We start from the raw sequence: 51,290 nt of genomic DNA, 5'->3' as shown, positions 1-51,290 counted from the left end.
TGAGAGGCAGAAGAGTTGCTTCCAAACCTCATTTACTTATCTCTATGGACCTTGGAAAAACCAATCAATCTCCAGAATACTGGAGTCCTTGGAAGGGATTAGGAACCCAGACACCCTGAGTCCAATCATAGCATTGAGCATCCCCTCAAGCAAATGATAACATTTACATTAGGAGATTTGATACTTGAGTATGTTTTAGCTGTGCCATTAATCTGGGAAATGCTAGCAGGAACCCAATGAACACGCTCCTTCCCAAGTCCTCCTCCAGCCTCAAGTGTTATTTTTAGCAGTAGAGACGACGGAAGGCTGTTGTTACCACAGGTTACGGCAGGTCAGGTTACCGTGATAAAGGATCAGACTGGGGTAAGTACCAACCAGCTCATGATTCAAGCAAAGAAAAGAAAACATTGCCTGAACAGTACATTTATGGGACATAGAGCACTATCCAGATCTAGGAGGTTGGAAATGAAAGCGGGATGAGGAGCACTTAGATATAGTCAAGTCTTTAATGTACAAATGACTCAGGAATGGGTCCGTGCCAGCCCGAGAGCAGCTGACTGCAGCCACAAACCCAGTTTCCATTTCACTCAGATGGCTTGCAAGACATTTCAACAGCAGAGTTATAATGAGAACTTTTCTAGGCAGGGAAGGGGCAGGGAAGGGGCCAATGCTCAAGCTAACTTCAGCACCGCCACCAAAGCCTGTAATGAAAACATTTGACAAAGAGTGGACATTCCCAGAACCGAGGCCGCCTCTGGCCAGATCATCCCAATGCAAGAATTGCCACATTCTGGGGTGCCTGGGTGGCTCAGTCGGTTAAGGAGCAGACTCTTGATTTTGGCTCAAGTCATGATCTCAGGCTTGTGAGATCATGTTCAGAATGGTGGAGAATGGAGTGGAGAGCAGTTGCTCTGGGGCAAAGCCTGGCTCTGCCAGCTATTTCAGGGTGATGGGCTTTCACATTCATGCCAACCAAGTAAAGCGTGGTAGGAAGACAGGTATGTCAATTGCATCAGTAATCCCCTAACTAAGAATTCTATTAATTAGAAGACCCAGGTAAGTTCAGGCAGTAAAACATAAAAAGAAAATCTTGTGCCCACTTGAGACATCCCAACCATGTTAAGGGGCTTCCTCTTTGCTATTCACAGGTAAACCCATCAAGAAAGTAAAAAAAAAAAGTAGGGAAACTTTGTCAAAATTTGTGGGGGCTCCTAGTAAAGTCAGGCAGAGGGACACTCTGTTCTGTTGTGCTTACAGCACATGCCATGAAGACTTGTTTTATGGGATTGTTTATGGTTTTCTGAGTCTGGATACTTACTTGTTTTAAACATGAAGATGTTTACTTTGTAACTACTTAGCACCACAACTTTCAGGAGTGCATGTCAATTGAAGGAAGACAGTACTTTCTTAGTTTAGAACTCTATCGGGAATTGTTTACCACTTGAGAACAATCATGTCACCGACGCTCATATTATTCACACTATTTGTTGCAGATACTTACAGGAGTCTGCATTTCATGGTGATTCTATGTCCAGGTACAAACCCCGAAATATGAAAGTTTTTCATGTTCTGTTTTTGTGTATTTGATCTGTCAAAAACTGGTGAGTGTGACAAGGTCTCCCTTCTTTCATAGTTCATCCTAAATGACTTCCTGTTATTTTATTTACTGATTTTGCCCTAAATTGTACTCTTTTGACAACCGTATTTAAGGCCCCTAATTTTATTATTTACTTAAAATGTACTTTTATACGGTAGCCATTTTCCCCCCACATATCAGTGTTTCTTTTAGTTTTATCTTGTCTAATACCTGGATTTTTAAACAAAATCTGAGTCTATCTTTTAATAAAATAGTCTAATCTGGTTACTTAAAAATGTTTCCTTCCAAATAATTTTAGACTTATAGAGAAGTACGAAGATAGTACAGAGAGTTCCTATACTCTTCACCTAGCTTCTTCTGATATAAAAGAACATCTTACATAGCCAACGCACAATGATCAAAATAGAAATTTGTATTTAGACAATATTAAGAAGATGATGTTAAACAATTTAAGAAACTAACATTGCTACAATATTATTAATTAACCCACAGAATTTATTTGGATTTTACCAGTTTTTCTATTAATGTCCCCTTTCTGTCCCAGGATCCAATGCAAGATCCCACATTACATTGAGCCATCGTATCTCCTTAGTCTCTTGCAATCTGTGACAGTTTCTCAGTCTCCTTGGAGTAGAGTGAATAGGGTCTTCCAGAAAGATATATCCAAGCCCTATGCCTGTGAATGTGATCTTTGTTTGGAAATAGAGTCTTTACAGATCTAATTAAGGATTTCAGGATAAGATCATTTTGCATTGAGGATGGACCCTAAATCCAATGACTGCCATCCTAATAGGAGAAAGGAGAGGAAGATTTGAGACATAGAAATATAAGGAGGAAGGCCACGTGAAGACAGAGGCTGGGATTGGAGAGAAGCTGCCCCAAGCCAAGCGATACCAGGAGCCACCAGATGCCGGAAGAAGTGAGGAAGGATTCTTCCTACAGCCTTTGGAAGGAGGAGACCCTGCTGACACTTGAGTTTCAGACTTCTAGCCTCCCAAGTTATGAAAGAAGGAACACGTGCTATTTTAAGCCACCAAGATTGTGGTCATTTGTTGTGGCAGCCCGGAAAAACCAAAACAGAGACCTTGACAACTTCGAAGAGTGCTACTGGGTATTTTGTAAAATGTCCATTAGTTTGGGTTTGTCTCATGATTATACTGCGCTTATGGATTTGGGGGAAGAATACCAGACTGGTGAAGGACATATCATACCAGAGGGTACGTGATACCAACATGAGTGGTGATGTTGGCCATGGTCGCTTAGTTAAGGCAGTGTCTGTCAAGTTCCTCCACTGTAAAGTGACTGTTTTTCTTTTTCCGTGCTCTACTTACTAGAAGCAAGCCACCGAGTCCACCCAGACTCAAGGGTAGACTTTGCATTCTACTTTGAATCCTGGAGCTGACACACACTCATTTTAAATATTCCTGGAACATTTTCAAAAATTGTTCATAGCCTAGGCTTTAAAAAAAAAACCCCTATTAATTCCAGTTAGTAGGAGTTTCACAGGCTACAGTCACTTACCACAATGAAATAAAACTATAAATCAATAATAGAAGAACAAATAACATATAAAAAACCGTGCATTCAAGATACTGTCCTACAATATTTTTTGTCAATGAGGAAGTGAAAAGTGTAATTATTGGCTATTTAAATAAATAACTATAATGTCAAGGGTATATGTCCAAAATTAAGGAATGAAGTCAAATTACACACAGGAAGAAATTAATGATGGTAAATGTTTGTATTATTAAACAAAGAGAAGAATGGCAAAAATAAATTCACTAGCCAACTCAATGAATCAGAAAAAGAATAACAAAATAAGTAAAGGAGAATAAGAATTCACAAATAATATTTTAAAAAGTATGATTTGATAAATTATAAAACAGAAAAGAAGGAAAACTAATAAGGAAACCCTCAAGCTAATTCTCTGGTCTGGAGCGGAGCCCAATGTTCAGATGACACATAGTTGGTTGTGAAAGCCATCGGGATGAACTATAATGCAGCTTCAGCAAGAATCCGCACCAGGAGCCAAAACTTGGCAAAGCTAGAAGCTCAGTCTTAGCCTCAGGTCTGACAATTACAAGTTTCAGAAAGATCCGCTTTGAGCACTGACTCCGTTGTGGGTGGTGGGTGAGAGCAAACAAAGACACCTCTTTTAAGTATCCAGCTTTTAACATCCAGCTTTTAACACAGCAGGGCAAAAAGCCTATGGAGAGAAAAAAATTGGAATTTTGCTAATCTTGGAAGATGGGTTTGAGCATGGTACTTGGAGATATGACCAGGGAGCCATTCTTTGCACCTTAACTATAAAGCAGGAAAATCTAATTATGTAAGAACAATTCATTAGAAGCTGCAACCCATTGCTGATGAAGTTAAATGTTTTATCCTGTATTGTGAAACAGACCTTTTAATGATGCTAATATCATAGAAACATTTTCTTATTTGACCAAGGTTTTATTCTCCTACATCACTTAAGAGAGTTCATTCCAGATACAAACTTTTTAGGGCTTATCTTATTAATTTCTTTCTTTTTCTAAGTTAAAGCAATCTAACAAATATTACAGAAACGAGACAAAATTAATCTTCCAGTGTATCTTTGACAAACGGATTGCTAGCATGCTATTTAATGGTGAAAAAAATGGAACTGTAAGTTGAGTGCATCTGCTATCCCCTTTGTATTTTACATTGCTCTTACTGTTCTAGCCAAAAAAATTAGGGGGGGGAAAGAAAAACAGAATATAGATAATGTAATAAAGAAAGCAACATGACCAGATGTGTACATATTATCATTTCCACAAGACTGGCTCCACTTCAGATATGAGCTGAGTTCCAGAGTCTCCAAGGTCATTCTCACTTCTGACCAGCTGGCTACAAATTCCACAGCTCTCCCTACAGATTCAATAATTCACTAGAACAACTCAGAACTCAACAAAGCATTATTACTGTTACAGGTTTATTGTAGCAATGGGATATAAATCAGAACCGGCCAAAAGGAGAGGCATAGGGCAAGGTCTGGGAGGGTCCCAGACATGAAGCTTTTTTTGTCCTTTCTCCATAGAGTCAAGATTGTCACCCTCCTGGCACTGATGTGAAGTACTGCCAACCAGAGGCATTTACTTAAGCTTTGGGGTCCGTGGTTTTAATTGGGGATTCATTATATAGACATGATTAATTAAATCATTGGTCGTGTGACTCAATCTCCAGCCCCCTCCCCTTCTCTGACGTCAGGCTGTTATCATGTGACTCACAGGCCCAGCCCTCTAATCACACAGTTGGTCTTTCTGGCATAACCAACTCCTATCCTGAGTCATCTCATTAACCTAAATTATCAGGTGTGGTCCGAGAGGACCACTGTAAATAACAAAGATGCTCCAATCACTTAGAAACCACCTTCCAGGAACCTGGGACAGAGACCAGCCTAAGTCTTTATTATACACCTGCCTCTCTAATATAAACTAGCAACCCCTCCCCCATCTTAATTTTCTATTGATGGTTCTTCTCCCTCCATGTTATTCTCTTCCCTCCTTGACAGTTTTTCATCTTTATTCATGTTGTGTATTTATTTATTTACTGTTTTTCTCCACCATTGGAATGTAAACTTCATAAAGATAGGCTCTTTGATTGCTTTTTCCCTAGTGCCTACTTTATGTCTAGTGCCTAGAAAAGTCCGTCATGTAGGAGGTGCTCAATAAGTTAAAGAGATAGATAGATAGATAGATAGATAGATAGATAGATAGATAGATGATAGATAGATAGATAGATAGATAGATAGATAGATAGATAGATAGATGGCATAGAGTTGAAGTGAGATGTGCTATTGATAATGTTTTCAGTTAAGGGAACTGGGCTGTGATTTTTGTTATCTGATTTGAATCTTCCGGATCAAAGCAGTGCCAGGAAAGAGGATGGTTAAAGCCTAATTTGAACATCTGGGTAGGAATGATTAAATGAGCTTTGTGTTGCAGATATCCCGGCTAGTCTGGTGTACTTTCACTTTGATCTGGTTGTACTTCCTGGCATTCTTAATTGGTTATTTTGGAAATTTGGGAAGTGCAAAAATCAGCTAATAGATGTGTGTATCTATTGATATGAAAGTTCCTTGGAAAATTTGACTTCAGGTGAACATTTATTAGTTAATGTTCTGGAAGGCTCCATTGCTGGAGGTTTGGTTTAAACTATTTAGTTTTGTCAGAAGTGCCGGTGGGAAGAGGACCAGAAAGATATTCAAATAATGGGCAAGTGCTTGTAACAGGAAATTATCTGCTCCTCTCTGGTGCCTCTTGGGGTTATGAAGTCACGAAAACTTCTGATGACCCTGCCAGCCAGCTCTGCACGCTCCCTGCATCTCTTGCTGACCCCCATGGGCCGAGGTATCCAGGGCAAGCCACGGTTTAGTCTGAGTTGCTCAGGTTATCTTCAAGGCTGAACGAAACTGCACACGGGAAACAGCACGGCAGGCTTCCAAGCCATGATTTAGAGTCTTGTAGGGAACAGGCTTGGCACCCGCACGGCTCAGGAACAGCGGCTTCTCTCTGCAGACCTCTCAGCATCCTGGTGCTGAATGAGCTCATTTTCGCTTACTCTTCTGGGGACACGGGTCAAAGGCTGCGTGTTTGGAACCACAAGGCGCAGAGCTGAGCAAGAGATGAGAGGCCTCGGCTTTCTGTTGGAATGAAAGGGCAGTGTCTTGCCATCCACACAAGTCGATCCTCTTATCGTCTTCATAACGTTATCTTACTTCTTGTGCTTTCAACTTTTAAAAATTGTAATTAAGTCTTGAGTTAGTGCATAAGACTATTTAAAAATGTAGGCAGAGTATAAAGAATAAGGACACATTTTTGCCGCTACCTTGGAAGCCTTCCATCCGCCCCTCCATGAACCCTTCTCTCCCTCTGGGGGGTGCACAGTTATACCGAACTTGGTGTTATCATTCCCTTGCTTTAGTCATAGTTTAACCACATATGAAGGTGTTTCTAGAATAAAATGTGTGTGGTGCTTAGTTTTGTATGCTTTTCAACTTAATGTAAATACGATACGTTTCCTTCTGCAATTCCCTGTGTCGGCCCAACATTGTTTTTCAGACAGGCATCCATGGTGTTGTGCATGGCTGTGATTAATTTGGTTTTCCCTTTGTGATGTTTAGCATTCTACCAAGTAAACATATCACAATTTATTTATCTATTCTTCTGTTGGCAGACATTTGGATTGTTTCGTTTTTTGCTGTTCCAAACACTACTGCTGTGAAGATTCTTGTGACATGTTTCTGGGTGCTCATATGCAAGAATTTCTCTAGGATATATACCTAAGAGTGGTAGTGTCGGGTCATAGGAAATTCACATCTGCAGGTTATTAGACAATACTGAGCTGTTTTCCAAAGCAGTCGTACCAATTCAGGCTTACCCTGGCCATGTGCTGTTACTCCACATCCTCTCCAGCACCCAATATTGGACTTTTTCAGTTGCCAAAAGGTTGGGTATAAAATGATCTATCACTGTGGTTTTAATATGCATTTTCCTTGTTATGAATGAAGTTAATGTCTTCTCATATCTAGACTCAACATTAAGGTTTCCTCTTCTTCTAGAAACATATTTGTGTCCATTTTTCTATTACTTATTCATCTTTTTCTTGTTGGTATGTAGGAGTTCTTTATATAATTTGTGTACTACTCTTTTATCCAATTTATGTTGCAAATATCTCTACTAGTTTGTGGCTCACCTTTCACTCTGTTTTTGGTGTCTGTGGATAAAAAGACATTCTTATTTTTAATGCAGAGAAATTTATCAGTATTTTACTTCATGGCTAGAGCTTTTTCTGCAAATCCTTCCCTCCATCCATAGTCCTGAAGGTATTGTTCTGTCTTATCTTCTAAGGCTGCTTATTTTACCTTTCTTATTTAGGCTTTTCACATACATGAAATTGATTTATAAATATATGGTGTAAGGTAGGGGGTCTGGTGATATTTTCCCATTTCTTTGTATTCCATATGACTACCTAATTATTTTAACATCACTGTGGAAGAAACCTATCTTTTCCTCACAGGTCTGGAATGCAGTCTACATCCTGTTTCAGCCCTCTAGAGATGTGTGAATCTGTGGGCTTTCTATCTTGTTTTACTGATAGATTTGTACATCCCAGTATTCACATCACATCGTCTTCATTACCATGTCTTTATGATAATTATGATAGGTCAAGTTCACCCATTTTGTTGTTCTACAGAAGTAACGTGGCTGGGCTTGGCCCTTCCAAGAAGGGTCTGAGATTTTACCCTACTTGAAAGCTGAAAAGTTAACCTGCCATAGGTTCATGGATGATGACTGGAGACATGAGCCCCCTGAGTAAGACACAAAGGACTTTATTAGTCACAGCACAGCAAGTAGTATGAGCAAGAACATGTTTGTGTCAGCGTCCTTTGTCCATGAACTTCACAGGGCAATGCACGTGGACCCAGAAGGAAGATTGCACACACAGTGGGGTGTATCATATAGTGGGGGTAAGCTTCGGGGGCTCAAATCTTTTATAATACAGTGAACATGCCTACTTTTTGTTCTAAAAAGAGACACTATATCTTCCAAGCCTTTTTTTTAATTTAAATTCAATTAGCCAACATATAGTACATCATTAGTTTCAGATGCAGAGTTCAGTAGTTCATCAGTTGCGTATAACACCCAGTGCTCATCACATCATGTGCCCTCCTGAATGCCCATCACCCAGTTACCCCATCCCACCACCTACCTCTCCTCCAGGGCTGTTTGTTATACAGACATCCTTGCAAAAACAGTTGAGAACAAAGAGCAGTCAGTGTCTCTACTCATTAGATGATGAGAAACATCAAGGACACTTGATCTTGCGTGCATATGCTAAATTTCGCTTGTCACGGACCACACATACACCTGCACACACTTGACCTGCTGGGAATTTGTTTCGAATTGCATCAAATCTATAGATGGAGGGAGAGCTGACCTCCTTATAATAACAAGCCCTCTCTGCACTTCCTTAGTCTACCTTAACGTCTCTCAATAAAGTTTCCAGAGAAGTCTGGTGTATCTTTTGTTTAATAGATTACTTGGTAAGATCATATCCTATCTTGGCTCAAATTCCCTATTTTACCTGGGATAATACCTGAATTTCTCACAATGGCCTACAAGGCTGCTCATAATCGGGCTTCCCATTACCTCTTTGCCCTCATCTCCTTCTACTTTCTGTTTTGTTCATTCTCCTTCAGCCACACCGACTTCCATGCTGTGCTCTTAATATGCCAGGCACACGTCTGCCTTAGGCGGTAGCACTGTTTCCTATGCCTGTTATGCTTTTCACCCAGCAAGATTAGCATGGCTAACTACTTAATCTCCTTCAGTCTTTCGATATCACCTTCAATGATGCCTATCCTACATACCTGTTAAAAATGCCAAACTGACTCCTGCCTCCTGGAGCTCTTGATACCCCATACCCTGCTCTGCATTTTCCCCTTGGTATTTATCATTTTCTACCCAACTATATAACACTACGTAATACTATCCTACCAAATATCCTACTGCTTATTTATGTATTTGTTCACTTGTGTGTTAATTATATTTATCATTTATATCTGCCTCCTCTAATTAAAATATTAGCTACATGAAACAAGGATCTTTGCATTTGTATTTACTGATGGATTTCAAGTGTGTGCAATAGTGCTATGCTTGTAGAAGTTACTTAAGAAATATTATTAAATAAATTGATCTTTCCAAGTTATGTCGTATATTTTGCTGTTGTTATAAATGCTATTTCAATATTACGTTTCTATATGTTTGCTGCTGAGATACAGAAATGCAGCTTATATTTGATGGCCATTTTTCTGTATGCAGGAACTTTCCTTTTCTTTTCTTTTCTTTTCTTTTCTTTTCTTTTCCTTTCCTTTCCTTTCCTTTCCTTTCCTTTCCTTTCCTTTCCTTTCCTTTCCTTTCCTTTCTTTTCTTTTCTTTTCTTTTCTTTTCTTGAGAGAGAAGAGAGCAAGCGGGGGGCGGGGGGGGGGAGTAGAGGGAGAGGAAGAGAGAGAATCTTAAGCTGGGCATGGAGCCGGAAGCAGTACTCCATCCCATGACCCTGGGATCATGACCTGAGCTGAAATCAGGAGTTGGAAACTTAACCGACTGAGTCACCCAGGCACCCCTGTAGGAACCTTTCTAAATGCTCGGACTCCCATAAATTATCTACAGATTTTTTTGTATTTTTACACAGAAAACTATGTCATCTGGGCATAATGATAGACTTTTCTTCCTTCCTCCCTTTCAAATCTTTATATTTATTTATTTATTTTATACTTTACTTTCAGTACAATGTTTCTAGAAGTTTTGAAGACAGGCATTTGTCTTATTTCTTGTCTTAGGAAGAATGTTTCCATTGTTTTACATGATACAGTAGTTTTTTTTTTTTAGATAATCTTAAATCTAAATCTTCTGAGAATTATTTGTTTATTATGAATGAATATTTAACTTCACTATGTAATTTTGTTACTATTGAGATACATCGTAAGATTGTTGTCTTTTGATCTTTCAATGTGGCAAATTACATTATTAATTTCCTAATATCAAACCAACTTGCATTACTAGGAAAAATCCAACACAGTCGTCCTATATTCCATCTTTTCTACACTTTGCTCAATTGATTTGCTATAATTTTGTGAGGATATTTGGCATCAATATTCATAACAGAGATTGTCCTGTACTTTTCTTTTCTCATTCAATCCCTGACAGGTTTTGGAATCAAGTTAACAGTATTCTCATGAAATGTGTTGGAGAGTACTCCCCCGCTCCCCGGCCCCCACCAACCCCCACCCACACATTTGAATAGTTTTATAAGATAAGAATAATCTGTATTTTCAAGTTTTGCTACATCTCAGCATAAAAACCACCTTGGCCTGGAATTTTCTTGTGTAAAGTTTTTAAACTTCTGAACCATTTCCGTTACCGATTTTAGAATTATTCAGGTTCTATATTTCTTCTTGAGTGAGCTTTGGTAGGTCCTTTCTTTAGAAATCCAATTCACTGAAGCTTTCAAATTTATTGCTATAAAGTTGTTCACAACATCATTTTATTAACCTCTCAGTATCTGTGGCATCTATAGCCGAGTATCTTTTTGTTTGTTTGTTTCTAGCATTGACTGTGATTTATCTTAAAAATTACTTAAATTAAAAATTACTACAAATTAAAAATTTGTAGTTGACACACGATGTTACATTAGGTGCATAACCTAGTGATTTGACAAGTTTGTATATTATGCTCTGTTCACAAGTGCAGCTACCATCTATCTCGTTACAATGTTACGACAGTATCACTGACTGTCTTCCTTATACTGCGTCTCTTAGTCCTGCCACTTCTTCATTCCATAACCAGAAGCCAGTACCTCCCGCTCCCCCCTCTCCCGTGTTGCCCATCCCCCAGCCTCCTCCCCTCTGACATCTTTCAGTTTGTTCTTCGTAGTTACAGATCGAATTCTGCTTTTGTTTGTTTATTCATTTGGTTTGGGTTTTATTTTTTTAGATCCATTCCACTTATTTCTCTTGGGATTTCTGGTCATTTTCACCTGAAGTTTGTCAACTTTATGCTTTTCCAAAGAACTCAGTTTTGACTTTGTTGAGTCTTACTATTGTATATTTTTTCTATTTTATTAACTTCTGATACCGTCAATATTATTTCTTCCCTCCTCTTTATTTTGTATATTGTATGCTTTTCCCTCGTTTTGAAGTTGAATTTTTGACTCAACTGTCAACCTTTCTTCTTTTATGAAATGAACCTTCAGACTATAAATTTTCCTCATAAGGTTTTGATATGTGGTATTTTCATTATTGCCCAGCTTTAAATGCATTCCACTTTCATCATGAATTCTTCTTTGGCTCGTGTTATTTAGAAATATGCTGCCTACTTTCAAAACAAATGCAACTATCTTGTTTTATTTAGAAGCCAATATTTGTTCTCTTAATTAACTTGAAGGCAAAAAAATGTGTTCTTCGTGATGCCAATCATTTGAAACTTCTTGAGATCTGATTTGTGCCTTAGCATGTGATCAGTATTTGTAAATGTCCCATACATACTTAAGAATAATATGCATTCTGAAGTGTTCTACATATGTTCATTAAAATAAGCTTGTTAGTTGTGTTAAATGTTTTTATATTCTTAGCTGCTTCATCTAGAAGATATTGAAAGATATGTATTAAAATCTTTACTAAAACAGCGAGATTATTAAATTCTCCTGTAATTCTTAGAATTTTTCCTTATATATAGATTTGAAGATTTAATTTATTTATGAGAGGAAGAGAGAGAGAGAGAGAGAATGAGTGGGGGAAGCAGCAGAGGGAGAAGCAGACTCCCCGCTGAGCAGGGAGCCCAATGCAGGGCTCGGTCCCAGAATCTCAGGATCATGACCTGAGCAAAAGGTAGATGCTTAACTGACTGAGCAATATATTTTGATAGGTGTATATAATCTAGAACTTCTATGTCTTCCTAGTGAATTTAATTTCTTACCCTGAAATAGTGGCTAGACAATTCTTCTAAGAAACGGAATTCATCAGTTTCCAAAAGTCAGTTACGTGACATTGTATCCAGTTTGTGAATCACAGGTTTCTTTCTTTCTCACTGACAGTGACAGGGCAGGATGTAAGGCCTTAATCTTTGATGGGTTTCCACATTTCAGGGCTTCGGGGTATTTTGGAAATTCTACGGCTCTGGTAGTACACGTCACGTGAATAGCAATGAAATTGCCTCGGGATAAAGAAAATTATTATCATTGCTCCCCAATAAGACCTGGTAAATATTGCATTTTTCCAAATGGTGGGAATCAATGTCTTCTTTGTTGTCGTTGTTATGGCTCTTTAGGGGTATCCCATCTGAAGACATTAGAATGGATTAGATGTCCTCTTATGGCATCGGGATTTAAAAAATATGTATGAGAGCAATTTAAAAAAAAAAGAACTGAGTTTCATGTTGTCTCACACAACGTTTGGAGTCTCTATTTTTTCTGAGATCTTTCTCCTTCAGCGAAGACCCCATTGCTGCACCTATACCTGATTGGTTGTGGGCCCTCGAACCAAACAGGGTCAAGAAAAATTGAAATTGGGATTCCAAAGAATTAGACATTACCTCTTGAGTGGGAAAGACCTAGAAACAGGGGAGTTGAGCTAATATTTTGGTTCAGCCATCTTCTGCCACGAGGGCAGAAAGAGCCCTCTGCACGATGGAAAGAAGAGAGAAGCAGAATTTAAAGAGGAACAGAGAAGAATGAATAAGAGGCTTCCGGGAGAGAGAAGGAGACTTGGGTCTTGATCTCAATATAGTTCCTGGTTCCAGTCTCTTTGCTTTTCTTGCCCTAAGATTATTTTAGATACTCCCCTATCCTTGCAGTGACCCCTCCCCCTCTGGCGTAAGCCGCTGCGAGTGGATTTCTGCCCTTGCTGGTCTGAAACGTTACTGGGCGCGTCAACCGTGCAGCGTCTTCGGAGCCGTCGGATTGTCTTGGATCCATTCCCGGAACCGTGGTTAGTAGTAGCCAAAGCATCTGAAGGGCTTCTTTATAAGGGACAGGCCCTGAACATAGGCTAACGCTTGGGTCTAACACGCTCGGACAGCTTGCCACCGCCACACTGCCCTTCTGATCCTGTGTGCTCCAGATAGAATCATAAGGAATTTAGTGTTAAGTAGGTTTATTGAAACTTAAAGAGGCCAAACATAACCAGCAGAAAACATTTCAGAATGACATGATAAAAACTATCAGAACCCACATTTTTTGCATCGACCATTCTCATGACTAAACTCAGAGTGACTTTTTTTTTTTTAACTCTCCACTGTTTTTCCACAGAAGGAAATGTTCAGGATCCACAATACATCAGCACTGAAGCAATCTTCTTTGGCAAAGAACAGGCTTGCCCCTGGTGAAAAGAAAAGAAGAAACTGTTATCAATATCTTTTCAAGGACTTTTTTTTTTAAATGTCACACAGTGTCCAAACTAGCTATGTACTAATTTCAAGATCGATTTGTCTATCTGTCTATCTGTCTACCTAGATTTAATCAATCAATTCAGATGTCTGGAAAGTTGCTGTTATATTAGGTGGGTGGGTACTTTGTTTTTGTGCAAGTTATTCTTTGAATAACGCAGAAATTAAGTGATTGAGCTGTAAAAAGTCAATAAATTCTATTGGCATTCTCTTTTCCCTCAGCAATTCACACATTCCTTTAAATATGTCTCGCAGTAACTCCAGATCCACTCTTGAAAGGCAGTATTTCCCAATGGTGAAGAGCACAGAATCCAAAGCCAGAATGCTTGGGACTGACTCAGACAAGAGGCTTGTGACCTCTCCCTGTGCCTCAGTTTCCTCATCCAGAAAGTGAGAATCGCAATAACTTATCACGTAAGACTGCCGGCAGGAGCTACTAATTTAACACACTGAAAGCACGAAGCAAGTGCCAAGAGATTAGTGTCTTCTGTGGAGCTGCCCCAGAATAGTCTGCCAGTTCCACAGCAATAGCTTGGAGTGCACCATTGAAAGGCTACTCACCTTCGATCTCCTCAGCCATGTACGTTGGAATCCCCCTGCACATGCTAGCAATGGGTTTTCCTAACTCGCTCAGGTCATTGACTTCTTTAGGGTTGATTGAGTACATCAGGCCCTTGGGAGGTGGTCCTCCCGGTCCTTCACCCTGAAGCTGAGAGTGGAAAGGAAGAGAGAGACTGAGTGCCCAGCCCAGCAGTTTGTTGAATGAGGGTTGGCTACCAGGCCAGCAGAGGGTATTGTTTGGCTACAGTGTTTTTTCATAATCAGCATCAGCCCTGTATATCTCGGAATTTCTGTGTCCCAAAAGATATAGCTGATGTGAAACCTTAGCTTCTCATAAAAGCAGAAGTCTGCGGCTAAATTTATTCTGAAACGTGGACCTCATTTTGTCACTTTGTATTTCTTGGACCGAGCTATATAATAATCAGTTTCTGAGAATGCAGCTTATTTTCTCTACCTGGTCAATGAAAGGTGCCTATTTATCAGTTATAGAAATATGAACTCAGGCAAACATTTTAAAGAGCAATATATCTTCTCTCTCCACCCAATCAGGGTTGCCAGATAAAATACAGGACACACAGTTATATTTGAATTTTAGATAAGCAAACAATTTTTTGATAAAATTGTGTCCTAAGATTGCATAGGACATACTTAAACTAAAAAAAACTATCCATCGTTTATCTGAAACTCAAACTTAACTCGGTATCCTCTATTTTTATTTCTAAATCTAACAATCCCAACCCAACTCTTGTGGGAAAATGTACTTGGGGAAGTGTAGACAGCTCCCGCTGGCTTGAGCAGAGCTTTGCCCCTCTGGCAGCAAAGGCAGGTGTGAGCCACGACACAGAGTGTGGTTGGCAGCTCCCTCTTCTTAGGCAATTACCAGTTCCTCTTCCCTTTTTGTGCTGCACATTACAACGTACTGTGGTCAAGAGGAAATGACTGGGACCTCATTATTTACTGGCCCTCGTAAGACCTCCCTTGCGCCAAATTAAAGAGACTTGTATTTATACCTTCTTTTCCTTAACCAGTGCATCGAGAGTTTGAAGAGAGGGCATGACTTCCTTGTTCATTCTGTGCACGATGCATTTCTTCTTGCCAAAGAATCTGGTTGCAGCATAGTTCTGTAAAAGAACATGGTAGATAGTAGGAAGTAGGTTCCCAAGGAGCTTTTCTTACCAAAAATCAGTTTGACCAGCAGAGGGAAATGGAAATCCAAGATGATGATGAACTCAGATTGGAGCACCAGATCTGGCCCTGTTTTACAATCATATCTATTGCTAACATTTGTAAGGATGGAATACGAGCTTCTTGAGGGCAGAGACCTTGAGTCTAATTCATTGCTCTAGCTGCAGGTTTTAGCACGGAGTCACCCCACACATGTCTGTTTTGCTGAAATTAACTTTAAATTGCTATCACATTTTACTCTCCTTTGATCTCCACAACATTTCAAGGAGACAGGTAAGACAGGGATTGGTTTTCTAATTGATCACATGATAAAACTGAAATGATACAGAATTGCCTTTTTCAAAGTACAAAGTTTGTTAAATAAAAAGCTAGTAATTGCAGAATTGGGTCTCCTAACCAGAGCCAACTGTTGTTTTTGTTTGCTTTTGGTTTTTTGCTTCTCTTACCAATTAATTTTGTCATTTACATTTCCTTTTTTTTTTTTTTTTGAGTTACCTGTGAAATGTCCACTTCTGTCTTTTTAGAAGGAAACTGAAGGCGGACTGAGATAGGCAGCCGTGATATTGTGCAGGTCTCTCCTCATTACAGAGGCTATCTTCAGGGAAGGCAGAAGGACATTCATATATTTCTAACAGCCCCACAATCCCTTGGACAGAGTGAATCCTAATTACTGTTCATTGGTTTGAATTTTAACTGATTGTGGGAAACATCAATACGGGTTATATTTAGGGGGTGAAGCAGGATGACCAAAATAGGCACTTTGACTTACAACTCTATGCTGATGTACAGTTAGAAATTACTTCATTTTTAATTCTTTTATGGTTAGCAGACATTTTTGTTGTTGTTAGAAAGAAACATCGTATTTGTAAAGACTGGAAATCGTATGTTGGCTACCTACAGTATGATAGTCCCAGATGCTATTCCAGGAGTCCCAGCCGTTGTCGTTGTCCACATTAGCCACACTATGCTGATTGTTGACACTCACGGACTGCTGGCCACTTATACCACTGTTGCTGTTACCTCCAACGCTGATATCCTGAAAGTTATACAAAATTGACAGTGATTTAATACCACATTTCTTTGCAAATGCATTCTAGTAATACACTTTAAAAAGTTTAATACTGGGGAACCTGAGTGGCTCAGTCAGTTAAGCATCTACCTTCCGCTCAGGTCATGGTCCTGGGGTCCCTGGGATCCAGCCCCGAATCTGGCTCTCTGCTCAGTGGGGAGTCTGCTTCTCCCTCTCCCTCTGCCTCTCCCCACCCTACTCATACTGTCTTTCTCACGGTCTCTCTGTCTTTCTCTCTCTCTCAAATAAATAAATAAAATCTTTAAAAAAATTTATTAGAAAAATAAAAAGTTTAATACTTACAGCGGAAGCAAAGGCTGGGGTCAGAAAGACTCCAAGAAGTCCAGCGAAGACAATCTAAAAATCATAAGTAACATTGGTTTCCTACCACATGGCAAAATAATTTCTTCTTCTTTCTCTTCCCAAGCTTATAAAAAATACTAATTTTTCCACTCTGTTGAGTGGTCTGTCTTTTCTTCTTTGACCTTTGTATTCTTTTCAACCATAGAAAGTTTTAATGATAATGTAAGATTGTAGGTTAATGACTTGCAGTAATCATGTATTTGTGATATATAGTTCTAGAATTGTTCATGTAGCTCTTATGAAAAAACTATGCAGTATCAGTATATTGAGGAACACATTTGAGAATTATGTCCGAAAATGATTTGATTTTCTTATTTGATCTGGGATGCTTTGCTTCCTTCATAGACCTAATTAAAAAAAAATACTTTTTTTATCTAAAAAATTTTTTTTTAAAGCAATGAAATTGTAAGCAGTCTGGTCACTGCTGCTGAGAGACAGAGGGCGGAAAGTTCTGCTGTCAAGTGTGATTGGCAGAAAGGAAGTCTGTCACTGTCCCAGGGTACCTGGATTAGTCATTTGTCACTGGTACATGACATCAGTTACCAGAACTCAGAGATTTTATGTAGGTGCTCGATTCAGAGTACCCATTCTCATTTCCTTGGCCTGGGACAAACTGGTCTGAGATCTGCCCTGGTGACTCAAGGTAATTCTTTTATTTTCTTACTTTTTCTCCTGAGAACTTAAGAAGGAGGTAAAAATTAGTCTCCTAAACAGTGAGAGGAGGGGGAAATTTTAGAGATCTACTTGGTACAGTGCAGTCCTTTCACATACGAGGAAATTGAGCCTAAGGTGTTAAGTAACGTGGCCAAGATTGTATTGGCTAAGATTGCACCCCTTGCTCATGGCAGAACCAGGGGAGGAACCACATCTGCCCTGGGTTTGGAGCTCCTTTTTTAGTTTTTTAAAGCGGTGCTGTTCTTAGAATCTATTTCTACAGAATCACATAATCATTTGACATTTGCAACTCCACTCTGAGGCAGAGGCTGCTGTAATATAGTGCTTAGTACGTTAAAGCCTGAAAACATTCATCGGGTTCCTCGCCCCTCTGCATCTTGTTATAAATGACACACAGCAGCACCAGTTACGTTGGTGGAATTTTGTGGTCTACCTGCCACACTCTCAGCCTTTTATCGGTAGCCACAGGTGAGATGCTGCACTGGCTTCATGCTTTAGGCGTTTTCATGGATAAATGACTATGGTCAGGGTTCAAGCAAGCCATTCTTACTTGGAGAGCCATTCCACAGTAGACAATGAGATGGTAAGTCTCTCAGCCATCTCATTTGATAATCAGCTTTTCAACTTGCCTGAACATGCTCAGGAGTTTTGGTCAAAAGGGGAATTCAAGAAGGTGGAGAAAGATCAGACATTTTCTAGGACTTAGGGACTGTCTGCTTTGTGACCAGAGGGTGATTTTATGAAGAGAGCCTGGAATGTTCAGACAGCTGTCTGCTCCCAGTATAACTATCATTCTCCACAGGGATGCTTACAGTCGCCACGATTCAATGACATGAAAGGAGATTCTTTTTTAAGACAAATTTTCCATTATGGTGAGATTTTCATAAGAAGCAGACCCCCCTTAGCTCAGAATGTTAACAGTCTCTCATCATAAGATAACACATTCAAAAGGAAAAATCTACTCACTGTCAGCTTCATCTTGGCTTCACCAAAGCAATGGAGTAGAAGAGAAGGCCGGCATGAACTCAGACAAGAACACTTCTCATATTTGTACTTACCCAGCTTTACTCAAACTAGGTGTGACTAGGTTGGGCCAAAGATTAATCTTTCTCCATTTTCTGTATCTGTGCCACCATCCAGCATACCAGGAAGCCTTTGGGAATATCGACCCGGTTGGCAAAAGGCACTTTGACGCAGAGCCGAGCTGACTGGTCATTGTTAAAGTTGAAGATATCACATCAAACTCAATATGATTTATGATAACTTCTGGTCCAACCGCAGCTGTGGGTGTGGGTACTTTACGTACTTGGTGTCACTCGGAGTCAGAGGAAGAATAATCCCTAAAATCAAACAAGACCATAGATGAGAAACTGTGGGCACCCCGGGCCTTGCAGATAGCAGCTCCAGTAAGGATGTGGCAATGGCTTCCTCTTCCTACCTTGCCCCAAACCCCCGAGCCCGCCCTGATGGTTTAGCTACCTGCGTCCTTTTCTGCACTCCTGAGCTATCTCAGACGTACCACGTACCACGCACAGCACAGAGGGTACCACGCACGCAGCCAGGAAAGCTGGGGGCTGTCTTCAGCCATTTCTTCTCACCACCACAGCCAGGCACTTACTAAACCTTGTCATTTTGTCTCAGAAGGGCCTCTCGACTCTGGTCTTGCCCACAGTTTCTTTCACCAGAACTTTTATAATAGCTGTGTGATGGATCACCGTGGTCACCGGTCTCTCGTATTCCAGCGCGTTTTTCCTAAGGTGATCTTCCTAAAGTACGCATATAAATAAACCCGACTCTACCACGCGAAGAAACGTTCACTGGCAGCCTGAAGGACGAACTTTAAACTCATTGGCATGGCACAGAGGGTCCTTTATAATAACATCTCCAAAGTCTCCCCCGTTGTATCACTGCATGCTGTACTCCTATATTCCAGCTACACCAGCGTTCCCACAATTGCTGGAATAGTCACAACGGTTCATGCCTCTATGCCTTTGCGCACTGTCGTCCCACTTGGAGTGGTACCCTCTTGCTTTTCTGATTAGTGAACTGCTTTTCACTTGTCAAGGCCCAGCTGAAATACCACCCCTTCCAATACACCTTCTCCACCTCTCAGGGGGGGACTTTCTTCTTTTTTCCTGGACCTATAAAAGCAATCTCTGTCCTTTCATTCACTTCTAGATAATTTCATTTTCAGAAATTATATCAAAATAATAAAAACAATCGTATCAGCAGAAGCGGAGAGTAGAAGCTGTCACTTGGGGGGCGCCTGGGTGGCACAGCGGTTAAGCATCTGCCTTCGGCTCAGGGCGTGATCCCGGCGTTATGGGATCGAGCCCCACATCAGGCTCCTCCGCTGGGAGCCTGCTTCTTCCTTTCCCACTCCCCCTGCTTGTGTTCCCTCTCTCGCTGGCTGTCTCTATCTCTGTCAAATAAATAAATAAAATCTTAAAAAAAAATCAGCTCTGTCATTTAAAATAAAAAGAAAAGAAACTGTCACTTGGGTTAACAAGTAAACGCTCAAAACAGTCTTGGAGTTGAATTAAAGTTTGAACTTTTTTTTTCTACTTTCTCCCATACGCCGAACCTACTAAAGCAAATTGCCGAAGAGGAAACCTGTATTTCATTTATCACTGATTTATAAACATCCTCTTTGGAGCCCTTTCTGAGCTCATGATTGTTTTTTTTTACGTGTGGATTAGAACTTAGGAGGGGGGTTATGTAGTTATAAAGCTTGATTCACTAGCAACGCCTCTTTGAAAAGGTAAGTGGATTAGTACAGCTGTGGTAAGATTTTGTTCATGTTTTTAATGTGTCCACTAATTTCTTGCAAACTTACTCTTTAGCTGCAAAAGATCAATAAGCCTGGGGTGTGTGGGGGACAAGACATATGTGAAGAGGTCTTCATCTGCTTCAGGAACTGTCACAACACTGCAAAGTCAAAGATGGGACAGCATGGTGCCTTTAGGCCCAGCCGTGGGTAGCCACTTTGGTATATGGGTACAGCCTAACACACTTTTTGCATATCAGACCTTATCAAAGATTCAAGGTTGACTTTTTTTCCAGTGGGCCTGTGAAATGCTGGTGTGGAGGATACTCCAGGAAATAGACTGTAAGATAGATAGATATGTAGATAGGGTTCCAATAATGCCCCTCTTAGAGATTGGCAATTTGCATTCATATATCAAGTGTGCTAAGAAATCTGTAGGGGAGAAATCTGTGTCATGTTCCTTCTTCCAGATTCCCGTAATTTTAATTGACCCTAGAACCTGGTTGTGTTTCTTTTCTATTGATTTATTTTTCCTAACACCTATTAACATCCCTGAGGGGCACCTTCCTTAGGGAAACAATTGTGCTGCTTCTGAGGGTACAGCCTGGATGTGAAAATCCATTTGGGGACCTACTGGTTGGAACTAGGGGCCAGAAGACCTACATTCTGTTCCGCTTCCTTCTTTCTATGAGTCTCTTGCCCTCTAGGCCTTCGATTTCCTGTGGGTAAAAGAGAAGAAATTCCTCCTTTATACAATATTATTTCAGTGGCTCCAAAAATCAGAAGAACTTCGTCCTTTGTACTTTGTGTGGTATTTGTGAATATGCCAGAGTTGGTGGGGGGCGAGGGGATCAACCCTAACCTCAACCTCAAGTCTTAAGGAAGTGTGAGCGAGTCTCTTGTTTTCTCCCACCAATGTTTTGTATGTTTCCTATCCTCCCACGGGAGAAAGACAGAACATGTTGATTTCTTGTCACCTCCATAGAACCTAGAATATACTAGCATACACATGATGCTCAATATGCCCATTTTAAAAATAAGAATTGTGGGGCGCCTGAGTGGCTCAGTGGGTTAGGCATCTGACTCTTGGTTTTGGCTCAGGTCATGATCTCAGGGTCCTGAGATTGAGCCCCAGGTCGGTTTCCATGCTTAGCGGGGAGTCTGCTGGAGATTTTCTCCCTCTCCCCCTGGCCCTGCCCCCCCAAACACTCTCTCAAAATAAATAAATAAATCTTTAAAAAAATTAGAATTGCGTAAAGGAGATACTCAAGCTAGAAGAATAAAAAGCGTATTATGTTTACTCATTCCGATTTTTGGAGCCAACTAGAGAGGTGCTGCCTTGCACTGGTCATGGCTACACACCAAGGGAGTCCCAGGAGATGGTGTGGCCCAGTGCCCTGGGATTAGTGTGGGGCAAATCAGCCCATGAGTAAATAGGGCCTGCCCTGATCACAGAGCTGGACGCTGAGCCACGCCAAGAGGCAAACCCTTATCATCATTTTATCTCATGGCTCACACGCCCAAGGCCTCACTTTACCCCACACCCTGTCGTGTCAAGCTGGGTGGGAACTCCCGTTGTGCGGAACAAACAGGGAATGCAGTCTGCCTGTGATACGCTCATCTCATAAATCTGGAGGGCCTTTTGGAGCTTCCCCACAGACAAACTTTTATTTTCCTTCTTTTTCTCTGAGTAGGAGACAATGTTTACTTCCAGGGCCTCATCATCATTAAATATCCTCCTTCAAGTTTCTGTCTCCTGTGTAGACCTGTTAATGGGTGGACCTCGCCGTCATTAACATCCAGGAAGCCCTCGGTAATCTTGTTTTTCCCTTCAACCCTTCCGCCATTTTCCAAAATTTAGGGTTCAGCTGGCCTTCAGCCTGTTCAACGTCCACCACAATTTAGTGGCGTGAGTGTGGAGGTCCCCTCATGTGGAGATTCCTTCCCAGTTCCTTTGCCTTTGCTGTTGTTTTCTGAGCACCCTACACACCCATTAGACAGTCCTCGTGACAGCCCCGAGTCAGACGTTGACTGTGAGGTCTGAACACATTGGGTCACCCTGGGGGAGTGGGAAACTCCTGCCTGCTCCCGTGGTCTCGGGGTACCGGCCTGCTGCTTGGACCCTAGTGTCTGCCCCGTGGCTACAGCAGCGGGGGCTGCTGCAGCGCTGGTGGTGTCGAATCTTCCCTCTGCTCTTGTGGCCAGGAATGCCACGTCCCAAAAAAACAGCAGCAAGGCCACGTAAAATAACACATCAATGATCATTGCTAGAAAGCTTCCAATTCCAGAAAAGCCATGCTTATTACATAGTTGTTTTTGCATAGGAAAGAAATTCTTTTCAAACTACAGCAAAGCGCATGAAGCTCCTTCCTGCGGCATCAGTGAGCCCTTCCTTTTTGTCGTTTCCAAGAGATCCTTGCTTTCCAAAACCTATATAACTCCGCCTTTCCGTTGCTGCTTGCTTGTCTGTCCGGGTGCATTTCCAAATGTTTTGGATCCCCGTTAGAGGCCACCAGAGGTACAAGATTTCCTATGGGTAAAAGAGAAGAAATTCCTCCTTTATACAATATTATTGTGTTATGCCTCAGATCTGTCTTTAACCTTGAGCGTTACAGGGGTGTAAACAGGGTTTGGAAAAATCTTGCTAAAGGAAGGTCTCCTGAGTGATGACATCATTTGCGTAAAATATATGAAAGTAGAGATAAAGAGAATTTTGGTAAATAGCTTCACTTTTTGTCATCAGGAAGGACCATCTGACCTGGTTAAGTACTTCCATCCTAAAAGGGAGCTGGAGAAAATACGACCGTATGAGGAATAGAAATTGCCAAGTGAAGTAACATGTTGCTTTTATAATTCTCTCGTAGATGATTTGGAAATGAGAACAATTATTCTGTGTTCAGAGTTCATATTGGAGCAATTCAGAGAAAGTGGTGTAAAAACACCCACGAGGAAGGTGTGTAGGTGTGCTCCTTCCCCCGCAACAGTGAGGCATGGGGAGGGCAGAACTCAACAGGGGAAGCTGCAAATCCGATCTCACACAGGGAGGACCACCGAGCAGCAGCTGGGGGGGCCACACCCGGGGCCCGGGTCTTGGGAGGACCCAGGCCCCAGCACTGAAGTGCCTCCACAGCTTTCCTGGCAGCAACAGAAGGCCAAAGTCAGGGACGGGCCCCAAGGCCACTGAATCGAGAAGCGGGATTTTGTGAATCCTTGAGTTTTCTGCAGGGTGACTTATCTGAACTGGTTTCCTTTTCCACACCTCAGGTAGAAAATACACACGCATGTGTCATCTTTGCACTTCTGGAGGGACACGTCCTCAGATGAGGATATTGGGGATTCAGAGGTGCCTCAGGGAATTCTGAACTTTCATGTTTATTCAATTATATACTCTTTTTCCTACCCACGCCCCAGCCTCCAATTCCTGGAAACGCTTAATGAAACATATCCTCTGGGGCTTATTCTGGAATGTACCTTTTCTTCTGAGGTCCCACTGGGCTTAAATAAAGAACCAACTCCCCTCGTCCAGGCCAGGAAAGTTTTTTCATTTGCTGCTCGCAGAGGGTCACCAGGCCTACAATCCTTTCTTCATTTTCTCATATTGAAAAATAATCAATTACCAACAATGCACCATGCTTCAGCTAACGCGATGCCCCAGTGAGGCACAAAGGCCACAGAAGAGTCAAGGTTGCCAAACAACCAGTGCTCATACTCCAAGATCCTATAATCTACACGAGAGACAGGGCTGGCCTCACGGACATGGGACCAGTGTAGTCACACGGGCTCACACTCAGAGGACCGCACTGGAGTCTAATGCTTTGCAGTTGCCATCTTGAAAATCTTAATAATTTTATTTTGGGGTTTGTGTTTTGTAAGTAAATCCAATGGGACAATGGAGGATGCACTGGGGGCCTGGAGCCGTGGCCCATGGGTGGTCCTACCTCCTGCCTCTCCCACCTCTGATTCCCACCCTTCTCCGTGAGGTAAATGTCTTTTTTTCTCAAATTTCAATATCCTCCTGTTGGTTTGCTCCTTCTTTTTGGTTTGTATGGGAAAATCACCCCAATACTAAAAAAATGACACGTCCGTTTGCTCTGCAGAAATAATCACTGTTAACCTCTTACCATATTTCCTTTTTACTTTTGGGCCTCTTTTGATCTGTGCGTGACGTAGAAGTTTATCATTTTGTCTTCAAATATTCGGGGATTTTCCAGTCGCCTTTCTGTATTGATTTCTACTTTAATTCCATTGTGTAGACTACTGCTACTTAGTATGATTCTGTTTTTTTATGTTGTTAAGGCGTGTTTTATGGCCCAGAATCTGGTCTTTCTTGGTGAATGTTTCCTATGAGCTTAAGAAGAACGTGTATACTGATGTCGCAGAATGAAATATTCTGTGTGTCAGTTAGACCCAATTGATTGATGGTGCTGTTCAGCTCATCTATATCCTTATTGATCTTATGTCTGTTTGATCTATCAATACCGAAAAAGGAGTAGTAAAGTCTACAATAGTGGGCTTCTTTATTTCTCATGGCATTTCCCTTAAGTTTTTGCCTCATGTATTTTTATACTCTGTTGTTAGGTGCATGCTTATCAAAGATCATTATATCTTCCTGAGGAATTGACCCTTTTATCATGGTGTGATGCCCCTCTTTATCCCTGATAATGCTTTTTCGTTCTGAAGTCTGCTTTGTCCAAAAATAATACAGGTACTCCAGTTATTTTTTTTTAAAGATTTTATTTATTTATTTGACAGAGATAGAGACAGCCAGCGAGAGAAGGAACAGAGGCAGGGGGAGTGGGAGAGGAAGAAGCAGGCTCATAGTGGAGGAGCCTGATGTGGGGCTCGATCCCATAATGCTGGGATCACGCCCTGAGCCGAAGGCAGACGCTTAACCGCTGTGCCACCCAGGCGCCCCACTCCAGTTATTTTTTAAATTAGCAGTAGGTGGTATATCTTTCTTCACCCCTTTACTTTTAACACGTGCCTTTATATTAAAATGGCTTTTTTTTGACAGAGAGAAGGAGAGAGCGCACATAAGCGAGGGGGAGGGGCAGACGGAGAGGGAGAAGCAGACTCCCAGCTGAGGAGGGAGCCAGATGTGGGGCTCGAACCCAGGACCCGGGGATCATGACCTGAGCCTAAGGCAGATGCTTAACGACTGAGCCACCCAGGCGCCCCATAAATCTCAATCTTTTAGTGGGCCTGAGTCTTTGGGCTGTGACCTTCACAAGTGTTTCTTGGCTTTTCTTTTTTTCTTCCTCATCCTCCTTAGGTGAGAGAAGGCAGGTGTTGCATATTAGCCCCTTTCCATCTAGGTGAGATAAAGCTACGGAAAGATCTTTTTTACTGGAGATCCGGCCTTTGTTGTAGAGAATGTTCTTGACATATTTCAAAATGTTTACTTGTCCTCTCTCCCTGACACAGACCTGAGGTGGTTTTCTTGTGTTTTCACCATGAGAACCAGTTCCTGGAGTGAAAACCCACAAATGGTTTTGGCCTTCAGGAATCATTCACTCTCACCCTGGTCCACACTCAGACTGCAAAAGGTGTTTCTAGCGGTTTGACTCTGGTGGCTTCTGCTCTAGGCAAGCTTATTTCGGCTGTGATTCTCTGTGTTCACCTGTCTCTTCAGATTTTGGCATGGCGGTTTGCCCTGTGACTTCAATTCTCTGATAGGTTCAAGTGAAGTTTGTTGATTTTCAGAGTGTTTAGTTTATTTCTTGCAAGGATAGGAGTGATAACTTCTAAGTACTTTATATGTTGGAACGAAAACCAGAAGTTGCCTAGTTTTTAAAAAATCTGATTTTTAGTATGTGCATACATATGTTGAGTATGTGGTATTTTTTATACAATTAAAACCATGCCTTACACACAGTTTTATAATTTTTCTTTTCATTATACAATGGACATTCAAATATCCTTAAATATTCTTCACAAACAGAACGTTTAATGGCTGCAGTGTTATATGCACTTGTAATTCTCTATATAAATAATATCGCACTGAACATCTTAGTATATGAAATACGGTGCATATTTCTGTTTATGCACTTCGATATAATTATAAAAGTAAAATTACTTGGTCAAAAGAATAAGCATTGTTATGGTTCTTTACATATAAATAGATTACCCTCCTGATAGTGTTTTTAAAAATTCAGTTTGTACTCCTACCAAAAGAATAAGACAATTTCTTCAACTTAGGTTAATTAAAAGAAATAAATGGTATCTTATTAAATTATTGACTTTCAATTTCTTAATAATTAATGGGATTGAATGTGTTTTATTTATAATAAACAGTGACTTTAATTTTAGATAACACTGATTATGAACCTACTGTGTTAGCTACTGTTCTGAGTTTTAAATGAATGACCTCATTTAATCTGCCCAGCAATCTTGTGAGGAGCCATTGTAATGCTTTTTATTGACAGACGAGGATACTGAGGCACACAGAGGTCAAATAACTTGCCAAAAATCACGCCATGAGTAATTGTGTGAAAAAATGAAATTCAAGCAGGATGTATCAGAAATCTCAATTCTCAGAAGGGGGAATGAAGCATGAGAGACTGTGGACTCTGGGAAACAAACTGAGGGCTTCAGAGGGGAGGGGGTGGGGGAATGGGATAGGCTGGTGATGGGTAGTAAGGAGGGCACGTATTGCATGGTGCACTGGGTGTTATACGCAACTGATGAATCATGGAACTTTACATCAGAAACCAGGGATGTACTGTATGGTGACTAACATAATATAATAAAAGAATATTATTACAAAAAAAAAGAAATCTCAATTCTCAACCATCTCCTATTATTTTCCTTCCACAAAGCAGGCCATTGCCCATTAAAAAAAATTACATGTGTTCACTTTTCTCCCTGTGGATTTATAAAACATTTTATAAGTTGAGGATATTACCATCTGTTTCTTGTATATGTTGAATATTTCTCTCTGTTTTCAATTTGGTTTTAAATGTTGCTTCTATTTTTATACTTAATGAATATTACTTTCCTAATCAGATTGAGATAAAATTTATAAAAAGTAAAGCTTATCCTTATGACTCTATAATCCTGAGTTCTAACAAGTGCATGTAGTCATAAACCACCAGCAAAATCAATACAGAACATTACCACCACCTCCCAAAAACTTCCTTGTGCCCCGTTATAGGCAATCCTACCCCTCATCCCCAGACCCTGCCAATCGCTCAACTGTTTCCTGTCCTTTTAGTTTTATCTTTCCAAAATGTCATATGGGGCGCCTGGGTGGCTCAGTCAGTTAATTGCCTGCCTTTGGCTCAGGTCATGATCCCAGAGTCCTGGGGTAGAGCCCTGCGTTGGGCGTTCTGCTCATCAGGGAGTCTGCTTCTCCTTTTCCCTCTGTGCTTTCTCTCTCCCTCTTTCTCTCTCTCTCTCTCTCTCTCTCAAGTAAATAAAATCTTCAAAGACATATAAATGGAATTATACAGTAGGTAGTCTTTCGGTTCTTGCTATTTTCACTCAGTATAATGCATCCGAGATTCATCTGTGCTGTGTATCAGTGGGTTGGTCCTTTCTCATTGCTAAGCAGTATTTCATTATAGAAACATACCACCGTTTATCTATCCACCCACTGAAAGCATTTGGGTTGTTTCCTGAATTGGGTGATTACAAATAAAGCTACTACAAATATTCACCTGCAGGGTCTCATGTGTACATGTAGTCTCACTTCCCGTGGGTAAACACCTAGAAGTGGGATTTCTGGGTCATATGATAATTATACAAACTTTATGAGAAATCGCCAAATGTTTTTCCAGAGTGGTTGTAATATCTTGCATTCCTAGTTGCTCTAAATCTTTGACAACACTTGGGTTGTTCATTTTTGTTTGCTTTTTTATTTTTAACCATTCTAATAGATGTGAGGGGTTTTAATTTGCATTTCCCTAATTATCAGTAAGGCTAAGCAACTTTTTGTGTACCTATTTGTTATCTCTACATCTTCTTTGGCAAACCATCTTTTCAATCTTTTGCTTATTTTAAAAATTGGGATGTATGTTATCTTATTATTAAATTTGAAAGTTCTTTATATATTCTAGATACAAGTTCTTTGTCAAATTTGGGGGGTTTTTTGGCAAATATTTTCTCCCAATCTGTGGTTTTATTTTCAGGTTTTTAAGTATCTTTGGAACAGCAGAAGTTAATAGCTTTCCCAAAGTCCATAATAATTTTTCTTTTATGACTCTTTAAGTATGACGTTAGCTGCAGGTTTTTTATAGATGAACTTTATCAAGATGAAGAAATTCCTTTTTATTCCTGGTTTGTTAATAGTGGTTATCTTAGATGTACACTGAATTTTGCCAAATGCTTTTCTACCAAGATGATCACATGGCTTTTTATTTATTTATTTTTAAATTTTTTAAAGTTTAAATTCAATTTAATTATCACATAGTGTATTAGTAGTTTCAGAGGCAGAATTCAGTGATTCATCAGTTGCATATAATGCCCAGTGCTCACTACATCAAGTGCCCATCACCCACTCACCCATCCCCCCACTCCCTTCCCCTGGGGTAACCCTCAGTTTGTTTCCTATAGTTGAAAGTCTCTTATGGTTTGTCTCCCTCTCAGTTTTCATCTTATTTTATTTTTCCCCTCCCTTCCCCTATGTTCATCTGTTTTCTTTCTTAAATTCCACATATGACTGAAATCGTAGGATATTTGTCTTTCTCTGACTGACGTATTTCACTTAACATAATACCCTCTAGTTCCATCCACTTCATTGCAAATGGCAAGATTTCTTTCTTTCTGATGGCCGAGCAATACTCTATTGTATATATAGACACACCATCTTCTTTATCCATTCATCTGTCGATGGACATCTGGGCTCTTTCAATATGGCTTCTTATTTTTTATATTCAATACAGTGAATGACATTGATTGATTTGCAAATGTTAAATGAATCTTGAGTTCACAGGAAAAACTTCTCTCAATTATGATGTATTATTTTTATATATTCAATATGTTAATATTTTTGGAGTTTTTTTCATCTATGTTTATAAGGATTTTGGTCTATACCTTCTTTTCTCATAATATCTTTGTCTACTTTTGGTATTAGGATAATACTGGCCTCAAAGGATGAGTTTGGAGGTGTTTTCTCCTCTCCTATTTTCTGGTAGAATTTGTGTAGAATTGATATTATTTCTTCCTTAAATGGTAGAATTTGCCTGTGACACTATCAGGTCCTGTAATTTTCTTTGTGGGAAAGTTTTTAACTACAAATTCAGTTTTTTTGATTGATGTAGGCCCACTCCAAATATTTATTTCTTCTTGAGTAAATTTTGATAGTTGGTGTTTTTCAAGAATTTTGTCTATTTCATTTAGAATGTTGAATGTTTGGACATAAAGTTGTTTGGAACATTTCCTCATTATCTTTTTGATGAGTATAAAATCAGCAGCGATGTGTTGACGTTCTCTTTTTATCAGTGGTATTAATAATTCATGCCTTTTTTTTAACAGTCTGACTAGAAATTTACCAATTGATTGATCATTTAAATAAACCATTGTCACTTTTCATTGATTTTTTCCCCTTGTTTTTCTATATTTAATGTCATTTATTTCTGCTCTTATCTTTATTATTTCTTGCTACGTGCTTGCTCTAGGTTTAATTTGATATTTGTTTTCAGGTTTCTTAAGGTGAATACTTCAATCATTTATTTGAGGTCCTTCTTTTTTCTTTCTTTTTTCCCCCCTCCTTTTTTCTGGTGTGAGTACTCAGTGCTACAATTTTCTTTTTAAGCTGCATCCCACAAATTCTGACGTGTTGCATTTTCACTTCCTTAAGTTCAAAGCATTTTCTAAGTTCCTTGTGACTGACTACCTCTTTAACCCATGGTTTATTTAGAAGGGGTTTTAAAAATGTTCAGATGATTAGGGATTTTCCAGCTATCTTTGTTCCATTTATATTTAATTTAATAAATCTGCTTGAATTTGCAATTCTTTAATAACCTACAAGTGTGAACATGTTTTACTTGTAATAAATGGTGCAATAATATTAGGTAAGTTTTCTTGCAAGCTGACTCTGAGCCAGTGACTATTGTTAAGTACGTGGCACATATGAGCTCATCCATGTTCACAGGGATGCTGTAAGAAGGCCCTTTGTTCTCCTTTCTTTCCTCATGAGGATTTTGAGGCACGTGGTGAGAAATTAGAGAATTTGGGATTCAAACCCAGGCGGCATGTTTTTGGAGCTTCAACTCCTCACCATTTCCTGTTAGTGCCCCTTCTTCCTGTAATCAGGTTCTTTGCCCCTTAAAAAGCATTGTATGTGTTCACTACTCTCCTGTGAATTTGCAAAAACTTTTCATAAGTTAAAATACTACTTTCTGGAGATTTTTAATACACATCTGTCTGTTTATGGATTAAAAAAATAAGAAAGTTTATTCTCTCTCCACAAAACAAAGAAAATATTCCTCTTTGTCTCTCATATGTGTTAAAAGTATTTTTCCTGAGTTTTAAATGTGTCTTTACTCTTTTTTGAACAACGAACGATCTTTATATATTATTCAGTGAGGCTCGTACATCTTTTCTCTTGTGATTTATTCCAATACTTTTAGGCTTAGAAAATCCTTTGCATTGCAAAAATTGGATCAAAGTTAACCTGTATTTTCTTACAGTTTTTTCCTCTTTTTTTTTTTTTTTGTTTTTTGTTTTTTGGGGTTTTTTTTTGGCTTCTTTGACATCATATACAATGTTTATATGTATTTAAAAATTAATTTAGAATTAACTTTTCTTATGGTAGGATCTATGTTAGCTTGCCCAAATAACTCTAGCCTCATCCCGGGACCATTTAGAATAGAATCTTTCTCCCCCCTGCAACAGCAGTTTTCGAGCCCTTTCTTGAGGATGGCAATAAATGACATGGTAATGAATTCATCGACTGCCCCATAATAAAAAAAAGGCAAGAGTCATAATAAAAAAGATAAGATCCTCATAAAGAAGGTATGAGTTAAAATGCGTTTCAACTTATGTAACTAACCAAATAAATAGTTGGGAATGGATTTACTATTTGGTTTGTACAATAAGATAGCAAGAAAAAGACATGAACTAAGGATGTGCTTTTTTAAAAAAATTTACATCCAATCAATTAAAAGATAGTGCATTAGTAGTTTCAGAGGTAGACTGAGGATGTGTTTAAGATATCAAGGAAGGTATTACATTTGTAAAAAAGAACAAGAAATTATGAGACAAAATAGCAGAAATATAACAGCATATTACTGTGGAAAAGAACAAATCAAGAATATTGTGACCGTGCTAATGGCAGGTTTCACATCAGCCAACAGTGGATGCCCAGAAGGCAATGGGGTAGCATCTTTAAAGTGTTAGAAGAGGGGCGCCTGGGTGGCACAGCGGTTAAGCGTCTGCCTTCGGCTCAGGGCGTGATCCCGGCGTTATGGGATCGAGCCCCACATCAGGCTCCTCCGCTATGAGCCTGCTTCTTCCTCTCCCACTCCCCCTGCTTGTGTTCCCTCTCTCGCTGGCTGTCTCTATCTCTGTTGAATAAATAAATAAATAAAATCTTTAAAAAAATAATAATAATAAAGTGTTAGAAGGAAAACACCTGTCAATCTATAGCTCCTATTCCAAAGTGAGGAGAAAATAAAGACATTTCCAAACATGAGAAGAAATTAATACCAGTGGCTCCCAATAAAAGAACTATAAAAGATACATGTAAGCCAAAAGAAAATTAAGTTTTCGGGATATAAAAAATAAGAATTAGCCCCAAAATTGCTAAAATATTTGAACAAATTTAATGATCTAGTGATGGTAAACTTAAGTATTTTTGTGTTATTTTTTAAAGGTGAAAGTAAAACGCTGCCCAAATATACCAATACGGGGCTGGAAAAGATGCTCAGTAATGAGTCCGAGATGGCTGAGTTCTTTGTTTCTGTTGGGTTCATAACACAGGACCCCTTTTGAATTTGTAGGCGATGTGAGTAATTAAGGATGGGTGCTAAAATCTCAAAGTTAGAACTAAATAACAAAAAAGTCAAGAAGTCTCAGAAATAGAAGGGAAAGAAGGAGAATGTCAAATTTTATCACTACAAGAAGGCAGACAGCAATAGGAAGAAATGCGAAGGGTGTAGTAGCTCTGTCTGCCCTCGTGTCTGCAGGTGTGGGGGCTGGCTGGCTTTCTGGGGTCCTGGGAGCCAGATAGGGGAGGATATTTGTAGACAGGCTACAAAACTGTAATTCTTCTTGCTGCCGGCATCTCAAAAAGGCTTAATAAAGCAGCACGTTTTCCAGCCACCCCAGCTGACCAGCCGGGTTAGGGGAATTCCGGTAAACCAGGTAACCCCCAAATTGCCCAATGTCTGCTTTTGAAAAGCCCCATTTTTCAAGCTGCTGGTTAGGAAGTCACTCCAGCTGGAGAACAAGGACGTCACTTACGTGACTTGTGTGCTTACTATAGCAATTCTCGATGGTTAACAATTTTGCCATTGACAGATATTGTTTATTTTTATACTTCCCTGCCTTCTGAATTAATGATCCCACCATAACACTAGCCAAACATTTTTGAGTGTGGTATTATAAAAATTACACAAATTCAACTTTATCCTTTTTTTTTTTTTTAGTCTGAGAAATTTTCAGTGCACTTCAGGAAAACTAGAGATGTATAACTCATAGTTTTTACGGAGTATTGGGCAATGCTTAATGTAAACATTTGGTTAGCTCTGGTAATGGGGCAGAGTGGTCTCTGGACCTTCTTCCTCATGAATCTCTGGGAATTGGGAGCAACTTTAACAGGGAGAAGAAAGGAAGTCATAGGGGTCCCCCAGCCACTGTGTTCACCTCTAGTTTTTTTTTTTTTTAAAGATTTTATTTATTTATTTGACAGAGATACAGACAGCCAGCGAGAGAGGGAACACAAGCAGGGGGAGTGGGAGAGGAAGAAGCAGGCTCATAGCGGAGGAGCCTGATGCGGGGCTCGATCCCGTAACGCCGGGATCACGCCCTGAGCCGAAGGCAGACGCTTAACCGCTGTGCCACCCAGGCACCCCCGCCTCTAGTCTTATGTCCATTCTTTGGGTGGAAGAATTCAAAATGCAGGGCAGACATGAAAAAACACTGAAGACCCCATTCAGGTCTGAAGGGAGGACTTTACCATCAGGGGCAGATAGTAGGACTATGTCCTTGCTTGTCTATAAGATGCTGGTGTAGAACAAGCATCTTGTAATATTTTTAAAGGGTGGAAATTGAATCAACTGCAACATAATGCAGATAAGCAAGGAATATTTACTGAGTGACCAAGTGGTAGATTTTTGCTACTGACTAATGAACTTTATTGACATCAGGTTATGTGATTGGGTCTCAATCCCGATAAAGGAGTTTGCTGGGGTTTGTCAGAGATATGGACATAGCCTTTTCCAAAGTAATTGTTCTGGAAAGAGATTTCCACACCTTTAAGCTCATATAAAGGGTCGAAGTCGCACCAGCAGCCTCACTTGCTCTGGCACCGTCTTCCCATCAGGCAAAATGAAAATCCTTGTGAGTATTTGTTTATGCTTCTTTATACTCTTGCCTGGCTCCTGCAGGGAATGTTCAAATCCAGTCAATTCCAAATCGATTTCAGCAGTCTTAGGTGAACACTGTGCATGCTTCAAAGCTTCTGTGATTGAATTAAATAATGTCTTTGGCCAGGATAGCGTTACCTATGAAGTCGGATATTTATTTGTCCATTGTCTGTCTTCTTTTTTTTTTTTAAAGATTTTATTTATTTATTTGACAGAGACAGCCAGCGAGAGAGGGAACACAGCAGGGGGAGTGGGAGAGGAAGAAGCAGGCTCCCAGCGGAGGAGCCCGATGTGGGATTCGATCCCGGCACTCCAGGATCACGCCCTGAGCCGAAGGCAGATGCTTTAACGACTGCGCTACCCAGTCGCCCCCATTGTCTGTCTTCTGAGACATTTACTAAACAATGCAAAGAAAGCATTTTGGAAACATCTAGAGAATTTTAATTTGGAGAATTTTTAATAATAATTCCTTGTGATTATGAGCTTGGGAAGGAACGTAGGCATTTGGGGACAACTGCATTTACTGTTTAAAAGAGAAGGGGCAATTTTTTGAAAAAGATAACAGCAGCTGTCATTTTCTAAGTGCATATGAGAGCCTATGCTAAACATAAATACTTTGATTTTTTTCACTTCAACAACTCCGTGAGCTGAGTAGTATTACCCCCATCCTACAGGTGAGGAGACTGAGGCACAGAGGAATGCGATTTTCCCATGCCAATAAAAATGAGGTTTAGACTTGAAATGTACCCGTCTCCGGCCCCACTGGCAGGAGCAATCATGGCACAGCATTCCTGCCAGGCCACCCCCATCAGGTGTTCAGGATTGTCGGCTTAAAGAGTTCCATCTCCGAGGGGTCTCTTGATTTTCCAAGAGGAGATCTGTTGCTGAAACGTAAACCTGTAACCCCGGTGTATTAATCATGGTTTTGGGTGGGTGGTTATTTGGGGTCCGGGGACACTTCCTGAGCTCTCTCTAATTATATCACTACGGTGATCAGTCCTCCACCCATCTGTTCAAATCTCTGTATTAGAGGAAAATAAGAGTGTCAGAGGTTACAAGAGCCAGCCTGGAGGCAGAGAAGGGCTGTGGAGGGGCTCATAGGCAGGTTGGAGATCCGCATACGGGTCTTTGTCAGGCCCTCCACCTCCAGTCATCAGAAGAGAGATGTTATTGATGATTGTTAGGAAAGTCGAAAAATCCTCCTGACAGGTCTTAAAAATATCTGCCTTCCCGCAGAGCCCCTCCACGAGCGGTTTGCAATGACAGTGCCTTACACGGCGATGTTCAGAAAAAACACAAAACTGGGATCGATCGGTTAGATAAGACTCTTAACACAACTGCAGCAAAATGTCAGAACTGCGTCAATGTCAGTCTCATGGCCCGTCAGCCTAACATTCGTCTGATGGCATCACTAAGGAGAATATAGAGGCTTTCCTTGCTGTCAGCCTCAAAAGTTAGCCACGCCTTCAAGCATCCTCTTTTCATAGTTTCCCTGGGAATCCTTTGTATCTCTATCACCATGAATCCATTTTAAGTCTGTTTTACCCTCTCGGTCTCAAGGAATTAAACACATTTTTTTAAACCATAAGACACAACTTCACTCCTGTAATCCAGATCCACTGTGAGTCACACCAGGGTGTTCTCGTAGTAAATGAGTCCTTCTTCCCTGCTCACCTGGTTCACCTGCTCCAAGTCGTTTCTGGCATAAGAACCCGTGCTGCCTAGAGGATTATGATGTTGGGAAGGCTCGGGAATGGGGCATAAAGGTAGAATCTGGTGTCTGACAAATAGCATGAAGTCAATAAATACCTGTCAAATGAGGAATGTGTGTTTCACATCTTGGAAATGGACTGTTGACCGCCCATGACCACCCACCTGTGTCTCGAGGTGTATATTTTCTGAGATACTTGTGCTTGTCCTGTCCGGTGTCTCCTTAAGTCCCCACCCTCAATGACTGCCAGCTAGAGAATGGATGCAACTGGTTTGTTTTTCAGGTGGTATTTCTGGCACTGGCCATCTTTGGGACACAATCTCATGGATACGAGGTAAGTCCGCTCGCTATGGACTTTATACCTTGGAGTTATTGGGAGGGGAAAAGGAAGATACAAGATCATTTATCTGGAGGACTGTAGAAAGCCCATGTGCCCTATTTGGGATGGAATCCCAGACATAACCAATAATGGAAACCATAAGGTTGGCATTTCTTTCTAACTGCAATGCCTTTAAAAATGCAACCCATTGCTTTAAAATGTGGTCGATGCCATTTCTCCTGTGATGCCATTTCGTTCTCCCGTATATAATACAGTAAACCGTGAAGAAGACTGCCACATTCTTATTTTAGCTTGGGTTTTTGGTCCGGGATGCCAGTGAGGAAGTTTCAGGCTCCGATCTCTTGTTCATAGTGAGCGGAGGGCTGTATTTTGTCGGGAAGTTCGCCTTTCCGGTGCAGCTGACTTATGGAAAAAAACATTATGTCTTTCTTGCTAATCCAGGTTTATAATATCATCAGCCCGAACAGCAATGGTGGCAATCTTCAGGAGACAGTGACAATTGACAATGAAAAAAATACCGCCATCGTTAACATCCATGCAGGATCATGTTCCTCTACCACGATTTTTGACTATAAACATGTAAGCAGCAAGGCAATTTTTATATTCTTCAAGACTGGGCTTCTCTAGGGTGAAGGGGCAGCCGTTTACCATACATTTGAATTCTAAGAACTATCCTTGCACTTCTCTCAGAATTTCCTTACTTTTGCTTCTCCCCCCTTTTTTTAAAAAAAAGATTTTATTTATTTTAGAGAGAAAGAGAGAGAGAGAGAGCATGTACTCTCGAGGAGAGGGAGGGGCAAAGGGAGAGGAAGAGAAAGAACCTCAAGCACACGCTGACGTGAGCTCAGAGTCCAACTGGGGGCTCGATCTCAAGACCCTGAGATCAGGACCTGAGCTGAAAGCAAGAGTAGGACATTAAACCGACTGAGCCACCCAGGCTTCCCCAAACAAAACCATTTCTAAGAAAAAAGTGTGAGAGGAAACATACACGTCTGCTTGACCTTTTGAGGTGACAATTGGAAGCATCATGATGATTGTCTCACTACAGGCTCAGAAAGTCTCTAGAAGAGTGGACCAAAACCTAGAGCATAGCCTGGCACACAGGCTCTCAAAAATTATTTGCTGAATGAATAAATGAATGAATTAGGGCTTCTAATACAAAAACTCATGCAAAAAGAAGAGCGATTAGGGAATAAACAATCACAGAATAGCAGAAATCCAGAACAACTATACCCATTCAACTATGTAAGTAGGATATGCAGTAAATCATACTTCGTCTGGAGGAAGGAAAGTATGCTAACCAAAAACTCCAGACTCTCTAAGTTTCAGTTACTGGTATTACCAATAAGTCTCAGAAAACTGCTCAGAAAAGTTATTTGGTCCTTTATCCATTTATCTGTTTGTTTTCTATTTGTTCCACCTGATTAGGAGGCTGCTTTTACCGTGGAACAGAGCTACGCCTTGTGGATAGAAATAGGTTGTAGTCCATGTCACTGGACATTTGAACGCACTTTCTGTCTCCTATTCTTGTAGGAACCCCCTCACATGTCTCCTCCCCATTGGCATCAGGAGTTCTAGGACGCATCTGAAAGCATAGAATCTTCGAAAGATACATTTTTAAAGGAAGTTGCACTGAAATTGTTTTTTAAAGCAGATTTCAAGGAAATCCCCAAAGTGTCTTTAAAAAAACCCAGAGTGGTGAGGACTCAGTTTAAGCCCCTTCCATTGCCATCAGGCTTTGCCTCAGGCTATTTTTGAATTTTAGGAACTGGCAATTTGTGAGAATTGAAAAATAGGAACTAGAAGAGTGTTTGTATGACATACAGCCTCGCAGACTATATAATTATTGGGAATTCTATAGAGAAAATTCCATTCAGGATGAAGGTGAAGTGGCCTCCAGTTCCGTTTGGCTCCATGGGACTCACCCACCATTGCTGTTTCGATCCCACCTTCCTCCAACCCAGCCCTGTCCAGCGAGCTTGGGTTTGAGGTGGAGAAAGGATGGAAAGAAGACAGTAAAGGAGAGAAGAATAGATGAAATGCGTGTGTGTTGGCGGTGAGGGTGAGTGTGTATGTGAAAGAGAGTTTCTCAGGCAGCACTGTCCAGTAGAAATTTCTACGATGGTGGAAATGCTCTGTATCTGTATTTTCCAACAGAGAAGCTACTGGCCGCTTGTGGCTACTGAGCACGTGAACTGTGTGACAGAGGAAGTACATTTTAAGTTTTACTTAATTTAAATTTAAATTTAAGTAACACATGTGGCTAGTAATGAACATATTGGAAAGCATAGTTCTAAAGAATACTGTATTTACCCCAAATTGAGGAAAACGCAGAACGAAATCAATAGAAGGAGACAGACAGCTGCTGCTTCTTAATTGTTCAAACCCCAAACTACAGGCACTGGTTACAAAATATGAAAAGTGGGGCACAAATCATGGGTTTGTACAACTTCAGAGAAGGAAACAACGAGCCAAAAAGTAAAACTATGATGTAAAAAAGGCAAACGGAGAGAATGGATCGCTAAGTGAAATAAGTCAGCCAGAGAAAGACAATTCTCATACGGTTTCACTCATCTATGGAACATAAGAAGTAGGAAGATCGGTAGGAGAAGAAAGGGAAGAAGAAAGGGGGGCGTAAACAGAATGGGGAATGAACCATGAGAGACTATGGACTCTGGGAAACAAACTGAGGGCTTCAGAGGGGAGGGGGGTGGGGGATTGGGATAGACCGGTGATGGGTATTAAGGAGGGCACATATTGCATGGTGCACTGGGGGTTATACGCAAGTAATGAATCATGGAACTTTACATTGAAAACTAGGGATGTACTGTATGATGACTAACATAATATAATAAAAAATTATTATAAAAAAAAGAATGGATCGCGAGTTGAAAAGTGGTCACGTGCACTCACTGCGCACGCTTGAGGCTTTCCGCAATGAGGCTCAAACGTCCTCCCCACCAGTTCCCAACCTGGGGAACCAGGAGGGCCAGTAACTGCACTCTTGCTGCCTCAGGGCTACATCGCATCCCGGGTGCTTTCCCGAAGAGCCTGCTACATCCTGAAGATGGACCATAAGGCCATCCCCGCTCTGGAAGAACTAAAACGATACATCTACGAGAAACAGGTGATTCTGCGGTAACCTTACCCATTCCCTTTCCTTTGCCGGGGAAAACTGGTACCTACGGAGGAAAGAAGCGGGTAAGGGGGAAGATCACAATATTACATCTTACCGTGGGTATGTACTCTCCACCTGTTAAAGTGTTTTCTCCTTTATTGTTTTTGGGAGCAGGAATACATCCTTTAGCTTCATTTCTACCATTCAGCTCCCAAGCCAAGAACTTATAATCAATTCCAGTGCTTTTCTGGAAAGGACTGAACAGCAGGGCTCTCAGAAATAGTGACTGGCAGAAAAACGAGTGAAGTCATAATCGTCCACAACACAAAGGTGTAAAGAAACAATACGGGATGGCGAGAATAAACAAACACGGCTCGGGGCTCGGGACTGGTGTTTCATTCTCTCCCTGTAACTTCCCATCTGTGCCACCCCTGCTGTGGGATTCACCCTCCCGGGTGTCACTGTCACCAGCAGTGAAATAACATGGGTAATAACGAGGCTTCCCTGCAGACCAAGTGCTCAGAAGGAGATAGTATCTTGAGATTCCTGATGGCCTTCTGCTTAATAATATGAAAAAGTCAGTTTCGAATAAGGGACATCAGGTTATGTCAGCCTACTTTATCCCCTCCCCCTCTCTTCTACTGCTCTAGGCTATGAAGAACATGTACTCTGACAAATACTTCTGGGTCAAGTATAACCCGCTACAGTCTCTGATGATACACGCAGACTGGTTCCTGTTCGGCTCCCCCATCAGGCAGCTCTGCAGTCATGTGCCCCTGTACAAGGGGGAAGTGGTTGACAAGTTAGGTGAGTACCAGTAAATTATTCCGTCACCAAATATTTTCTGAAAGCTCCCCTGTACGGGGCCCTGTGCTGGGGGGGGGGGTGAGAAATACAGGTAGACGTGAAACATGACTCCTTTCCCTTGACTTGGGGAACTAAATACCTACCGGGTGTGGAAATCGTGCTCAGCGTGAGGGAGATACCGAAATGAATGAAACTCTCTGCTAACTGTGCACACGCTTGGTGGAGAAGTTGATGGGTTAACAAAGACGATGAAATTTTAGGATGTCCTGGGTGCCGAGGAAAACCGATTGGATTTCCTGCTGTGCCTCGTGCTGACGGGCGTTAATAACACGGTATTGTGTACATGAAAGTGGTGGAGAGGAGATCCTAAGCATTCTTACACACACACACACACACACACACACACACACACACACACAAGAATTACCCACGTGAACTGTGTGAGGTGATGAATGTGTTCTCTTGGTCTTGGTAATCATTCTACAATGTGTGTGTATCAAATTATCACGGTGTTTGCTGGAAATACATACAAATTCATTTGTCAATTATTTTTCAAAAAAGTTTTAAAAACTATTTTCAGAATCTAGGATAGAATGAGTCTAAGAAAGAGCAAGCAAAGTGCACTGGTCGACAGGGAATAAAGCCTCGAGTCGTCCAGCTAGCATATATCACTGCAGTCATTACTGGTATTTTTATACAAAGTTTCCAAATATGGGAGAGTGGCCAGAGGGAAAGAGCGGCCAAGCCACAGATGGCGAATGTAACAAGATAAATTCCCCAGAGTAGTGGAAGGTAAGATACAAAAGAAAATAATGAGCATTTATCACATTTTTACTGTCTAGAAAAAATTTTTAAGGTATTTTTCTTTTAGTAGGGTCATTAGTACTTAGAGTAAAAGCACAGGCCGGTCACCAACACAGGATGTCAGAGCATCAATCGAATAGAGCCAGACAGCACTTCTAGAAGCTGTCAGTCTTTTTTTTTTTTTTTTAACATTTTATTTGTTTATTTGAGAGAGAGAGCACACAAGGGTGTGGGGGGAGTGCAGAGGGAGAGGGAGAAGCAGACCCGCCACTGAGCAGGGAGCCCAAGGTAGGGGAGGCCTCCATCCCAGGACCCCGGGATCACAACCTGAGCTGAAGGCAGACCGCTTAACCAACTGAGCCTCCCAGGTGCCCCTAGGAGTTGTCAGTCTTATTTAAGCTAACATGTTATTACCCTTTGCAATACAAAGATAGCTAAAAACTTGGGTAACCTAGTCAAGACATTAACAAATAGGCATGGGTTTGCTGCATTCTAAGAATGTGTTTCTCAATGCTCCTTCTTCACAAATGTGTCTCCTTTTCAGATAATGTCAGTGCTGGCATCTGTTCGAAGGCCGGACTCCTGGGCATCTTTGGAATCTCCATCTGCGCAGGCGTTAGTGTTTAGGCATCAACCCACCAGCGTTGCCTTTCCAAGACACCCACCCTTGGTTTCCACTCAGCGGCCAAATTAAGTTCTTTCCCCACGCCCCAACTAATGTTGAGACTCAGTGGTAAAACATAAATCCTGTATCTACAGATCTCTGGGTGTTTGCTTTTTTTGTAAACAACAAAGGAAGCCAAACAATGTTGACGTCAACATATAGAAGGAAAGAATTTGCCAGGATTGTAAGTAAAGTACATAAGGTGTGAAACTTCCCAGATAATAAAGCGGAGTCATCACAGGGTGGTCAGCGGGGTGCAGGTGTCCAGATGGCCTCCACCAGACCCGCTGCCCACCTGCCCACCAAAACAAAGGGGATTCAGAGGACACTTGTCTTGATGAGCACCGAGAAATGTGTAGAATTGTTGAATCATTACATTGTACCCCTGAAGCTAATATAATGCTGTACTTTAATTATACTTAAATAAGAAAAGAAAAAAATAAAAATTTTAATTAAAAATAAAACAAAAACAACCCCTTGTGCAGTCTGGGAGGAGCAGGCAGTGGCCTCCACCTGCCGACGGGGGCGGGGTTTGGTGTTCTCTTAGCAAACAACTTGACTGCTCCGGTGATGGAAACTATGCCCTCTGACGGGGCACCCAGCTTGGAGGGCCAGTCACACGCCTTTTAAAAAATTTCTTTTAGCGCATCAAAGCACTAGTCTCAACCTTAATAAATACTATCATGATGTATTTTGTCTTGGAGCGAGGGGAGAGGTAGTGGGGAACACCCATCACCCAGAGAAAGATGAACCGTACTGAAAATCTTGACAGGAGTGAGAAACTCACTGGGAACGCCAAGTCAATATATAAAAGGAAAGCAATTTCCAATATGCCAAATACGTTGTGTAATGTGGGCCCATTTCCAGATCATACAGCTGGTTCTCCTGTGGACCGGTCAGCAGAACATGGAGGAACGCCTTTAACAAGAATTTCTGTTACCAACTGCTCCTATTCCTAACACTGAGCATCTGCTCCATAATAACCATTAATAAACATATTTAAAACACTTAACCATGTCCTCAGCACTGGGGCAGGTATGCTGGCAAAATTACCATTGTCAAGGAAATCATTTTCTTGCTGGGGAAGTGAGCCATCTACATGACAACATTTGCTAGCAGCGGTAAAGTGCGTATAGTAACATGCCAAACGGATAGTAGAGTGTACTTGCATTTGACCTGTGTTTGCAAGTGATAGCACCCAAAATCAAAATAACTGAGGCTAAGAGGGTAGAATCTATTGTCTCATGTTGCTGTAGAAAGATAGGGATATTCTAGCTTTGGGTGGCTAGCCCGAGGTGTGTGAAGGTGGCCAGACTCTTCTCCCACTCCAGACTCTCCTTTCTGTGTGTCAGCCTCAGAATCTTGCGTCAACTTTCTCCTGGAGGATAGAAACACCACCGCTGTGAGGCCCAGGGTCTCCATTTTCCCAGCGTCTTTGTCAGAGAGGAAGGGACTTCTCTTCATTTTATTTTTTTTTAATTAATTTATTTTATTTTATTTATTTATTTGACAGAGAGAGAGACAGCCAGCGAGAGAGGGAACACAAGCAGGGGGAGTGGGAGAGGAAGAAGCAGGCTCCCAGCGGAGGAGCCTGATGTGGGGCTCGATCCCATAACGCCGGGATCGCGCCCTGAGCCGAAGGCAGACGCTTAACGACTGAGCCACCCAGGCGCCCCTTCTCTTCATTTTCATTTCAGTTAGTTTTAATGTACGAATCTTTGGAAAGGCACCAGATTGAATCACCTGGGGCACATTCTTACTCCCCGTGGCCAAGATGGGTGGGGTGTGGTGGGTGGAGGGAGTGTTACGATTGGCAACCTCCTGTGGAATTTACTGCTTAGAGCTGTGTTGTCCTCATTAATTTTTACAACATTAGTCCCTTTTTTAAAGCAGAACTTTGAGCTCTGCTTTCCCTGACTCTGCTTTATCGTTAAGTTGGTTAACCCTACTCAGTGCTGGTGTCACACTGAATATCTGTTGGGGGCAACAGGTGGAGTGGGCCAGCACATGCCTAAAAGGAATGTGTCCGCATGGAAGTTACGAGGGAGCTGGGCTTGATTAAGGAGGGCACATATTGCATGGTGCACTGGGTGTTGTATGCAAGTAATGAATCATGGAACACTACATCAAGAACTGGGGATGTACTGTATGGTGACTAACATAACAAAATAAATATTATTAAAAAAACAAAAACAAAAACAAAAAAACCTTCTTCAGAAGGAGCTCCTTCTTCAGGGCTGGGGAAGGAAGATATCAACTGTTTCCATTTTTGTATGCCTTGAGATATTTTCTAATTTTCCCTCTGACTTCTCTTGGATCCAATTTTTAGTCAAGAGCGTGTTGTCTAATTTCCATGTACTTGCGAGCTTTCTTGTCTTCCTTTTGTTAGTGATTTCGAATTTCACTCCATTGTGGTTGGAAAAGATACTTGGAATGATTCATAAACTTGTTAAGACTTGTTTTGTAGCCTACTAGGTGATCCCTCCTGGAGAATGTTCCATGTGAGCTTGAGAAGAATCCGTATTCTGTTGTGGGGTGGAGTGTTCTGTATAGGTCTGTAAGGTCCGTTTGGTCCAGTGTTACTCAAGTCTGCTGTCGTCTTATTGATTTTCTGCCTGGGTGATCTAGCCATTATTGAAAGCGGGGTAGCAAAGTTTCCTGCTATCTTTGTACTGCTGTCCATTTCTCTCTTCAGATCTCCCCTGGTTTATATTTTATATTTAGGTTCTCTGATATGAGTGCACATATATTTATAATTGTTACATCCTCCTGGTGAACTGACCCTTTTATCATTAGGCAATGACCTTCTTTGCTCTTGTGACAGTTTTTTTTTTTTATCACTTTCACTTATTATTTTTTTTTTATTATATTATGTTAGTCACCATACAGTACATCCCCGGTTTCCGATGAAAGGCTCGATGATTCATTAGTTGTGTATAACACCCAGTGCACCATGCAATACGTGCCCTCCTTACTACCCATCACCGGTCTATCCCATTCCCCCACCCCCTCCCCTCTGAGGCCCTCAACTTGTGACAGTTTTGGACTAACAGTCTACTTGGTCTGATCTGAGTACAGCCACCCCTACTCTATTTTAGCTACAATCTGCTTGGAATATCTTTGTCCATCCCTTCATCTTTAGCTTATGTGTGTCCTTAAGTCTAAAGCGAGTCTCTCATAGACGGCATATAGTTGCATTTTTGGGGGGTCCACTTATCTACCCTGTATTTTTTTATTGGGCCATCAACTCTCTTAAGTCATCATATGCCCAAGCATCGACCTTCTCTAGGCCACCATGCAGGAGGGGCAAGTCTGGAGCAAACACAACAAAGCATGAGGGAGGCTAGCAGAGCTGATCTGGCTACTACAGCTGGCCTGAGAGGGGAGACGTGGACCAGGACACGAATGTGCTGAAGGGGGTTCTGTAGGAATCATGGGGGTTCTTATTTCCCATGACGTTCCATTCTTCACAGTAAATGGTACGTCATATAGACTCATTTAGTCATCTTGAGGTAGAACTAAATGTAATTAGTTCATTCAGAACTCCCAGGATTCGAGTATATGAATCAAACACTTTCTTATGCAAATTCTTTGTTTGGACAACTGTTTGGGTCTAAGCATCAGTTAACCCAAACATAATAAATATAAATTGATGAACTAACAAAAATATGGAGACTTCTAGCTTCTGATAATGATGAATTAGCCTATATCAGACTAGCCCTGCTGGCATAACAATTACAAACCTGGACAAAACATTAAAAAAATAAGTGTTTGGAGGCAGTGGAGAGTGACCCAAAGCAGGCAGAAACTAAAGAGGTAAGACCTTTGAAAGAGATGTTCATTATCTATTTTTGGTCAGAGTTTTCGAATACTACACGACAAAAAAATCCACTGAGGACTCATTCCCCATTTAGACTCTGTTCCGCAGCCCCCCTCTTCTGCTGACAGAACCTCCATTTGTTCGAGCGGCCGCTAACTGGCAGCCAGGAGGGCCGAGGTTGAGAAGGCCTGGGCTGCATCCATCTTGCTTCCCGTAAGAGGATAACGTCATGCCGGCTTCCTCAGTCTGTGACTGGTCTACGGGTGGCCATCTGACCTCAGTTCTGGTCGAGGAGATCTAAGTGGAAGTTTGCTAAATGAGGCTTCCAAGAAGGGTCTTTCTTTCCCCATAAAGAAGTGCAGACTCAGCTGGCGTGCAAGTGCGCCCTCTGCTCTCTCCTATTATTCTTCCTTCAGCGCGGACGGGACGCGGATGCCGGGACATGCATCTGCTATTTGGGGACCACCAGGCAACAGTCCTGGAGAGGAAAGGCTCAGGAAAGAGAGAGCTAGTGTTTGATTGCATCATTCTAGAGCAACTCCAGCTGGGACCATCTTCCCGGGATTCACATGATACAGGTCAGTGTTTGTCTGTTGGAGTGGCTGTGACTGCGTTCTCTTTATATACACCTGGAAGAGGGGGAGTTAATCCACGCAGCACACACATCCCCGGATCTGGGCCCACCCCAGCACCAGCGCCTGCACTCTGCTCCCCCCTTGACCGCTTTGGAAATTCCAGGTTCACCACACCCCCGCACTCACACGGCAGACACCCGCTGCCACGCACTTCCCGTAGAACGACTGAGAAAAAGCCAGTACTCGGAGCCCCCGTCTGGCTCTGCCTGCCCCTCTTCCCTCTGTCAGTGCAGACCCCGTCCCCAGCTGCCCCCTCGGCGCCAAGGCAAATGCGTGAGGCTGCAGCAGCTCTTCCGCAAGGGACTCAGGACTCACGTGGGAACTGGATCCAGTGTTTCTGGGGTCCGGGGCTCTGGCTCTACCCCATGTGAGGAGGTAAGCCCATTTCCTCAGCATGCTTCTCACCGCAAGGGAGGACTCTCGGGCTATAGCGGGGGTCCCCCTGCTCACGCTGTAGCGTGTGACCTAGTGAAGCCATCCCCTGAGAATTCACCCCTCGTGTTTTAATGACACAGCCCCCCCCCCCAATTTCTCTGAAAAGTTGCCTTTGCTGCCTGCATAAAGGCGTGGTCTTAGGCACAGAGTACAATGGCCAACTGTCCTGTTCTCTCGTTAATGACCTCTGGTGCCCTCACTTTCCTCCTGTGTGACCCGATTCGGTTGCCATGATAGGGAGGCTCCTGGGGTCGTTGCCGGCCTGTAACAGGCTGACATTGGCCTCCACTCCAAGGGTCCTGCCCAGGTGTGTTTGATTTTTGCCAAGAGATCCTCAGAGTATTCTACTACTGGCCTTCTCCACTCCCTTGGGACCAGGGTGTGGGTGGGCATTGCCAGGGAGTCGCTCGAAGGAGCTGTCTGGGGGTGTTGGGAACATTCTACATCTTCATCTAGGTCACAGCTGCAAGGGTCTCCTCGTGTAAGTACTCATGGGGCCGTGTGCTGAAAATCCTGCACCCTACTGTGTGTTGCACCCCACCAGAAACGTCTATAGATTTTTCTAAAATTTGTAACGCAATTGAATACAGCCCACCCACCTAGTCTGTGGCCATCTTAGGGGACGCCACAAGTCGGCCATGGCTGTAGGCGGCCCCCAGCAGTGCTGGAAGGCTCCTGCTCGTGCCCAGAGCCAGGTCAGAGGGCTGAGTGAGGTGGGGGCTTGTGGACCCATGGACAGCAACGGCTCCGCTCGACGGACAGCCTGGAGGACCGGCTCAGGGGGACAGCCTGGGGAAAAACCACCACCAAAAGTGACACAGGCCAACGAAGAGGCCCCATAGGAATAGCTAGCTAGAGGCCCAGGGGAAATGGCGGGGCTGGTCTCTCCACTCCGGGCAGGCTGCAGGATGAGGTGAAGCAGTGCGTCCCAAGAAGGATAAAGGGCCCCCATCATGATCCCTTGGGAAACTAAGGCCTGGACTGAGCAGGGAACCAGAGAATAAACACAAGCATTACTGCCCTTGGCTGGCGAGTTGGCCCCCATGCCCTCAGACCTGAGGCTCAGGGCCAGCTGGTTCTTCCCTAGGCCACAGAGAAGAAGGATGATGGCACGAGTTAGGAGCACCACTGGCCAGGGTGGAAGGGCAGCAAAGGGAAAAGACTGTTTTCCCAAAGGGAAGCAAGTGAAGTGTCACTTCCAAACAAGGAGGCCAGGCACTTGACCTCTGTCTTGGACCTCTTCTCTCTGAGAAGCACCTCATGGGCAAGGGTGGAAGTTTAGCAAGAATCTCAGTGATTTCTTGGAGGGAGCGTTTTGTGTGGTCCCAGCTGGGGTTTAGTAATGACAGAGGACTTCTGGTGATCCCTCCTAGTGACTGTTTGCAGGAGGCTGAGGACAGAAGCCTGAGGTTCAAGCTCAGGAAAGCAGGAGCTGGGCCATGGTCCAGTCCAACCACTAATCCTGGATGGGGGAAGCAATGCCGAGTTCATCGTGAGGTCTCACACTCAGATTTGTCCCCGGTGGTCCCCAGTGGGCTCATAGTGGGGGCCTTAGGGTGGTGAGTGGGGACTGGGAGTAGAAACCACAGACGTGACAGAAGGGAAGGACTTTTCTCAGCACAGTTCATCTAAGAAACCAGGGCACATGCTGCCCCAATGTGAATAATGGACACCAAAGCATGGGGGACACCCACTTTCCTGATCTCTGCGTGGAGCCCAGAGGGCCCATATTCCCCTGACCCCCAAAGGCTCCCCAGCTAGTGACAGACATGCCAGTGTCTGCCCTGGACACCACACAGCAGGGAGTGGAAACGGCTCAGCTGAGGGCACTGGGGCGGTGGGTTCCCAGACCCCTTCTCCCAGTTCTCAGAGGTCAGTGACAGCGGGCACCCTAAGAGATGTGGGGGAGAAAAAAAGAAAGAAAAGAAATAGATTTCCCTGCTTGGAAGATCAATGGGCCAATTCTTAGCCACTTCTGAGGTGCTGCCGGAGAGATTCAGAAACTAGTACAAGGGACTTAGCAAGAAGGTTGAGCTCTTCGAAAGCAAGTGGAGGACCCAGTCTGTTACTAATGTTAGTATGATCTTATTTTAAACAGAAGGCTGGTGGCCTTGATGAACATGGAATATGCCTGGGTCCGGGGCACTGGTTTGAGATGCAAATATGGTAAATTTCATGGAATGCTGGATTGAATGACCTCTAAAGACAAACATTGACAGTGGGACTGCAGACTGAATGTTTATCTGTAGAAAGAGAGCTCTCAACCCACACTCAGTCTGCTGGCACCTTGTGTTTCTAAGCCCCCCCGCCCATGGAATTTTTTAATGTTATACGCTTGTACCCCCAGGACCAAAACCTAAAGGACTGAAATCCTGGTGCATGCATGGAAGATTCTTCCTAAGATAAAGATTGAGCTTGTAAGCTGAAGGACCAAAATCTCCCTCGACAAGCCTCGTTGGGTCTAGAGGACTGTGCTTACTGTCTCTCGGGACAGAGCTGTGAGAGCCCAGGCCCTGCTTCGCGATCCAGGGAAGGCCTCTGGTTGGCCAAGCTTTGGCCTGTCACATGTGATGGTTCTGCCCTGTGTTTATGCACATGTCCCCACCTTCCTGATCCTCGACAAGCTGCATGTGACCAAATGCATAGGTTCAGAGGTTCTGGCCTCCTCCTCCAGACCCTGTGTAAGCCCAGCGAGAGGTGTACCTTGGGCCTTTCCTGTTCGTGACTGTAGGTGGCTGCAGGACATCATTACTCCGCAGAGCTGGGGCTCAGCTCTGTCGCCTGCAGATTGATGCTGAGACCCTCAGAGCTCTCCCACTCCACGCACACATACTCCCACCCCACCCCGCCCTAGTCCCACCCTCTTAAAGGGCTCCAAACGGGGTGACTGGGTGGCTCAGTCTAAGTGTCAGAGCCCTGATTTCAGCTCCCATCTTGCTTTCAGGGTTGTGAGATCGAGCCCCGTCTCAGGTCCTGAGCAGGGCACAGAGCCTGCTTGAGATCCTCTCTCTCCCTTTCCCTCTGCCCCTGCCGTCCCCTCCCTTCTTTAAAAAAAAAGTGCGTCAAACTCCAACACGATCTTCTATGGACATCTGTCTGTATCCACAATACTCCTTGCTCCTTTATTCTTGTTTCTGAGGTGAAAGGAGCCAGGGATGATCTGTGCGTGGGTGCGGCTGGCTCTGTCCCTCCCCGCTGTAGGAGTGGACGGTTACAGCACCAGTGCTAAGTGACCACGTCCCTTCTTCATTTGTAACAGACAGAAATGCCTGGGGGTTACCACTAAGGGGGTTAGACCAGTTCCAAAGAGAGGTCTGGGAGGTCTCATTTCACCTGAATCTCCCCCAGGGGTTTTCCTGGTGGCGGCTGGGCCACCACGGCAACAGGCTTGCATAGAATCTCAGCCCCAGACACGGAGATGAGCTCCCAGACCTAAAGGCTTAAGTCTGTGCTGTGCTACTGTCTTTCTGGATTCTCAAGGGACACCCCAGAGAAAGGCCCTTAGAAAGAGCCGTCGGGGGGGGGGGTAGCACCGCCTTCCTCACACTCTGCTGGCGTGCCTCTTGGTCGCAATGGGCCCTGGTGTCAGGAAGTCATCTCTACCGCCAGAGAGATATATATATCCCAAGCTACCTTATTTTTATACCCCGTAGCAAAGAAGTGGAACAGACCAGAAAACGTTCATTAGAATTTGCCAATGACCTAAAAACCACACTGCGTTTTTTTGTCTCACCCATGGACTTTGCTTTCTAGTCAAGTTATTAACACACCTTCTTTCTGCTACTGGGGAAAGTAGGTGGACACCTCTTGGCACATGTCCTCGATGGACATTCCACACTGGCTGAGTTCCTGGCTGAACAGTGCATACAGTTAGGTCAGGCCACAAGTGGAGGCATAATGCTTTAAAACCTGGAAGAAGTGTCATTTCAAAGTGGCAAGACAGTATATAGAAGTGGTACAGAAAGGAGGGAAATAGAGAAACATATTCCAGGGCACCGGGAGGAGGCCCTTTACAAAAATTGCTGTGAACTCAGACTTGGCCCTCCTTTCGTCTCTAGCCGCAATATCCAATCTGGCCATAAGGTGGCGACCTTACTCTAGAAAAAAAATCTGTGCATGAGCCTTAGTGTCCTGGTGACTCAGGCTATGTTCCTTTTACCCTTAATTTCTCAACTTTTCTAGCCTCCAACGCTTTTCTCATCTCTAATGATAACATAGAATGGGTTCGAATTGTTTTTGCATTTATATTATGTTTTTATTTGCTATAAATCAGAAGAGTGGAATAGTTTCTTTAAAAAAATTGGTTTTTTTAGGTGAACTTAAACCCCGCACTACAAACCACCATTTTAGAAATGACAAAACAATTCTACAAAAGATTTTTTAAATGTGACCTGAAGTGCATTTTTTTTCCTCGAGACTCCTGCTACGGACGTTAGCAAATGTGCTGACCTGGTTACTTCAACAAATGACAGCAGATTTCAATGATTTGCCAAGGACTTCCTATGGATGTTTAATTCATTTGACTACCCTTGTCATTCAAGAGATGGAGAAGGAAAGAGCTTCAGCAGTCCTGGGCTTATTTTCAACCAACGATAGTATGTGTGTGTATGTTTGGAGAGTGTGCGGGGCGGGGGAGGGGGAGATGGCACAGGGATGCGAATACTCCGTTAGTTCACTCCAGTATTTAGATTTAACATCTTGGGCTCACTAACATGGAGCTCACACCCGTTTGGGGTACATCAAAACGATGTCTTCCCACGGAATTCTCATCCATCCAATTACGGTTTGACTTAAATGAAACAAGGGCCTTCGCAGGACGGTGGGATTTCGTGGGCATTAGGAACCAAGCACAGGCTGACGTCCCCCCATGTGTCCAGCATCCTGCTAGCAGGGCGGGAGGCAGCGTTGCAGAGCACCAAACAAGGAGGGGGCCACAGTGAGCTGATGGTTCAGAGCCTCGTCGGCCAAAGTTGGGAAGGCAGCCTGGTCCCTCTTGGCCAGGACACAGGCTATCCTGCCAAAGAGCTTAGCCAACAGGCCTCAAAGCAAAACAGCAGATCCATGTCACCGCCTCAGTCACAGTACTAATGGGCTCCCACTCGCCATCAGAGCTGGCACATGGCCGTTCTGTAGACTGTGCCCTGGAGCCCCGGGCAGAGCTTGGCCCCGCGCCCCCCAGGGGAGGACCAGCAGCAGGAGTAGCAGAACACACAGATCCCTGCTGCTCCTGGGGCCCGTGGCCTT

General features: G+C 42.4%; 2 protein-coding genes across 2 annotated transcripts; one reads left to right on the top strand and one right to left on the bottom strand.

Annotated features, from left to right (window-relative positions):
• Nucleotides 1-13,254: 13,254 nt before the first annotated feature.
• On the bottom strand, nucleotides 13,255-18,445 carry GKN1 (gastrokine 1). The gene is made up of 6 exons (XM_045788415.2): nucleotides 18,383-18,445; nucleotides 16,682-16,735; nucleotides 16,208-16,345; nucleotides 15,135-15,245; nucleotides 14,125-14,272; nucleotides 13,255-13,496 (listed from the first exon to the last, which is right to left on the bottom strand). The coding sequence occupies exons 1-6, from the start codon at nucleotides 18,392-18,394 to the stop codon at nucleotides 13,402-13,404; spliced, it is 558 nt and encodes a 185-aa protein (XP_045644371.2). The 5' UTR covers nucleotides 18,395-18,445; the 3' UTR covers nucleotides 13,255-13,401.
• Nucleotides 18,446-33,622: 15,177 nt separating this feature from the next.
• GKN2 (gastrokine 2) lies at nucleotides 33,623-42,168 on the top strand. The gene is made up of 6 exons (XM_045788399.2): nucleotides 33,623-33,686; nucleotides 35,707-35,757; nucleotides 36,205-36,342; nucleotides 38,780-38,890; nucleotides 39,532-39,688; nucleotides 41,037-42,168. The coding sequence occupies exons 1-6, from the start codon at nucleotides 33,675-33,677 to the stop codon at nucleotides 41,117-41,119; spliced, it is 552 nt and encodes a 183-aa protein (XP_045644355.1). The 5' UTR covers nucleotides 33,623-33,674; the 3' UTR covers nucleotides 41,120-42,168.
• The last annotated feature ends 9,122 nt before the right edge of the window (nucleotides 42,169-51,290 follow it).

This window comes from Ursus americanus, chromosome 7 (assembly GCF_024610735.1).
Source record: "Ursus americanus isolate L20-20 chromosome 7, mUrsAme1.1.p, whole genome shotgun sequence".
Lineage (NCBI taxonomy): Eukaryota > Metazoa > Chordata > Mammalia > Carnivora > Ursidae > Ursus > Ursus americanus.
Note: the sequence above shows the minus strand (reverse complement) of the source record. Positions and strands in the feature narration are given on the sequence as shown.

Bases quoted from the DNA above. Each gene is read 5' to 3' on its own strand.
- GKN1 (XM_045788415.2), bottom strand. The intron at 16,346-16,681 runs GTAAGTATTAAA...TATAACTTTCAG, and splicing joins CCCCAGCCTTTGCTTCCGCT to GATATCAGCGTTGGAGGTAA. The intron at 13,497-14,124 runs GTGAGTAGCCTT...TCTTTTCACCAG, and splicing joins CATGGCTGAGGAGATCGAAG to GGGCAAGCCTGTTCTTTGCC.
- GKN2 (XM_045788399.2), top strand. The intron at 36,343-38,779 runs GTAAGCAGCAAG...TTGCTGCCTCAG, and splicing joins CGATTTTTGACTATAAACAT to GGCTACATCGCATCCCGGGT. The intron at 39,689-41,036 runs GTGAGTACCAGT...TCTCCTTTTCAG, and splicing joins GGAAGTGGTTGACAAGTTAG to ATAATGTCAGTGCTGGCATC.